The sequence below is a fragment of the Hemiscyllium ocellatum genome, chromosome 30 (assembly GCF_020745735.1).
Source record: "Hemiscyllium ocellatum isolate sHemOce1 chromosome 30, sHemOce1.pat.X.cur, whole genome shotgun sequence".
Taxonomy (NCBI): Eukaryota; Metazoa; Chordata; class Chondrichthyes; order Orectolobiformes; family Hemiscylliidae; genus Hemiscyllium; species Hemiscyllium ocellatum.
In genome coordinates this window covers 2,066,266-2,138,354 of record NC_083430.1, presented here as the reverse complement: position 1 = coordinate 2,138,354, position 72,089 = coordinate 2,066,266, and the positions used below count along the sequence as shown (strand labels likewise).

The 72,089-nt window shown below is 43.9% G+C and overlaps 1 protein-coding gene across 5 annotated transcripts; it reads left to right on the top strand.

Moving 5' to 3' along the window:
- Window positions 1-15,218: 15,218 nt before the first annotated feature.
- Window positions 15,219-66,593, top strand: LOC132829968 (zinc finger protein 239-like). 5 transcript variants are annotated; one of them, XM_060847402.1, is made up of 5 exons: window positions 15,219-15,278; window positions 30,950-31,055; window positions 36,995-37,116; window positions 48,754-48,809; window positions 65,520-66,593. In XM_060847402.1, exon 5 carries the CDS (start codon window positions 65,691-65,693, stop codon window positions 66,516-66,518), a length of 828 nt encoding a protein of 275 aa, XP_060703385.1. In that variant the 5' UTR covers window positions 15,219-15,278; window positions 30,950-31,055; window positions 36,995-37,116; window positions 48,754-48,809; window positions 65,520-65,690; the 3' UTR covers window positions 66,519-66,593. The 5 variants fall into 5 exon arrangements, with proteins under 5 accessions (XP_060703385.1, XP_060703384.1, XP_060703383.1 ...); XM_060847401.1 differs by lacking the exon at window positions 15,219-15,278 and adding an exon at window positions 30,290-30,362 and having other exon boundaries at window positions 30,947-31,055; XM_060847400.1 differs by lacking the exon at window positions 15,219-15,278 and adding an exon at window positions 30,298-30,362.
- Window positions 66,594-72,089: the final 5,496 nt, after the last annotated feature.

The window sequence follows — 72,089 nt, the reverse complement described above, 5'->3', positions numbered from 1 at the left end:
ACACTTTTTTCTATCTTATTTCAACATATGATAAATGTTATACACATCAATGAAAACTCTCTTTGATGTTCATTATGGAATTCATACTGATAAATCTCCTCTGTCCTTTCACAAGAATCTTCACATTCTTCTTGGTTATTGTGGCCAGAAGTGAACACAATCAAGTTTGGCCTAAGCAGACGTTTCTAAATGCTCAGTTAAGTCTCTCTGCTCTTATTTTCAAAACCACTGTTTACGAAGCTTATGATCTAGCTTGCTTTACAAGCAACTCCCTTAATCATCCTATCACGCATGTGAAGCATTGAGGAAATGTTTACTGAGAGGTGCAAGGGAGGAGCGAAGGACTTCTGGGAAGGTGAGTCTAGCGGTTTAAAAACCCTTAGTTCAGGCATCGGGGCCTCCATTTGCCGAAAGGTGCGAGGGAGGAGCGAAGGACTCCTGGGGAGTTTTTAAGTGGGTGAGGTTTTTTTTTTCCTTCTCTTCCTTTGTTTATTTCTGTGTGGGCTTTCAGAGTAGTGGGATATGGATGTCAGGGCAGTTGCATGTTACGTCTGTGGGAAGTGCACCAACTCCAGCTCCTCAAAAACCGAGTTAGGGAAGTGGAGCTGGAGCTGGATGAACTACAGATCATCCGGGAGGCTGAGGGGGCAATTGAGAGGAAGTACAGGGAGGTGATCACTCCCCAGACACAGGATAAGGATAGCTGGGTCAGAGGGACGAAAGGGAACCGACAGACAGAGCAGGACTCCCCTGTGTTCGTTCCCCTCAGTAGTAAGTATACCATTTTGGATATTGCTGCAGGGATAGCCTATCAGGGAAAGCCATTGTTGTCACATCTCTGGCACTGTGGCTCAGAAGGGGGGGGGGGGGGAATAGAAAAGCGCTAATGGTAGGGGACTCAATAGTTAGATGGATTGACAGGAGATTTGTGGTCAGGAATGGGACTCCCGGAAGGTATGTTGCCTCCCTGGTGCCAGGGTCTGGGATGTCGCTGATCGGGTTTACAAGATTCTGAAAGGGGAGGGTGAGGAGCCAGAAATCATGGTACATATTGGCACCAGTGATCTAGCCAGGAAAGGGATTGAGGATCTGAAAAGTGACTACAGAGAGTTAGGTTGGAAGCTGAAGAGCAGGGCAAGTAGAGTAGTGATCTCAGGTTTGCTACCAGTGCCACGGGATAGTGAGGTAAGAACAATCAGCGAATGCAGCTTAACATGTGACTGCGAGGCTGGTGCAGGAGGGAGGGCTTCAGATATCTAGACTGTTGGGCTACCTTCTGGGGAAGGTGGGATCTGTATATAAAGGACAGGTTCCCCCTGAACTGGAGGGGTACAAATGTCCTGTGTGGGAGATTTGCTTGTGTGATTCAGGAGGGCTTAAACTGGTTAGGCAGGGGGGTGGGAATTGGAGCCACATGTCTGAGAGGGGCTCAGTTGCAGACAGGTCAGTGACAGGATGTAGTGAATCTATCAGGAAGGTTTCTCACATGGTGAAGCGATGGGATCAGATAAAGGTGTCTGCTTTAATGCAAGGAGTGTTTGGAATAAGAGTGACGAACTTAGAGCATGGATCAGTACTTAGGGCTATGATGCTCTGGCCATAACGGAGACGTGGGTTTCACACGGGCAGGAATGGTTGCTTGATATCCCAGGGTTTAGAACATTTAAAAAGAACAGGGAGGGTGGAAAAAGAGGAGGGGGTGTAGCATTGCTAATCAGAGAGTGCACCACAGCTACAGAAACTAAGGCTGTTGAGGAAGGTTAGTCTACTGAGTCAGTATGGGTAGGAGTTAGGAACAGCAAGGTAACAGCCACCGCATTTGGGGGTTTTCTACAGACCACCTAATAGCAGGACAGAGATTGAAGATCTCATAGGAAAAATGCAAAGTAGCAGGGTTGTTGTTATGGATGATTTCAACTTTCCCAATATCAACTGAAACCTCCTAAGTGCAGATGGTTTGGAAGGAGCCGTTTTTGTCAGGGATGTTCAGGAGGGGATACTCAGTATATAGACAGAGCTGATGAGGGAGAGGACATTTTGGATTTGGTGCTCAGCAACGAGCCAGGACAGGTGTTAGATCTCACAGTGGGAGAACACTTCAGTGAAAGTGATCACAACTGCCTCACATTTAGCATAGCTTTGGACAGTAAAAGGTGCAGTTATCGAGAGAAGATATTTAATTGGGGAAAAGGAAATTATGACGCAATCAGACAGGACTTGGGAAGTACAGACTGGGAGCAATTGTTCCACAGAAAGGGCACAGCAGACATGTGGAGACTATTTAATAAGCAGTTGTTGCGAGTGATGCACAAATTTGTTCCTCTGAGACAGATAAGAAGAGGTAAGATTAAGGAACCTTGGATGACGAGAACAGAGGAGCTTCTCATCAAAAGAAAGAAGTCAGCTTACGTAAGGTTGAGGGAGCAAGGATCTAGCACAGCTTTAGAGGATTACAGCTGAAAAATGTGTTGCTGGAAAAGCGCAGCAGGTCAGGCAGCATACAAGGATGCTGCCTGACCTGCTGCGCTTTTCCAGCAACACATTTTTCAGCTCTGATCTCCAGCATCTGCAGTCCTCACTTTCTCCTTTGGAGGATTACAGGCTTGCTGGAAAGAAACTCAGAGATGGACTGAGGAGAGCCAAGAGGGAGCATGAAAAAGGCTTGGCAAGAAGGATTAGGGAGAACCCTAAGGCATTTTACTCATATGTGAGGAGTAAGAGAGTGGTCAGGGAGAAGGTAGGGCCGATCAGGGATAGCGGAGGGAACTTGTGCATGGAGTCTGATCAGATAGGGGAAGCCCTAAATGAGTTTTTTGCTTCGGTTTGGGGGTGCAAAGAAGATTTACCAGGATACTGCCTGGACTGGAGGGCTTGTCTTATGAAGAAAGGTTGAATAGGCTCGGATTTTTCTCTCTGGAGAGAAGGAGAAAGGGAGGAGACCTGATCGAGGTGTCTAAAATAATGCGAGGAATAGATGGAGTCAATAGCCAGAGACTTTTCCCCAGGGCAGGATTGACTGGTACAAGAAGTCATAGTTTGAAGATATTAGGAGGAAGGTATAAAGGAGACTTCAGAGGTAGCTTCTTTATGCAGAGAGTTGTGAATGCATGGAATGCATTGCCAGCTGAGGTGGTGGAAGCAAAGTCATTAGGGACATTTAAGTGACTGCTGGACATGCACATGGATAGCAGTGAGTTGAGGGGTGTATAGGTTAAGTTACTATATTTTACATTAGGATTAAGTCTTGGCACAACATCGTGGGTCTAAGGGCCTGTTCTGTGCTGTACTTTTCTATGTCTATGTCCATGCCGATGTTTTTAGCATTAAAGATTGTACATACTTGTTTATCATTGTTATTGATCTTGGCTGTGGGATGAAACCTTTGCAACCCCAACTGAAGACTAATATAAAGATAAAATGCTGGTGAAACTCAGGAGATCATACATAGAGTTATATCAGATACAGAATGATTACTTTGCTTCTGCCTCCATGAATACTTCCAGACCTGTTGAGTTTCTCCAGCATTTCCATCATCAAGAATATTTTATCTTCTATCAATTTGAAATCAATATGTGTAGCACTATCAGGGAGAAAATTTCCACCTGCTGATTATGGAAGGGCATTCTTACACATCCTGTCAACTGAAGAAGCAGCAGTGATTATTCTGGTACTTTATATTAGTGAAAGCATTATATTTCCCAGCTCGAAATCCATCAACTTGGAAAGTTAAAATCATTGAATGCACAATGTGTGTGTTCCCAACGGAGAGTTTTTCTTTGAAGAGTTCTGTGTTTGCAGCAATTCCCTCATTCCAGTGGCAAACCCTGGGATGCTGTAATTTCATCAAGGATTCCAGATTTTGGATTCTGTTCTGTTGGAAATGTTTGATTCGACATTAAGTTCTGCTTCTTCTGGATTGCCCATACAGTTGGTTAGCAGTATAATTTATTTGCATGTCTCGCAAATCTTTACTCAAAACTAGCACCAAACAGATGCATGGCAGACTGAATACCCAGCATTCGCCATTGTTGTGTGCATCCCCTATCCACAGAATAGAACAGTAGAGTCATAGAGATGTACAGCATGGAAACAGACCCTTCGATCCAACTCGTCCATGCCGACCAGATATCCCAACCCAATCTAGTTCCACCTACCAGCACCCAGCCCATATCCCTCCAAACCCTTCCTATTCATATACCCATCCAAATGCCTCTTAAATGTTGTAATTGTACCAGCCTCCACCACATCCTCTGGCAGCTCATTCCATACACGTACCACCCTCTGTGTGAAAACGTTGCCCATTAGGTCTCTTTTATATCTTTCCCCACTCACCCTAAACCTCTGCCCTCTAGTTCTATACTCCCCGACCCCAGGGAAAAGACTTTGTCTATTTATCCTATCAATGCCCCTCATAATTTTGTAAATCACTATAAAGGTCACCCCTCAGCCTCCGACGCTCCCAGGAAAACAGCCCCAGCCTGTTCAGCCTCTCCCTGTAGCTCAGATCCTCCAACCCTAGCAAGATCCTTGAAAATCTTTTCTGAACCCTTTCAAGTTTTACAACATCTTTCCGATAGGAAGGAGACCAGAATTGCACGCAATATTCCAACAGTGGCCTAACCAATGTCCTGTACAGCCACAACATGACCTCCCAACTCCAACTCAATACTCTGACCAATAAAGGAATGCATACCAAACACTTTCTTCACTATCCTATCTACCTGCAACTCCACTGTAGTATGTAAGTGCAATGTTGATCATTGTATGAGGCAGGCAGCGAAAGGATGGTGATGGGATATTTTCTTGGATCCACAAACAGTGAGAATGAGAAGGCTTTGTGGTCATCTTGTGTAAACCAAAAGCCTCAAATAAGAACCTCCCTATCCCCTTTGCACCAAACACTAAAAAGGCTCTATGCTTCATCTCAGTGGTAGGCCCCAGAAAACATTTGCCATTTCTATTAGGAGTATGGAGCAGCAGGAGGCATTCACAACTTCCATCTTTGCAAGGTGCAATAATTGGGATGACAGAAGGAGCTTGTGGTCCATTGTTCAGAATGGAGACAACTTTTCCATGAATCTGTACATCTTTTTGATGAGGCAGAACAGATATCTGACACTTCCGAGGTTCCATACTCTGACTGACAATAAAAACTCTTGTAAATTAAAGCAAAGAACTCTGGTTTCTGGAGACCTCTGAAACAAAAGTATAAAATGCTGGAGAAAATCAGTAAATCTGGCTGGATTCATAGAGAGAAAAAGAATTAGTGTATCAATTCTAGTGAACATTTGTCATAATGCTTTTATAAATTTCTCTTCATCCAGCCACTGTTTGATTCTTATTATCCTCCAGGTTTATATGTTTGTGTTTATGTCCTGAAACAGGGAGTTTGAGTCACAGACTTTATTGATGTGCGCTCTCATTGTGGCTACTAGAAGTTCCACTAAATGTCCTTTTCTACAATTCAATCATAACCTGACACTCTTCTGTACCCTTATCTATGTAAACTTACAGAATACTGAATGGCCTGGATAGAGTGAATGTTGAGAAGTTATTTCCATTGGCAGGAGAGACGAGGCTCCGAGGGCACAGACTTAGAGTAAAGGGAATGGAGATAAAGAGAAACCTCTTTGGCCTGAGAGTGGTGAATCTGTGGAATTCATTGCCATAGAAGGTTATGGAGGCAAGGTCATTGAGTATATTTAAAACAGAGTTCTTGACTGCCAAGGGGATCAAATGTTACAGGGAGAAAGCAAGAAAATGGGATTGAAAAACCATCAGCCATAGCTTTGGAGAGTGAAAGGTGCAGTTACCGAGAGAAGATATTTAATTGGAGAAAAGGAAATTATGACACTATCAGACAGGACTTGGGAAGTACAGACTGGGAGCAAATGTTCCACAGAGAGGGCACAGCATACATGTGGAACAAACTCGATGGGCCAAATGGCCTAATTTCTGCTCCTATGTGTTATGATCTTGTGCCTAGATGACTTTGGAAAGGGAGCAAGCAGTGTGCACCTTTATGAATAGTCTCTTCCACACCAATGAGTAATTAAAATGACAAAGTTTCATCTCAACATGGTCAAAAATCAAATAACACCAGATTATAGTCCAACAGGTTTATTTGAATTTGCAGGATTTCAGAGCTCCACTCCTTCTGCAATTTCAAATAAACCTGTTGGACAATAACCTGATGTCATTTGATTTTTGACCTTGTGTACCACAGTCCAACTCCAGCATCCCCACATCATATAAACATGAGGAATAATTTTCTGCTTCAGCTAGAAATATTCCCTTTGCTTTTCTTATCGATTCTCATTCCTTTTAGTTGGAATTCGCCATGCATTTGGGGAAAAGCAGCAATATTTCTTCCAACAAAATAAAAATTCTGAATATCTGTCATGTACTGTCAATGATAACTTTCTGAACTTCATTTTTCAGGGAGTTATTTTGCAGATGGGAAACTTAAATCAAATATTACATCAAGATCTGACAGAGGTACTCAGTTTATCAAGAACAGAATATCATCAGCCTTTGATGGTGGAAGGAGAAATTATTATCTATTCTGTCACAAAGGAAGAAAAAAATCAAATATCATTATGACAGGAAAGACATCAAGACACAGTCACACTTGAGTGAGAGTGTTCCAGTGAACTGACTGTGGGAACAACTTAAAGCCAATAGTAAATAGTCCTATTAACAGCAGGGGATACCCTCACTATGGAGAAGCCTTGGAAATGTGGGGAGTGTGGGAAGGGATTCAGTTTACCATCCCTGCTGGAAATTCATTGGCTTGGGCATACAGGAGAAAGGCCATTCATCTGCTCCATGTCTGGGAAAGGATTCACACTGGGTGACTAACCCAATGTGCTGACACACCAGCAAGTTTACATTGTTTGGAGGCTGTTTCATCAGTTGGACAATGAAGACAGTTTTAAAACACTGTGGATCTGATTGAGCCCTAGACTGATAGACACTTAGGTGTTGTTACTGTGGGAGACTGTTGAAACAGTATACGCTTTCATTGAATATGAACACATTCACACTGGAGAGAGGCTGTTCATCCACATGATCTGTGGAAGGATTCACACAGTCATCACATCTTACTGCATATCTTACATGTTCACTCTGATAAAAAGACCTTTCGGATCTTCTAGATGTGAGAAGAATATAAAATCAGGAATGAACTCCTGAGACACCAGCTCGTTCACACAGGAAAAAAGCGGTTCACCTGATCATTGTGTGGAGAAAAGCTTCTCTTGCTCACTCAACCTCTTCAACACCAACTTGTTCACTGTAATGAAAGACTTTTCAAATGTTCTGAATGTGAGAAACGTTATAATATCATAAGTGATGTGCTGAAGAGGTTGAGTGATCGAGAGAAGCTTTTCTCCACACATCAGGAGAGATCATTCAAATGCTCCCATGTGCCAGAAGGAATTCATTCTATCATCTACCCTAGTGACACACCAGCAAGTTCACACTCAGGACAGGCCATTTACCTGCTGTGTGTGTGGAAAGTGCTTCATTCAGTCCTCCAAAGCTTTTGACACGTTAACGGGTTCACACTAGGGAAAGACCATTCACTTGTTCTCAATGTCAAAAGGCATTCAATCACACATTTTGAGACACAAGCGAGTTCACAAGTGACGATTGATGTTAGATTCTGCTGCTTTTGTTGCTGTCAGTCCCACACAAAACTGAGCCTTGCTCATGCTGACAACTTCAGCTTGTTCGTTGTGATGTTAATAATCCAATAAGTGAGCTGATGTTTAATATGAGGCTATGTGTCAAAGGAATTGAGTTTGTTTCAGACACTTGATTAGGACCTTAATATCCTCAAGATAAGAAAACACAAATTGTCATCCCATTAACCTTTGCTCCACTTTTGAATCTTTCCAAATTTCTAATGATAGATTATTTCATTTCTCTTAGCTTTTTTTGGCATTATTCGGGTTTTTAGTTAATGTATTTCTTCCCAGTAGAAAATGGCTTGCTCGTCACCAATACCTGTTTATCACTGGCATGTCCCCTCTTAGCGAAAATGACTTCTGAAATCAAAATGGTTTCCCCTTCGCCCATACCCATCCTGGATAAAAGGTCAAGGAACATGTATTATCATTGAATCATAAAAGTTCTGAATCCATTGTATTGTCTCTGTACTCAGATTGGGTATCTCTGCGTTGTCTTTATTACAGAGTTGTTCATAAAGTCAGCAAATGGCAACTGTTTTTTGAGTTTGGTTGTCTAGTGTCTCAAACCAAAGATTCAAAATTTAAAGCCAACAAGGAAACATATCAAGGTCCAATCATCCAGCTTGATATTTGCCAGTCTGTTACCTAAAACATTTGGTGGACTGAGTAGAAGAGGGTTCCTTTTTTTTCAAATCATTTGTAAGTCTCTTTCAAATACTAACAGGATAGAACTGTCAGTGTTCACTACACTTAAGCAAATGGGAGGTGAGACAGCAGTTGTTCTTGGTCTCTAAAGAAGAAAACACTGGTTAGACCACAGTGAGACACCTGAGTACAGTTCAGTTACTGCATGACCGGAAGGATCTGATTGCACTAGAGAGGGCACAGTGGAAATTGTGAGGAATTTACCAGCAGTGAAAAGGTTTAACAATCCAGAAAATCTGGATAGCCTTTGGCTGGAATAGAGGAGGAGATGATAAAATTATAAAGGACACAGAACGAGAGGAAAACAACAGTCTATTTCATTGACAGAGAGGCCAGTCACCAGGATACAGAGATTTGAAGTAATTGGAAGGATTAGAGAGAAACTGAGGAATCACTTCAGCCAGAGGGTGTTTGGTTCTGGAACTCACTACCAGAAATGGAGGTTGAGGCAGAAGCACATGTCACGTTTAAAAATTATTCCAATCTACAGTGGAGCTGCTTTAACTCTCAGCGGTACAAAGCAAATAGTTGGAAACTGGCATTATACTGTAGAGCTCACTTTCAGCCAGTACAGATATTATGGTATGAATCACCTCCTCTGTTATGATTCAATGATAATACATGTTCCTCAACCTTTTATCCAGGATAGGTATGGGAGAAGGGGAAACCATTTTGATTTCAGAAGTCATTTTCACTAGCTAAGAGGGGACATGCCCTCAATACCAGTGATACGCAGGTATTGGCGATGAGCAAGCCATTTTCTAATCGGAAGGAACACATTAACTAAACAACCCACTAATGGGATTCTCTCACTGACAATGACACTGCACCTCCGTATCCATTTAACCGGAGCCCCAAGGATTTTCCCCTCTATGCTAGCTATAACAATACCCCGACAGACAAGATGTCTCCAAACTACTTAATACTGATTACCACAGACGAAGAGTCACGATGCACAGGTTGCAACTGACTTTTCAACTAATCAAGATTGTCAAACTAGTTCTATTGTTAGCCCTTTTTATTATTGTTAAAAATTAGTTAGACCTGTATTGTTCTGTCATCAACAATCAACCAGTTGCAACCCTTTATATATTTTTTTCAGGTTCAAGAGTAATTTATTAATTCCTGAAATCAAGTGTTCAAGAACTTGAAATATCACTGGCAGAACAAACATAATCAGACAACAAAAACCATAGACCAGCACTTATGCATCAAGTGCTTGTGATCCCTCACACATTGAGTAAGTTCCCAGCAGCAAGTACCCTCTTTTTGTCTCCAGGGAAAAAAAAATTCATATACATCCTTCTTATCTGCGATATAAGTTACAATCTCATCAGGCGTCATCAACTTTTCTGCATCTACATCTGGAATCTCAAATCCAAATTCATCTTCCATGGCCATAATGATTTCTACTTAATCCAAACTATCCAAACCCAAATCCTTCATAAAATGAGAGGTTGATAGAAGCTCGTCAGGATTAATTTTATCATACAATTTTAACACGTACAGCACACGTTCCTGGATGCTGCCAAGAGTCAGAGGGGGCAGATCCCCATAATGACACAACGACTGTAGAAACAGATTACAACTCTGAGCCCGGGGCGCCTCGCCAACAGCCAGCCTGCTGCAAACGTGTTGAGAGTAGTTGCTGCCGGCTCCAGCAAGAGGCTGGGCCTCGACGCTCGGGCCTGCCCATGACCTGCTCCAAGGTTGCGGCCACCGGCGGACGCATCGAGAGAGAATGCAACTCTTTATGAACTGCATACGCCTGAAACTGAGCGGAGAGGCTATGATTCATCAATGCAGAGCGGCCAATGACCTCTTCCCACGATATTGTGAAATAAACAAGCGTATCAATTTCATAAAGTCTGCGTACGAGCTTTATTTTAATTTGGAAATTGTCCGACAGTTTGGCATTAGTCGGCAGGTCCTCTTGCTTATAAAGGGGAATCCAGGCTGGATGTAAATTTTAAAAATGCGGTAGATTGCGTGAACCTGACCGGAGTCAGTGGGCTGGTCCCGAAAGAGGACAGGCGCTGGGCAAGATGGAAGACTGGAAAGACCACCACTTTAAATCTCTGAAGTTCACACTAGGGAAACCTTGGGAAATTGACTCGGCCACCTGTGCTTATCTTGTTCGTTTGGCCAGTATTCTGTACTGGATAAAAACAATGACCAGATTCTGGATTAGTGGTGCTGGAAGAGCACAGCAGTTCAGGCAGCATCCGAGGAGCAGCAAAATCGACGTTTCGGGCAAAAGCCTTTCATCAAGAATAAAGGCAGAGAGCCTGAAGTCCGGAGAGATAAGCTAGAGGAGGGTGGGGTGGGGAGAAAGTAGCATAGAGTATAATAAGTGAGTGGGGGAGGGGATGAAGTTGATAGGTCAGGGAGGAGTGGATGGGTGGAAGACGAGAGAGAGGAAGGACAAGTCCAGACAAGTCATGGGTACAGTGCTGAGCTGGAAGTTTGGAACTAGGGTGAGGTGAGGGAAGGGGAAATGAGGAAACTGTTGAAGTCCACATTGATGCCCTGGGGTTGAAGTGTTCCGAGGCAGAAGATGAGGCGTTCTTCCTCCAGGCGTCTGGTGGTGAGGGAGCGGCAGTGAAGGAGGCCCAGGACCTCCATGTCCTCGGCAGAGTGGGAGGGGGAGTTGAAATGTTGGGTCACAGGGCGGTGTGGTTGATTGGTGCAGGTGTCCCGGAGATGTTCCCTAAAGCACTCTACTAGGAGGTGTACAATCTCCCCAATGTAGAGGAGATCGCATCGGGAGCAACAGATACAACAAATGATATTAGTGGATGTGCAGGTAAAACTTTGATGGATGTAGAAGGCTCTTTTAGGGCCTTGGATAGGGGTGAGTGAGGAGGTGTGGGCACAGGTTTTACAGTTCCTGCAGTGGCAGGGGAAAGTGCCAGGATGGGAGGGTGGGTTGTTTCTCTGCCTTTTGGTCACCCATTCCCATTCTCCCTCAGCAATTCTAATCTGCAGTGTGACCAATTCATTAAACGTGCTAACCACAATTCCCTCAGCATCAGGGAGTTCCAAGGTGAGTCCATCCACAGCTCCAGAGCCGTGATGCAGTCTAGCAAGAGCTGCACGTGAAGGAGTCAGGGACATCAGGAGCAAGAGGAGCATAACATGGGTCGAAGATCTCCTGCCATTTTCAGCCTTAAGCTTAACTCAGTCTTAACTTAGATAAACGGAAAAGGAAATCCGTTTATTGTATGTAAGCATGTATGGAGTAATAAATGAGGTCTGCAGATGCTGGAGATTTCACAGTTGAAAATGTGTTGCTGGTTAAAGCACAGCAGGTCAGGCAGCATCCAAGGAATAGGAAATTCGACGTTTCGGGCATAAGCCCTTCATCAGGAATGAGGAGAGAGTGCCAGGCAGGCTAAGATAAAAGGTAGGGAGGAGGGACTTGGGGGAGGGGCGATGGAGATGTGATAGGTGGAAGGAGGTCAAGGTGAGGGTGATAGGCCGGAGTGGGGTGGGGGCGGAGAGGTCAGGAAGAGGATTGCAGGTTAGGAGGGCGGTGCTGAGTTGAGGGAACCGACTGAGACAAGGTGGGGGGAGGGGAAATGAGGAAGCTGGAGAAATCCGAGTTCATCCCTTGTGGTTGGAGGGTTCCCAGGCGGAAGATGAGGCGTTCTTCCTCCAACCGTCGTGTTGTTATGTTTTGCCGGTGGAGGAGTCCAAGGACCTGCATGTCCTCGGTGGAGTGGGAGGGAGAGTTAAAGTGTTGAGCCACGGGGTGGTTGGGTTGGTTGGTCTGGGCGTCCCTGAGGTGTTCTCTGAAGCGTTCCGCAAATAAGTGGCCCGTCTCCCCAATGTAGAGGAGGCCACATCGGGTGCAGCGGATGCAATAGATGATGTGTGTGGAGGTACAGGTGAACTTGTGGCGGATATGGAAGGATCCCTTGGGGCCTTGGAGGGAAGTGAGGGAGGAGGTGTGGGCGCAAGTTTTACATTTCCTGCGGTTGCAGGGGAAGGTGCCGGGAGTGGAGGTTGGGTTGGTGGGGGGTGTGGACCTGACGAGGGAGTCACGAAGGGAGTGGTCTTTGCGGAACGCTGATAGTGGAGGGGAGGGAAATATATCCCTGGTGGTGGGGTCCGTTTGGAGGTGGCGGAAATGATGGCGGATGATACGCTGTATACGGAGGTTGGTGGGGTGGTAGGTGAGAACCAGTGGGGTTCTGTCTTGGTGGCGGTTGGAGGGGCGGGGCTCAAGGGCGGAGGAGCGGGAAGTGGAGGAGATGCGGTGGAGGGCATCGTCGATCACGTTTGGGGGGAATCTGCGGTCCTTGAAGAAGGAGGCCATCTGGGCTGTGCGGTGTTGGAACTGGTCCTCCTGGGAGCAGATGCGGCGGAGACGAAGGAATTGGGAATATGGGATGGAGTTTTTACAGGGGGCAGGGTGGGAGGAGGTGTAGTCCAGATAGCTGTAGGGGTCAGTCGGTTTATAGTAGATGTCTGTGTTGAGTCGGTCGCCTGAGATAGAAATGGAAAGGTCTAGGAAGGGGAGGGAGGAGTCTGAGACAGTCCAGGTGAATTTGAGGTCGGGATGGAAGGTGTTGGTAAAGTTGATGAACTGTTCAACTTCCTCGTTGGAGCACGAGGCAGCGCCGATACAGTCATCGATGTAGCGGAGGAAAAGGTGGGGGGTGGTGCCAGTGTAGTTGCAGAAGATGGACTGTTCCACATATCCTACGAAGAGACAGGCGTAGCTGGGGCCCATGTGGGTGCCCATGGCAACTCCTTTAGTTTGGAGGAAGTGGGAGGATTGAAAAGAAAAGTTATTCAGGGTGAGGACCAGTTCAGTCAGTCGAAGGAGGGTGTCAGTGGAAGGGTACTGGTTGGTGCGGCTGGAAAGGAAGAAGCGGAGGGCTTTGAGTCCTTCGTGATGGGGGATGGAGGTGTACAGGGACTGGATGTCCATCGTGAAAATAAGGCGTTGGGGACCGGGGAAGCGAAAATCCTGGAGGAGGTGGAGGGCGTGGGTGGTGTCCCAAACGTAGGTGGGGAGTTCTTGGACTAAAAGGGACAGAACCATGTCAAGGTATGCGGAGATGAGTTTGGTGGGGCAGGAGCAGGCTGAGACAATGGGTCGGCCGGGGCATTCAGGTTTGTGGATTTTGGGCAGGAGGTAGAAACGGGCGGTGCGGGGTTGTGGGACTATGAGGTTGGAGGCGGTGGATGGGAGATCCCCTGAGGTGATGAGGTTATGGATGGTCTGGGAGATGATGGTTTGGTGGTGGGAGGTGGGGTCCTGGTCGAGGGGGCGATAAGAGGAGGCGTCCGCGAGCTGGCGTTTGGCCTCAGCGGTATAAAGGTCGGTGCGCCAAACTACTACCGTGCCTCCCTTGTCTGCCGGTTTGATGGTGAGGTTGGGATTGGAGCAGAGGGAGTGGAGGGCTGCACGTTCTGAGGGTGAGAGGTTGGAGTGGGTAAGAGGGGTGGACAGGTTGAGTCGGTTAATGTCGCGGCGGCAGTTGGCTATAAATAGATCGAGGGCGGGTAAGAGGCCGGCACAGGGTGTCCAGGTGGATGGGGTGTGTTGGAGGCGGGGGAAGGGGTCGTCAGAGGGTGGGCGGGAGTCTTGGTTGTGAAAGTAGGCACGGAGGCGAAGGCAGCAGAAGAATTGTTCAATATCTCGCCACGTGTTGAACTCATTGATTCGAGGGCGTAGGGGAATGAAGGTGAGGCCCCTGCTGAGGACTGATTTTTCATCCTCAGAGAGGGGGAGGTCTGGAGGGATGGTGAAAACACGGCAGGGCTGGGAGCTAGGACCTGGTGTGGGACTGGAGCTGGGAGTGGGGGCGGGGTTAGGGGCGGGGACAGAGATCGATGTAGGGGCGGAGTTAGACGTGATGACGTTGCTCAGTGTGGGGGCGGGGTCAAGCGTCGTGACGGAAATAAGCGTGGGGGCTGGGTTATGTGTAGTGGCGAAAGTCGGCGTGGGGGCGGGGTTATGCGTGGTGACGATGGTTTGTGTGAGGGCGGGGTTACGTGTAGTGACGTAAGACGACGTGGGGGCGGAGAAACCTGAGGCGTTGTGGTCCTGCAGGTTAGTGATGTCAGTGGGGGCGGAAGTGGCTGCGGCGACGGCAACCGAAGGGGCGGAAATGGCTGTGGCGACGGAAGAACCGCAGTCATTCCCGGCAGCCGCGGGGGTATTCATCCTCAGAGAGGGGGAGGTCTGGAGGGATGGTGAAAACACGGCAGGGCTGGGAGTAATACCATCTTCACGATAGTTTAACAATCCAGTCATGTCATCACTGTTCATGCTTTCCCCTAGAAAAAGCTGTCTACAAAATCGTTTAGAATCTCTGAAATAACTTTCTGGGCATTTTCTGTAAAAGTCTTCACTTCATCTGGATTTCCCTCCTGTTCCGTTTCTCAGTTGTTTAGCTCGGATTTATTATAGTGCATTGATCCCTTAAGTGACTATGATTTCTAAATTATACAGTTTAAAGACCAGCTGAGTTCAAAACAGAGTCATGCTGATAGCTTTGAGGGTTGCTCACTTCGGTAAAGGTGTGTTTTCCGGATCAAATAAACCTGATGGGCTGGGGTCATGTGACTTTTGACAGAAAGGCCGAGGGGCGGGTCTGTCCTGCAACTAACTAATGGGAGTGAATGAGGGGCGGGGTCACTGTAACACGTGACCATCCCCTGGAGCGGACGGACTGGGTCAGTGCGGACGATGCAGGGTCGAACAGTTGAGAGATTGATTGATTTAGTATTGACTGACAGGTTTTATAAATATCCTGTTTCAGTCAGATCTCAAAATGTGAATATTCCAGTTCTTCAAAAACGCATCTCATTGGGGATCACTGGATTTGAATATCATTGACCTTTTCTGTGCGCAAGATTCTGGTTTGTTTCTCCGTTTCTCTGCAAGAAACGAATTTATTTACACGTAGTTATCGAGAATGCAAAATCGTGACGGGATTAGAAAACAAGACTGAATTTACAAATTGAGGAATAACTGAACTAGGAACCTTTGTAGAGCATTATTCGAATGATCCCATGCATGTAGTATATATGGAAGCACCTTTTGTGTTGAAGTGATAGTGTCCATACCTCGAGAGGCCTGGGTACAAGTCCCATCTGTTCCAGAAATGTGTGTTAACAGCTCTGAACAGGTTAATTAAAATTACTTTTTTGTTATAATCTGAAGACTGGATAGGAAGCGTCAGTATTGTCCCACTTACAGCAATAGAGGGAAGAATGAGACTTTTGGAAATGATGTGGAGGTGCTGGTCTTGGACTGGGGTGGACAAAGATTAAAAAAATCACACTACACCAGGTTGTAGTCCAACAGGTTTATTTGGATGTACTAGCTTTTGGAGTGTTGCTCCTTTGTTAGGTATATTTTCTGAAAAAGCTGAATCAAGCCAGAGTTCATTTTGTATTATCACTGGGCTAGTAATCCAGTGAGACAGGTAATGTGGCTCTGACATCCATTATTATGATGTGCTGGACTTCAGTAAGGCACTCGACAAGGTTCTTCATGGGAGACTGGTTAGTAAGGTTAGATCTCATGGAATACATGGAGAAATAGATGTTTGGATACAGAACTGGCTTGAAGGTAGAAGAGAGAGGGTGGGGGTGGACGGTTGATTTTCAGACCAGAGGTCTGTGACCAGTGGTGTGCCATAAGGATTGGTGCTGGGTCCACTACTTTTTGTCATTTATGTAAATGATTTGGATGTGAAGGTAGGAGGTATAATTAGTAAGTTTGCAGATGACACCAAAATTGGAGGTGTAGTGGACAGCGTGTAAGGTTACATCAGAGTATAATGGGATCTGGACTAGATGGGCCAATAGAATGAGGAGTGGCAAATGGAGTTTAACTTAGATAAATGGGAGGTGCTGCATTTAGCAAAAGCAAATCAGGACAGGAGTTATACACTTCATGGATAGATCCTGGGGAGTGTTGCTTAACAAGGAGACCTTTGGAGTGCGGATTCATAGTTGTGAAACGGTTTCGAAAAGATTTACAAGGATGTTGCCAGGGCTGGAGGATTTGAGCTACAGGGAGAGGCTGAAGAAGTTGGGGTGGTTTTCCCTCTAGCGTTGGAGGCAGAGGGGTGATCTTATTAGATTCCCGACAGATTAGATTCCCCACAGCGTGGAAACAGGTCATTTGGCCCGACCAGTCCACACTAACCCTCTGAAGAGTAACCCACCCAAACCTATTCTCCTACATTTACTCCTAACTAATGGATCTAACACTATGGACAATTTAACATGGCCAATTCACCTGACATGGGGAGAATGTGCAAACTCTACACAGACAGTGGCCCGAGGTGGGACTTGAACCTGGGTCCCGCTGTGCAGTTTATGAAAACATAAGGGGCATGGATAGGATAAATAGACAAAGTCTTTTCCCTAGGGTGTGGGAGTCCATGTCTAGAGGGCATAGGTTTAGGGTGAGAGGGGAAGATATAAGAGTGACCTAAGGGGCAATGTTCTCATGCAGATGGTGGTGGTGTGTATGGATTGATGAAATGGAGTCTGGTACAATCAGAGCATTTAAAAGGCTCGAATGGATATTTGAATAGGAAGGGTTCAGAGGGATATGGGCCAAGTGCTGGGACTAGATTAGGTTAGGATATTTGGTCAGCATGGATAAGTTGTACCTATGGGTCTGTATCCATGCTGTACATCTCTATGGCTCTGTGGACAGACAGCTCAAGCCTCCGAGATTGCATTGATCTGCTACAATTCGCCTACCGTCACAGTTGGTCCATTGCAGATGCCATCTCACTGGCCCCACGCTCATCCCTGGAACATGTAGTTCTCCTTGTTACCCACATCAGACTCCTACTTATTGATTTTAGCTCCACCTTCAACAACTTAATACCAACAAAGCCCGTTTCCAAACTCCGAGACCTAAGAGTCTACTCCCCCATCTCAACAGGATCCTCGATTTCCTGACCCACAGACCGCAATCAGTGAGGATAAGTGACAGCACCTCCATACTAATCCTCAACACCAGTGCTTTGCAGGGCTGCCTACTGACCCCTTTACTCGACTTCTTATACATACACAGCTGTGTGGCCAAAATTAGCTCTAATTCCACTTACAAATTTGTTGGTGACACCACCTTGGTGGGATGGATCTCAAATAATGAGACAGAGTACAGGAAGGAGTTAGATAGCTGTAAGAACAACAATCTTTCCTTCAGTCAGCAAATTGAAAGAGCTAGTCATTAATTCAGGAAGTGGAATGGAGGACACATTCCTGTCTGTAATCAATGGTGCTGATGTGAAAGTACAGGTAGAAAAGTTTAAAAACATGTACCAATGATTTAAGAACAGCTTCTTCCCCACTGATATCAGACTATCATTGGAGAACTCATATGTTTGAGTTGATCTTTCTCTGCATCTTTTCTATAGCTGTAACACTTCTGCATTCTGTTCTGTCATGTACATGTACTTACGTAAGATATGATTTGACTGTTTCACACACAATACTTTTCATTATATTTCAATACATGTGACAATAATAAATCAAATCAAGGACTTGCCATAAGTGCAGGAGGGTATTCCAGGAGCAATATTGAGCATACTTAAAAATGAGGTGTCAATCTATTTAAGTGACAAAGCCAAGTATTAACATGCCAAACAGGATTAGCAGCAACACATTGATACAGTAAACTGTCACACACCAACAAAAGAGATCTGATCTCTTCAGACCAGTCACATCTAGTTGTGAATGGGAGTGGACAATTTAAACAGCTCAGTTCAGGCTCCACAAATATCCCCATCCTAAATGTTGAAGCTACCCAGCAAAACAGTGCAAGAGATAAGGCTGAAGCACTGATGGAGCATGGATTTGTTTGACTTCAAGATTATACAGCAGTTAAATGTGGGAGGCGAGCCAGGAGTGCGTTATGATTATTAAGGAAATCAAAGGAATGGATGAGAGTTTCAGCAGCAGATAAGCTGAGACTAAAGTGGAGTTGGGTGAAGTTACTGAAGTGCAAATAGTCTTCATGGTGATGGAGTTATGTGGTTGAATGCTTGTCTTTGAACTGTTTGCCAGTATGATACATTTACCAGAGAGAGAGGGAGGCAGTGGCAGTTTCCCAGATCAGGGCACTGTCTATGTTGAATGGCAGTGCCCCAGTTGGACATTGAGATGATCCAGCGGCTTCCGTGGTTACTTTTTCTAAATGTCAGTCTCACACTTTTCAAGATTCACTCAGCTAAATTTCACAACTTGCCTTTGTGTTTTTGTAGGTTCTGTCTCATTCCCTTTTTTCTGTTTGATATCAACTGCACAGGAATTTAGAATGGGTGAATAGTAGGTGATGAGTAAATGATCCTCCATGGATGAAGGTGAATATGGGTAGGCAGAATGGTTGGGAGAGCGATGGAGCATGATTTCTAGTTTATTGCTCCACTTAATGTTTGGTCACGGCGCTGAAATCCAAAGCAGGCTGTCTGCCCCAGGCCACCTCGGGAACTGGTGATTTCTTCCAGTGTTCTTGGGCCATTTGTCCAATTTCCAGTTGATCTCACGGCCTTTGGACTGACAGTGGAGAGTATGAATGGATAAAATTGAAGGGCAGATTCAGAGTGCCACGAGTTCTCCCTGTATAGTTGGCTTGGCACTAAGAATCTGGGCCTTGGACGTTACTTTTTTACTGATGTAATGATGCCTGTTGCTGCATTGGAGTTTAATTTTCTGGATATGCAGATGATTAAAATCTCCAGTTGTGAAATGTTGATGAGACTGCTTTTAATTCTCCCATCATTCAGTATGCATTGACTTAATCAGGACTGCAACAACATAGTTCATTCAACACATTCTTAGATGCTTCAGGAACTGTTTGCAATGAAGGCACACTCATAAAAATGCAAGAAATACAAATCTATAAGAAGAAAACATTATTCAATTTTCAAGACCATCAGTTACAAAATGTCTATGCTTTTAATGTTGTGTACAAAAGTGCAAAACTGGGGTTCAGTCTGGAATTTTGTGGGTGTGGTTAAGTAGACAGTTTCTTCCCATTACAATTCCCTTCAATGCCATCTGAGAAATATTGCTGAAATATACATTCTACTTCACTTGTTTGGTGAAAGGATGTTGATTGTTTGTATGAAGCTGTTGTACAGATTTCCTGCTACAGACAAGAGGCTTCATCATCATTGCTTGGAGTTCGAGATTTAGATTTCAACTGTCAATGTTGTTTGACGTATTGCTGTTCACTTAACCACTAGCTATTTCAAAATTGTTGAAGGGAATTGAGGTCAACACTTGGAGTCATGTGGAAGGAGTCTGCTTTTTGGTTGGGGTCATGGTGGGAATGAAGTCATTAAGATTTTCTTACAGTAGCAAGCAAACTTGCTATTTTCCATGGTGACAATCTATCTGTGGCAGTTCATAAAAATGCTTTTGAAGGGCGGTCAGTCGTTGATGTGCATCCAGGGCGAATTTTCGCCTTCAGACCTTGCAGCGATACCTTTATATTGAGCCTCCTCCTAGGTGGTGCGCCCTGGTGATTGTGTTTTCTTTGCCAGGTGCTTAACCTCAACTATGACACGCAGCTCCTGTTTATTGGGTGTGTCAGTTTGGAGGTCACCCTCAGGATGCTGCCTGTTTTTTTTTGAGAGCCTGATCATTGTCTGGAACATGGTTGAATTGTGTCGCACCTACCCTCTGGCAGGAGTAGCAGCTGTCGTTGGAGCTGTTGCTCAGAAATCCGCACGTCCGTACTTGTGGGTTCGAGTAGTTGTTGGAGGAGAGAGCTGTGACAGCGTGGTTGACCAGGATTAGGGATGTGCTGGATGGCGGGGGGCTGGGTTGGATGTTGCCACAGGATATAGTGAGCAAGGAGCGGTAGACGTTTGGTTCTTGGCCACTGCCATTTGACACCTTAATATGGCAGTGCTTGGATCTGACATAGTGCACCAGTTGGAGGATGCTCAGATGTGCGGTGGAATCCCACCTATGCATACCCCTGCCTGCTCGGAATTTCACACTGGCCCCAAGGTCCCATACTTCCCTTGGGAGCCTGTGCTCCATAACCTGAGCCACCTCCGGAATTTTAGTTTTGTCCTCTTCAGGACAGGCCTTCTATCGATTGTTGCTGTACACAGTCCACCTCTTCTCCCTTATTCACCACCCTTATTCACACTTTGGCATGCCCATTTGCCACCGGGTGGTGGGGATCCCCAGTGGAGGGCTATCTGGGAGTCCTCCTCCTATTTCTCCAATCTGGAGTGGAGGGTGTTGCACACGGCAGTCCCCTGCAACTTCAGATTGTAGTGGTTCACGGACTCTCAGCCCAACTGCTTGTTCTGTGGTGCTGTGGAGTCTGTGGACCTTTTTTAATATTGGGTGTGGCTGTTTGCACTCCCTTTTTAGTTTTCTGAAAATCCTTTTCTTCTGCTTTTGGTAGCACTTCAGCCCCATGTTCCTGATGTTTGGGCATCTGGTACAGAGTAGGGGAGGGCAGGTCAGAGGACCTCCTCCTAGGCCTGACCAACTGGCCATAAACAGGTCCAAGCAACGGTTTAAAGTCTGGTTGAAGATTTGTAGCTCGGGTGTCCGTTGTTGTGGTTCTGTTCGCCGAGCTGGAAGTTTTTGCTGCAAACGTTTCGTTCCCTGGCTAGGGAACATCATCAGTGCTATTGGAGCCTCCTGTGAAGCGCTGCTTTGATGTTTCAGGTTATGGCTCATTGCCTGCCCCTCTTTGGTGATTATGTCCATGTCTGGGGGGCCTTGGAGCAGGAGCACGCGGTGTCTACCAACACCCTTGAGGTTTTCAGGGAGAGGGGAGAACTGCGGGGTGCAGAGTGTTTAATTTGCTCCCTAACTCAATTTTGATTTCGTCCCTGCCCTCCGCTTTCACTTTTTGATCATGCAGCATTGTCCTTTGATGAGAAGGGCACTGCTTGTCACTGCCCACTTGAGTGTTTCCTTCATTTCTGGTGGTGGAAAATTAATTAAGATTTATACACTTAATCTTTTTATGTGTGTCCCATGCCTGCGCACACATGACATGGGTACTGGGGTAAAGAAATAAGCACTACCACTGTCACTGCTGCATGGGGTTCAAGGACTCCTCTTACCTCATTATCCACCCGAGAGATCACACTGGTGGAAGCAGCCATTCAAACTGCTCAGTGTGAGGGGATTTTAAAAAATTTTTACCCCTACACTACCACTGTTAGTGTGGGGGTAAAATTTTAAAAAAATTCCCACACACTGAGTAGTTGAATGGCTGCTTCACCCAGTGTGAACTCTCGGGTGGATAATGAGGTGAGATGAGTCCTTGAACCCAGTGCCGCAGTGACGGTATTTGAATTGTCTCCTCACTGTGAATATGCTGGTGTACTATCAGGCTGGATGACTGAGTGAATCTCTTTCCACACACAGCAGATGAATGGCCTTTCCACAGTGTGAATATATATAATGAGTTTCCAGCTTCAGTGGGAAACAAATTCCTTCCCACAGTCCCCACATTTCTATAGATTCTCTGGTTGGTGACTGCTTGTGTATTTTGACAGGTCAGATGGTCGGCTGAATTCTTGTTCACTCACACATGTACGGTTTCTCCCTACTAGAAAGTGTTTTCCTTTCACTCAAAATCAGATGATAGTCTAGTTACGTGAAAATGGGCAGCTCTGACAGATATTGAGGTGATTTTTGTTTTATTCATTTGTGAGACCTGGGTGTCGCTGGCTGGCCAGCATTGATAGCCCATCCTTATTTGCCCTTGAGGAGATGGTGGTGAGCTATCTTCTTGAATAGCTGCAGTCCACTTGCAGTTGATTGACCCACAATGCCGGAAGGGAGGGAATTCCAGGATTTTGACCCAACAACTGTGAAGGAACAACAGTATATTTCCAAGTCAGGGTGGTGAGTGGCTTGGAGGGGAATTTGCAGGTGCTGGTGTTCCCAAGTACCTGTTGCTCTTGTTTTCTAGATAGAAGTGGCCATGGGTTAGGAAGGTGCTGTCTAAGAATCTTTGGTGAATTTTTGTAGTGTGTCTTTAGATTGTACACACTGCTGCTATTGAGCGCCAGTGGTGGAGGGATTGAATGTTTGTGGATGTGGCGCCAATCAAGCAGGTTGCTTTGACCTGGGTGGTGTCGGGCTTCTTGGGTGTTGTTGGAGCTGCACCCATCCAGACAAATGGGGAGTATTCCATCCCACTCCTGACTTGTGCCTTGTAGGTGGTGTCAGGAGGTGAGTTACTCACCGCAGTGTCCCTTGTTTCCGACTTGCTTTTGTAGCCACTGTGTTTATATGGTGAGCCTAATTGAGTTTCTGGTCAATGGTAACCTCAAGGATGTTGATAGTGGAGGATTCAGTGATGATAATACCGATGAATGTCAAGGGACAGTGGTTAGAGTGTCTCTTATTGGTGAGGGTCATTGTGTAGCGCAAATGTTACTTGCCACTTGTTGGCCCAAGACTGGATGTTGTCCAGATCTTGTTGCATTAGAGCACGAACTGCTTCAGTATCTGAGAAGCTGCGAATAGTGCTGAACACCAGGCAATCATCAGTGAACATTCCCACTTCTGATCTTATGACAGAGGGAAGGTTGTTGATGATGCAGCTGAAGATTGTTGGGCCTAGGACACCATCCTGAGGGACTCCTGCAGAAATGACCTAGAACTGAGATGACTGACCATCCAATCATCTTTCTTTGAGCTGAGTCTGACTCTAACCAGCAGAGTGTTTGCCCCCTGATACCTATTGATTTCAATTTTGCCAAGGCTCCTTGATACCATTCTCTGTCAAATTCAGACTTGATGTCAAGGGCTGTCACTCCCGCCTCACCTCTGGAATTCAGATCTTTTGTCCACGTTTAAACTAAGGCTGTAATGAGATCAGGAGCTGAGTGACTCCTGGCGAACTCAAACTGTGCATTGCTGAACAGGTGCTGCTTGATAGCACTGTTGATGACCTCTTCCATCACTTTACTGATGATTGAGAGTAGACTAATTGGGTGGTAATTGGCCGGGTTGGATTTGTCTTGCTTTTTATGTACAGGACATAGCTGGGCAATTTTCCACATTGTCAGGTGGATGCCAGTGTTGTAATTGTACTGGAAGAGCTTGACTAAGGGAGCAGCAAGTTCTGGAGCACGCATCTTCAGTACTACTGCCGGAATGCTATCGGGGCCCATTGCCTTTGCATATATAGTGCGTCCAACCGTGTCTTAATATCATGTGGAGTGAATCAAATTGGCTGGAGACTGGTATTTGTGATGCTGGGGACCACTGGAGGAGCACGAGATAGATCATCCACTCTGCACTTCTGACTGAAGATTGTTGCGAATGCATCAGCCTTATCTTTTGCTGGCTCTTCCATCATTGAGGATGGGGGTATTTGTGTTGTTGTTTAATTATCCACTACCATTCATGACTGGATGTGGAAGGACTGCAGAACTTAGATCTGATCCATTGGTTGTGGGATTGCTTACCTCTGTCTATCACTTGCTGTTTATGCCATTTAGCAAGTAAGTGTTTCAGTGAAGCTCAGGGCAAGCTGGAAGAACAACACCTTATATTCCACTTGGGGACCCTGTAGCTCTCGAGACTCTATATCAAGTTTAATAATTTGAGGACCTGAACTCTCCCATGTCTAGCCTCCTTTAACTCACTCACCAGGCATTATTATCAGATAGTTTTCCATTACACACTACCCAATCTTAGTCACTAACAGTCTCAATTTATCAGCTATCCACCCTCTCAGCCAGATCATTACCAAGTCGCTTGTCTATCCAGCTGTTTTTAGCTCTGTTTGGGCTCTATCATTTACTCTTTACCACCGCCCCACCACCACTACCACCACCAAACCTCCCTATGCTCTGCATATAAACCAGCGTTTTCCTAGTTACAATCAGTTCTGAGCAAGGGGACTGAACTTGACACGTTATCTCTGATTTTTCTTCACAGATGCTGCCAGACCTGCTGAGGTTTTCCAGCAACTTCTGTTTTTGATCCTTCAGTTTTTTTGTATCAGATTTCTAGCATTTATGTCTCCTTCATACTTCCTTGTTCTACTGTCGGTTTGAAGGAGAAGTTTAAAATGATGTTTTGTGTCCGTGAACTTACTTTCACCATACAGTTAAAAAAAATCACAAAACACCAGGTTATAGTCCAACAGTTGCTCCTTTGTCAGGCAGCTAGTGGGGCAGGATCATAGGTCACAGAATTTACAGTAAAAGATCGAAGTGTCATACAACTGATGTGATGTGTTGAACAAACCTAGATTGCTGTTAAGTCTTTAATCGCTTAGAATGGGTTACAGGTTTCGATTCATTAATATGTAATCCCAGAACTTCTTTCAAGTCACATTCCTGAGATAATTTAAGGCTTCAATTTAAAAAAAAGTGTGACATCTCAGCTCAGACAATGCATTAAAGGTGTGAGGTTAGAGTTTGTATTCCAACCTTGAGTCAGACTGATTCTATTTCCAAAGTAGGAATTTATAAAATGTCACATGGACTGACTGCCTGTAGATTGTGTGCTATTTGAACAAAATAGAATGTACCTGCAAGTGCAAATGTAAGTTCACCCCATTGACGTGTGTGTGTGTATGCATACACGTGCATGAGGGGAGAGTGTATGTGAGATTGAGTGAGTGTGAAGGAGTATATGCCTGTGAGAGGGTGTGGGTGTGTGTCCGAGAGAGCACGTATGAAAGAAGCTTGGCGTGAGTGTGTTTGTATTCATGTGTATAGTGTAGTGGGGTCACCTGTAGTGTGACATGAACCGAGATCCCAGTTGAGGCCATCTGATCCTGGCTGCTCGACAACTCTGCGTTGTTGCATATCCCAAAGTTCACCTTGGAGGACAGTCACCTAAATCGCTGAAGTGTTCCCCGACAGGGAGGGAACATCCTTGTCTGGCAATTGACGCACAGTGTCCATTCATCTGTTGTCGGAGCATCTGCTTAGTAATGCCAATGTACTATGCCTCAGGCGTCCTTGTCTGCTGCATATGATATAAACAGTGTTGTTTATCTCATACGCTACAGGTGAGAATGCCCCGAGGCATGGTACATTGGCATTACCAAGTAGACACCATGCAACAATTGCCAAACAGGGATGTTGGAATTGATTAAATTATATTACCTACAGTGTGGAAACAGGCCCTTCAGCCCAAACACTATGGGAAATTTAGTTGGGCCAATTCACCTAACCTGCACATCTTTGTGACTGTGGGAGGAAACCAGAGCACACAGAGGAAATCCACACAGACACGGGGAGAATGTGCAAACTCCACCCAGACAGTTGCCTGAGGCTGGAATTGAATCTGGGACCCTGCTGCTGTGAGGCAGCAGTGCTAACCACTGAGCCACTGTGCTGCCCCGTTCCTTCCCAGTTGGGGAACACTTCAGCAGTCAAGGACCTTCAGCCTCATCTTTGGGTGACTGTCTTCCAAGTTGGACTTAGGATATGCAAGAACGCAGAGTTGCTGAGCAGAGGCTGATAGCCAAGCTCAGTACCCACGAAGATGGCATCAACTGGAATCTTGTCATGTGATATGGACCCAAATGACCCCACTACACACACACACACTCACACACTCTCTACCTTGCATACAAATATATAAGTTTATGGGGCGAATTTGTATTTGCAGATGCATTCAATTTGTTCAAAAAGCACACCATCTGTCAGCAGTCAGTCCATGTGACATGTAATAAATTCCTACTTTGGAGAGAGAACCAGTCTGACTCAAGGTTGGGATACAGACAGCCTCTAACCTCACACCTTGTAATGCTTGTCGGAGCTTAGATGCCACCTTTTTAATGAAACCTTAAGTTATCTCGGAGATGTGACTTGAAAGAATTTTGAGGATTTACATATTGATCTATTGAAACTTGCAACATCCTAAGTGATTAAAGACTTGGCAGGAATCTAGGTTTGTTCAATACAACATATCAGTTGTATGACACTTACATTTTGTAGTAAAAGATCAGTGTCCTCTGATCAGGCACTAGCTTCCTGCTGAAGGAGTAGTGCTCCGAAAGTTTGCAATTCCAAATAAACCTGTTGGACTATAACCTGATGTTGTGTGATTTTTAACTTGGTCCACCTCAGTCCAACACTGGCAGCTCCACATGTTTTCCAATAAATTTCAGTTTAAAAGAAGCCATACCAGACTTGAAACTTGTATCTGTTGTTATCTCCACAGTTACTGCCTGATCCAACATTCCTAAGTTTGTTTCAGATTTCGAGTATTTCAATCATTTTGCCTCTTTCTGAGTGACCAGTGTTTGATTCTGATAGGAGTTACTCACCTCAATGATGATAAGATTAAACCCGTCATCTTTTCCTGTGGACACTGATCCTGAAAGACAAGAATTGTCTATATCTTGTATTGTGACCTTGCCCAATGATCTCAGCTCCTTCTTCCATTGTTAATGTATAACATTAATTGTTTAGTCCCAACACTGACCCCATATCTGATCTCTGGGGAGGCAATAGTCGAGTGGTATTATTGCTAGACTGTTAATCTAGAGACCCAGATAATGTTCTGGGGACCTGGGTTCAAATCATACCATGGTAGCTGGTGAAATTTGAATTCAATAAAAATCTGGAATTAAGTGTTCTAATATTCACAAAACCATTGTGGATTGTCAGAAAAAAAATGTCTGATTCACCTATATCCTTTAGGGAAGGAAACTGTCATCTTTACCTGGTCTGGCTTATATATGACTCCAGACCCATAGCAATGTGGTTGACTCTTAACTGCTCTCTGGGCTGTTAGGGATGGGTAATAAATGCTGGCCAAGACATCGGCACCCTCATCTGTCAAATGAATAAAAGAAATCCTGGTTTGACCTACCCGTCTACATCATCTTCATCCTACTTTGTGCTAATGAAAAGATTACCTTGTTCCCTTGTCTTACTGCAGTTGAATTAAAGTTGGAATTGAGTTAGAAACTCATAACAACAGCTTTCCAATAGCTGCAGTCTTATACCATTTGCTTTTTTTCCAATATCTATGGCACTTGTATGTGTACTTCAGTGTTACCCTGACGAGCTGGGTCCTTCTTTGTTCTTTTAAATGTGGCACATCCCGATTTCAAACACATCCCAATCTATTCATGCTGAGAATCCCAGTGCCGACAATTGGAACATCCTTACAAACATATCCCACCCTCTATTCACGTCGAGAATCCCTGTGCCAAGGACTGGGGACATCCTGTCTCCAAATATGTCCCACTGAATCTAGGTTGACACAACAGAGCAGTACACTGGCTGTGCGATGCTTTGTCATTGACTAGTATTTCACTAACTACACTTGTTGAACGGATAGTGAAAAGACAGAATTGAAATGAAACAGGCAAAATTGATCAGGTGACACATTAGAGACTTGTGCACAAACATTAGTGCCTATGGAGTTGAAGGGACACCAGTAACATGGATTTGAAATAGCCTGAGTAAATGGAAACAGGATACTCATTAATGATTGCTTTTGGGCTAGAGGAAGGTTTTCGCTGGAATTAATCGAGGATTACTGTTAGAATGAATCATTTTCCTGATATGTGTTACTGATCTAGGCCTTGATTTCCAAGGCCCACATTCAACTTTTGTGGTTAATGACAGATGGATTGATGTACAGTACGCTGGCATGGAATTAGAAGGTGAAATTGTCTCTCTTGGCGTTATAATGAATTTGATTCATTTATGAACCATTCTTCATAATCTTACACCCCAGATTTGAGGAATAATTCAGATAAATCTACTCTACATTCCCCCTAAAACCAAGGCAGTCTATCCTTCCTCACCTGCCCATACTGAATACATACTCCAGGAGGACTGAAACCTTGATATTGAACATCTCAGTGCTTTTACACTCAGACCCATACCTCAACTATTTTCCTAAAGAGAGATCTTCCACAGTCAAAGGCCAATTACATTGAGATATACAGGTCTCCTAACAGTAGTATGGTTGTGAGGGAAAAATAATCAGGAAATACAAAAGGCATGCAAGAAACATACTATTACAATAATCATGTGGGACTTTATATGCAGGTAAACTGGGAAAATCATGTTGGTAGCAAATATCAAGAGAAGAAATTTGAAAATGTCTACAAGATTTTCTTTGGAGTAGCTTGTTGTAGAGCCCAAGAGGGAACAGGTAGTTCTGGATTTGATGTGTAATGAAGCAGATTTGTTTTGGAAGTTTGACGTAAAGCAGTCTCTTGGGGTCAGTGATCTTAATATAATTCATCCTGCAGTTTGAGAAGGTAAAGCTTGAATCAGATGTAATAGAATTACAATTGAAAGAAGATAACTGCTAAGACATGAAGGAGGAGCTGGCCAGAGTTAATTGAAAGGAGAGTCTAGCAGGGAAGACAGAGTGAAGCAGCAATGGCAGGGATTTCTGGGTGTAGTTCAGGAAAGACAAAAGAAATCCCTCCCAAGGAAGAAGAACCATACTGACAGAAGGACAAGACAACCGTGACTGGCAAGGGAAGTCAGGGACAGCATAAAAACATACAATGTGGTGACAATTGGTGGGAAACCAGAGGATTGGGAGGCCTTTTAAAAACCAGCAGAGGACAAATAAAAAAGTAATGGGGGATGGGAGAGAGAGATGATGAAGTATGAGAGCAAGCTGAGAGGCAGTGAGGTATGCAGATGCTGGAGATCAGAGCTGAGTGTGTTGCTGGAAGAACATAACAGGTCAGGCAGCATCCGAGGTGCAGGACTATCGATGTTTCGGGCTGGAGCCCTTCAGGGAGCAAGCAGGCTAGTGACATAAAAAACAATATTGCAAGAGATTTTTAAAAAGTGTGAGAAACAAAGCTCACACACTGCAATAATTTCAGTCCGAGACAAGATCTGAATCAGCAGAGCTCTTTATTTCACAGTTGCAAGTGGGTGTGATGTCCACAAGGCAGGGACAAAACACACACCGAATTCAACAAATACTCTATATTTATACAATTTGGTTACCACATATTTTTTCCTTATTTCATTGTTTCCCCCCCTGTTTACATCCTCCACTTCCCTGAGACCGTCCTGCTTATCTCGTGTCTTATCCGGTCTTGTCTGTGAAAAACATGCTCATTCCTATTCTCAGGGCTGTTTGCCCTTTGCCTGCTTCCCTAACCATGATTTACTCCTTCCATTGGTGCTGCTCCTCTCAGCATCTTATTATTAAGACTTGTTTAATTGTGGTTTTGTTCCTCTTTCTGTAAAAGTGGGAAACAGATGTTTATACAGGCATATTGAGTTTAACTGTCTGTTTTCAAAGCATCTTATCACGAAGCCCTTCTAAATGGCTTTACCATTTGTTACATCCTTAGCAAACCAATTAGCATTTCCTGCACAGAGTTCACATTCTTGTTGACTCAGCTCCTGGCTGAAACAATTGCACACTGATGGAGTTCAGTTATTTTTTATATAATGAATTTTAGAATTGCAGAAGAAACATAAATTTCCTATATCACACAAAAGTAAGAGAGAGGCAAGAATTGACATTGGACCACTGGAAAATGAAGCTGAAGAAGTAGCCATGAGGAGAAAAAAATAAATGGCGGAGAAACAGAATTGGGACTTCACGGTGGAAGACACAAGGAGCATACCAGAACATGAATAGAGTTTGTAGCAGAGGTGGGTGTATTGGGCATCCCCCCACCTGACCCTTTATCTGCAGCTCCTCCCACACCCAGTCCTGAAGAAGGGTTACCCCCAAAACGTCGACTTCTCCACCACCGGATGTTGCCTGGCTTACTGTGTTCTTCCAGCTTCCCGCCTGTCTATTTTGGATTCCAGCCTCTGCAGTTTTATTTTTGTGTCTCAGCCCCAATAGAAGGACAGGGGGCGGTGCTGGAGGACCGGGCTGGTCCTCCAAGCAATCGGAGTGAATGAGGGGCAGGGCTGGAGCAAACCACGTGATCGTCGTCGTTAACGGCGCAGTTATCCCCGTGAGAAAGGTTGGGGGAGTGTGCGATATGTCCTGGACACGGTAAACAACAGAAATAGGACGAATTGGGAGGGGAATTGGGTTGTATAAGCTGAGGGTTTTTACAAAAAAAATGTTGCACGTCGGAAAGCACAGATTTGAAACTCCGAGCCCCGTGTTCGGAGTAAACGGGAAAATGTCTCCGATGGCGACAGGCCCGTCACCATCGTTATTGGGACAATAATTCGCGGCACGCATGCGCAGCGTTCAACGTCAGTAGGTCGTACAGGACTTACACAGCAAATTCAAAATGTTTGTTTCTTCTGGTTGATCTCTGCTCTCAATCGCCTCTGTCAATATCTGACTTTCTCCGTCTCTAATAATTTAGTTCTGTATTTTAGTTCTGTTTATCATTTTACTGTGACAGACCTTTTATAACTGAGTTTTCAGTCCTGCTCATCCCTGACCATGTGCTGCTGCTGTCTCACCAGATTCATTTTCCCACAAGATCTTTTGCAGTCAGAAATTCTTTTTCCCAGTATGAGAATCCATTTCTCTTCTATCTCTTACCATCAAATTCTGCACGGTTTGCATTTCCTGTAATTTATTTTGCATTCCCTGAAATAGTTATGCTGTTTCTCCCTCAGCAGATACCAGCGATTGTTACCAAGCTCTGTTGTCTGTGGAGAATGTGAAGTTTGAGCTTCTCGCACATCTGCATTTTGTATGGTGAATGTGCTCCCACAATGCGATTAGGTATGAATTTACAATCACTTGGCAGTGATTGCGAAGAGTTAATAATATGCGTCTAAATCTATAACAATTTGTATTTTTGTCGTGTTTATAATTTCACAAAAATATTGAAGAACTTTTGACATGAAGCAATGGAAAGAATCATATAATCCCTGCAGTGTGGAAGCAGGCAATTTGGCCCAACAGGTCCCAACTGACCCACAGAAGAGCAACCCACCCATACCTTAATACTCTTACCCTGACTAATGCCCCTAATCTACACATCCCTGAACACTATGGACAATTTAGCATAGCCAATTACACTAAATTTCCCCTGATTAATGCCTTTGTTGGTAGGTGTCAGTATCTGCAAGTAGTGTGTTTGTTTTTTCAATGTATTGGGTTCTGTTCGGGTTGATGGTCATGTTCCCTATCTGCTGGTAGGATAACAACGTTTCTGTCTTTTCAGAGTCTTTCCAGGGCTTTCCTTTCCAGTGTGTTGAGGGTGTTCCCTTCGTTCTTTCTGCTTAATGTTGGTGCTACTGTCTGTCTGTCTGACCTGCTGGATTTCTTCTGTAAGTCCATTGTCAAAGAATTCCCTACAGTGCGGAAACAGGCCCTTCGGTCCAACAAGTCCACACTGACCCACCAAAGAGTAACCCATCCAAACCCATTCCTCTACCCTATTATCCTATATTTTAGCTGAAAATGTGTTGCTGGTTAAAGCGCAGCAGGTTAGGCAGCATCCAAGGAACAGGAAATTCGACGTTTCGGGCCCTTCATCAGGAAGGGCTTATGCCCGAAACGTCGAATTTCCTGTTCCTTGGATGCTGCCTAACCTGCTGCGCTTTAACTAGCAACACATTTTCAGCTCTGATCTCCAGCATCTGCAGACCTCACTTTCTCCTCGAAGATTTTATCCTATATTTTATCCCTGACTAATGCATCTAACATATATGTCCCTGAACACTACGGGCAGGCAATTTTAGCATAGCCAATTCACCTAACTTGCACATCTTTGGTTTGTGGGAGGAAACCGGAACACCCAGAGGAAATCCATGCAGATACGGAGAATGTGTAAACTTCACACAGTCAGTTGAGGCTGGGATAGATCCCAGGTCCCTGGCACTGTGAGGTAGCAGTGCTAACCACTGAGCTACCGTGCCATAACTGATGAAGAGTCAGCGCTCCAGAGTTAGTACTTCCAAATGACTATAACCTGGTGTTGAAAAGTCTGGTGCTGGAAAAGCACAGCCAGCTAGGCAGGACAACCAACACCCTGAGCACAAGCCCCTCCTGATGAAGAGCCCATACTCGAAATGTTGCTCCCCTACCCCCCAGACACCACCCGACTGGCCGTGCCTCTCCTTCGGCAGATCTGCAGTCCTCACTTCCTCCTATAACCTAATATTCTGATTTTTAAAATATATAAATACCACAAATAAAACAATGGACTATTGTTCACATAAGCTTAATGATATCTGAAGCAATCCACTTGCTACCTAAACCCTGAGCAACCAGGTAGTTGGGATTTCATTCATAATCATGTGACTGGTTCAGTGGACACCTGAAAATATGCCATTCCCCTGATTCTCTGGGTTTTCGTGTCAAGGGTGAAATCTCTCCACATCATTTAGAAGATCAAGAGATGCAATAAGGTGGTTCCCCCATGCTGAAACTTGCCATTTCCTCATTCAGTTGGAAACTGCTAGTGAACTAGATGCTAGTGCTCTGATTGAGATGGTACTCAATGGCATCTAGCGAGCTGGCATTTGGGAATGGGATGGTTTTCTATCATGTCAAGAGCAGTGACTGCAGGATTTTTGTTTTAAAATTTTAATTTGATCCTTTTCCTTAGAATGCTGATATATTACTTAATGGGAGTTTTGTTGAAGAAGGTGTCCACAAGGTGTTTGGGCAACCCAGTGTCATACAGCACAGAAACAGACCCTTCGGTTCAACCAGATATCCTAAATTGATATCGTCCCATTTGCCAGCATTTGGCCCATATACCAGATGCCTTTTAAACATTGTAAATATATTCACCTTTACCACCACCTCTGGTAGCTCATTCCATACAAGCACTACCCTCTGCATTAAAAAGTTTTACCTCAAATCCTTTTGAAATCTTTCCCCACTCATCTTGAACAGTTGCCCTCTAGTACAGGACTCCCCTACCCTGGGGAAAAGGCCTTGGTTATTAACCCTAACCATATTTCTCATGATTTTTCAACCCATATAAGGCCACTCCCCCCCCCCACCAAAACACCCAAGCCTATTCACCCTCTCCTTGTAGCTCAAACCCTCCAATTCCAGTAACATCCTTGCAAGTCTTTTCTAAAACCTCTCAAGTTTAACAACATCCCTCCTACATAAGGGAAACCAGAACTGAATGCAGCATTTCAAAAGTGGCCCCACCAATGCCCTGCACAGTTGCAACATGATGTCCCAACTCCCATACTTAATGCACTGACCAATGAAGGTAGTGCTGGTCTCCTTTAACAATAGGATAGGGGGGGGTAAGAAAAAAAAAAGAGAAAAAAAATAATAAGCAGGGGTGTCAGAGGTTCTGTTCACTCTGGGAGTTGGCTCTAAAAAAAGAAAAAAAAACAAGCCTACATTGCCCTTTGATGTGAAGGGCACTGCTTGTCACTGGCCACTCGAGTGTTTTCCTGTCTTCCTGGTGGTGGAAATTGAAAAGAAAAACCAATAGGATAGGTGATGTCATGTGTATGCCTAATGCCACATGTGGCTGTCTCCTCCATGACATTAAAAAACAAACTTCTAGTTTAAAATCACCGTTCATATTTTAGGACATTATCGTCTGAAATGTAGTGACTGTTGTAACGTAGAAAATACAAACGCCACTTTTTTGCAAAGCAATAACAAGATAATCTTGTTTTTCTTTACTAGTGTTCACCAAAGGATAAATGTTGTTAGATTGTATTACATATTGATTAACCAGTACTGGGGAATGAGGTACAGACTGGAATCTAATTGAGCACTTTGGGGTGTTTATAAGTAAAATTACAGATACTCCCGAGGTCACAGCCTGAGAGTAAAAGGAAGACATTTTAAAATGGAGAAAATGAGGAACTTCTTCAGCTAGAGAATAGTGAAACTGTGGAATTTATTGCCACCGAAGTTTGTGGAGGCCAGGTCATTGAATATTAAGGGGACCAAGAATTCTGGAGAGAAAATGGGAGAATGGGGTTGAGAAACTTACCAGCGCCACACACTCGATTGAGAAACTTATCAACCATGTTTGAATGGCAGAGCACGTTCTTTGGGCTGAATGGCCTAATCTCTGCCCCTATGTCTTATGGTCCAAATCAAAAATGAACCTAACCACATAGGATTTGATTACTGTGCATGGAGGCTTACTGTCGTTATGAAAGAGAAACATAGTGACCAACATTCAGGAAAGGACAGAAGGATATGTGGAGTTCCAAAAGGCACCAGATCAAGACAGTCTTAGTTTTAAACAGTTGATGCAGCAGAGATAACTTGGAAAATAAAATGGAAAGTGGGTAAATCATAGAATGTTAACTTGCTCGTTCAGGTAACATTTTGGAAGATAGATGCTGTATTCCCAGATTTAACCAGGTATTGATGTGGGACAGTGAGGAAAAGCCATCAGATTATTGAAAATCTGCACTGAAAAGTTACAACTGACCTGTGAATAATTTCCTTTTGCTCAAAGTAATGCCAGACTTGTATAACCTTTGTGACTTCATCACAAAAGTGCACTACTTGAGCGACTCCTTACTTGCCTACTTTGAACACAGTTTTCTGTTTTCTCCTTTCACTGAAGGTTTTATTTTGAATAATTTGCACCCAGAGTAGATCAATGTAGAATTTGATAAACGCTTGACTTTGGCATGAGACTGAGCCCCACACCTTCACACTGTGCAACAGATTCTGATTCTGAACAAAGCTTTTAAATCTTTCAAATGTTTCAAGCTTGCAAAAATAAGGCCGATATTGCTGAAATGCGACATTGCCTCAGGCATGTACTATAGACAAGTTCTGGAGTTTGCATTTTAGTTACCTTCAAACAGACGTGTCCATTTCCTACCTCAGGAACAATGAATAGCCCCTGACACAGAGGACTTGCATTCAAGTTGTTAATGTAAAATGCAAACAGCTGGACTCCAAGGTCATCCTTGGCCTTTGTATCAAACCCAGTCCCCTGAAGCAAACCACCACCCCCCAGCCCAGAAGAGTCCAGTGTCCAGCACAGGAGCCCCAATGCTGCCCCACCACAACCCCAAGTATGGGAACACCAGGTTCAACCCAGAGCGAATTCACCGCCTGCTCCCACCAGCAACTCCGCCAGAGCACCCCTGCAGTTGGGTCAAGGGTGATCCCACCACCAAAAAGAAACCGAGGGAGTCCGCTGCTGAGTGAAGGCTGCAAGCCATCCATTCAAGCTTGCCACGAATGTTTGGACTACTCTTGGCATCACACCTGCTACAATGGACGTGAACACATACACACTCTAGTGAACCAAAACCCCAGAACTGTCAGTAGCCATCAGTTGCACCTTCACTATATCACCCGATCCAGCATGGTTTCAATCAGCAACCCAGCAACAGGGAACATTACTCCAGGTGCCCCACCACCCCCAAAAGCCTGGATATTGCCGCTCCAAAGTGTAATGGAAATAGTGGCAAACAGTGATTTTAAAAGAAATCTCTGTGGAACCTGAAGGCAAAGATGCTGACAGAGACTGGAATTCAGACTGACTGGATCAACCAACAAAACAAAACTGGCATATACTCAACGGGGAAAAAATTTACCTCCTTTTGTGATGTCGTGACTTGAACTTGAGCCTTCATTGAAATATTATAAAATGACTTGCAAATCACAGGGTGAACACAATGAGTCAAACAGGAAACAGCAGTGACTGTCAGTTGACTTGGGAGATCTGATGAAGCTTTAGAAGGATTGGGTTAAGCCCCATTCATTTTTATTTGCATCACCTAATTAAAATACCACTTTCTTATTTTAAAACCAAAGTTGGGATTTAAAATGTGATCCAAAAGTTCCCGGCTAAAAACATGGTATAAAAATTGATATCTTGGTGTGCTTTAAAAGTACCTAAACTGGTATGTGAGGTGGAAGAGAATGGATAATGAAAAAATAGGAGGAACCATTTATGTCCTGAGCATGTAATGATTTCATATTGTTGTGCATTTCATATAGAAAACTGAATTAGATTTCACTGTACGGGTATGTTGTGGCAGTCAAATGATTCACAATCGATACAGTAACAGGGCATGCTGTGGGAGCAAAACACACTGGGTAACTTGGAATGCTAAGACACACAGGAACCTCTGATTACAGAGATGAGAGACTGGGGAAATGATTGATATGGAGAAACCACAGTGGAGAATAGCAGAATATAGGGGAGGTGTTATTCTTATAAACTGGAATACTTTTCTGAGAACCCTCAATAATTCTTAAACGGAATAAAAAAAAACTAGAGAGTAAAACTTAAATATAGGTTCCCAGTCCAGCGGCTTCAGAGGGGCTGAATGGCCTACTCCTGTTTCTATATTCCAAAATAAATATCCTACTATTCTGTCCCCATCAAACACACTCAGGACAGGTGCAATAAGGAGTTACATGCATATTAAATTTATTTTTACTTATCCCCATCATTCACTCCCTGGGCAGGAACAGCACAGGGTTAGGTACAGAGTAAATCTCCCTCTACACTGTCCCTATCTGCCACTCCCTGGACAGGTAAAGCATTGGGTTTGATACAGAGTAAAGTTCCCTTGATGGTATCACAGTCAAAAATTTTAAAAGCAGGTACAATCTGATGAGATGCGATGATTTAAACTCTCCCCATCTTACACACATCCAGACATACACATACCAAATGGAATTTCTCCACAAATTCAACACCAAGTTCTTTGTTTGATTCTTTGTGTTTTGTTCTGATTCCCGTTTAGAATGCTGGTTCTGAACATTCCTGTGAACACTCGTCCTACTCCCATGTGCCATGCCCTGCTCCCAAACACGACATGATTCCAATCTGGAGTGTGATACAGGAGCCTCTGCGTGTCGCAGAGAGGTGAGTCTTGAGTCTGACCCAGCTGTGTGAATGTCCTATGCTCATCTGACTAAAAGTTAGTAACCATTATATTCCACATCCTTGCACGCAAATCATCGAAAGCTAATGTGATGGTATCACCAAATATTAGAATGGTTTGCCATTTATTACCAGGGCATGGGACTAGGGCAGGGAAGAAATCTGCAGACTTCGTATGCAGGGGCGGTGAATGCATTTACCCACATGATGTAGTCAGGTGCTGAGAAGTGACAGTGAATGCTACAAACTCCTTTCCAGCACATGGCTAATGAGAAAGCTCGCCCACTCCTACCATTTGTCACTGGCATGCTAGGAAGACTTTCCATGTTTGATGATCAACCTGTTTGCACGTTCTATGAATGCACTTTCCTTGGTCATCAAGTCCTGAGGTGGAATTTAAATCCAGAGCTTTCAGATGCTGAGGCAGCCATGCTATCCAATGCACCACAAGACCTCAATTTAACCAACATTGTACAAGTGAAAATAAATTAAAATTAATGAAGAAACTTCAGTTAGTTACTTTGCAAACCAACAGATGTGTTCTTCCTATATCTTCCACACTTTGTGCAGTTTTGATAAACTTGATCAGATCTAATCTTGGTTTTCTCTGATCTGATAAAAAACAGGATAATGCCAGAACTTGTATGAAACTCAGGATTGATTCCAGTGCTGCTGGGAACTTTTTGTCTGCGCCCCTGTGGTTAAAGTTTATCCCTCGTACTAGGATGGATTTTTCAGTGTCTGTGAGTGGTCGGTCCAGCAGGTTCTTTATCCAAGTCTCTGAATTGTACGTGTTATTGCTGTGCATGAGCTTGGCCAGTTTTTCTTGTCAAACATCTGACAGCACCATCTCCATCAGCAAGGACAGCATCCTCAAACTAGTCGACCTGTGCCTCAAAACTCACTTTATCTTCAACGATAACATCTACAAACAAATCAACAGGATGCCTATGGGATCACCAATGTAAGGACTCTTAGTAGAAACAGTTATGCAGAGGTTAGAATGAACAGCCCTTCCCATGATCCAGCCCAAGCTTTGGGTCTGCCATGTGGATGATACTTTTGTCATCACGAAACACAGCAAATTAGGAGAAATCCACAAGCACATTAAAAATGTCCTTACTGGTATAAAGCTCACCGAAGAGGAAGAGAACAACAGACATCACATTAGAATGAAAAGCCAATGGAGAACTGCAGACCAGCATCTGACAGGAAAGCCTGACCAGATACTCAACTACAGGAGTGATCATCCCAACAGCCACAAATGGAGCTACATCAGGAAATTATTTAAATGAGCCACAACATACTACAGCACCCAGGCACTACAAGAAGTTGAGGAAAAACACTTATACAACGTATTCAGGAACAATGGGTATCCGATAAGCGCAGTCCTCCAACTCCTACACTACAGACCTAAACAAGAAGACACAACACTCCCAGTGACTCCAGCCATTCTGCCATACATTAAAGTCATCTCGGATGATGACCAGACTACTACGGCCCCTAGGCATCATGGTAGCCCACAAACCTACCACCACCCTGAAAGAGCTCCTTATAAATTTAGAGGTCCCCCTACGAACAACCAGCAGAACGAACATCATATACAAAATACCCTGCAAGAACTGCAGCAAACATTGCATTTGTCAGATGGGCAGGACTTTAGGGTGGTGGTGGGGGAGGTAGTGAGGAAAGCGATCAATCTGAGACTGGTACAGTTGAGAACAGAAACGAGTCAAACAGTCAAGGCAGGCAGGGACAAGTTAGGACTAATAAACTAAACTCCATTTATTTCAATGCAAGGGGCCTAACAGGGAAGGCAGATGAACTCGGGGCATGGTTAGGAACATGGGACTGTGATATCATAGCGATTGCAGAAACATGGCTCAGGGATGGGCAGGACTGGCAGCTTAATGTTCCAGGATACAAATGCTACAGAAAGGGAGGTAAGAGAGGAGGGGGAGTAGTGTTTTTGGTAAGAGATAGCTTTACAGCTATACTGAGGGAGGATATTCCTGGAAATAAATCCAGGGAAGTTATTTGGGTGGAACTGAGAAATAAGAAAGGGATGATCACCTTACAGGGATTGTGTTGTAGACCCCCTAATAGTCAGCGAGAAATTGAGAAATAAACTTGGAAGGAGATCTCAGCTATCTGTAAGAATAATAGGGTGGTTATGGTTGGGGATTTTAACTTTCCAAATGTAGATTGGGACTGCCATAGTGTTAAGGGTTTAGATGGAGAGGAATTTGTTTAATGTGTGCAAGAAAATTTTCTGATTCAGAATGTCCAAAACTTGACCTACTCTTGGGAAATAAGGCAGGGCAGGTGACTGAGGTGTCAGTGGGGGAGCAATTTGGGACCAGCAACCATAATTCTATTAGATTTAAAATAGTGATTGAAAAGGATAAACCAGATCTAAAAATTGAAGTTCTAAATTGGAGAAAGGACAATTTTGACACTATTCGGCAACAACCTTCAAGAGGTGATGTTGGCAGGTGAAGGGACAGCTAGAAAATGGGAAGCATCAGAAATGAGATAACAAAAGTGCAGAGAAAGTATATTCCTGCTTGGGTGAAAGGAAAGGCTGGTAGGTATAGGGAATGCTGGATGACGAAAGAAATTGAGGGGTTGTTTAAGAAATAGAAGGAAGCATATGTAACGTATAGGCAGGATAGATAGTGAATTCTTAGAAGATTATAAAGGCAGTAGAAGTATATTTAAGAGGGAAATCTGGAGGGCAAAACGGGGACATGAGATAGCTTTGGCAAATAGAGGTAAGGAGAATCCAAAGGGTTTTGACAAATACATTAAGGACAAAAGGGTAACTAGGGAGAGAATAGGGCCCCTCAAAAATAAAGGCGGTCTTGTGTGGAGCTGCAGAAAATAGGGGAGATACTAAACCAGTATTTTGCAACAATATTTACTGTGGGAAAGGACATGAAAGATACAGAATGGAGGAAAATAGATGGTGACACCTTGCAAAATGTCCATATTACAGAGGAGGATGTGCTGGATGTCTTGAAATGCATAGAGGTGGATAAATCCCCAGTACCTAATCAGGTGTACCCTAGAACTCTATGGGAAGTGATTGCTGAGCCTCTTGCTGAGATATTTATATCATTGATAGTCATAGGTGACGTGCCGGATGACTGGAGGTTGGTTAACGTGGTGCCACTGTTTAAGAAGGGTGGTAAGGACAAGCCAGGGAACTATAGACTGGTGGGCAAGTTGTTGGAGGTATCCTGAGGGACAGGATGTACGTGGAAAGGCAAGGACTGATTAGGGATAGTCAACATGGCTTTGTGCGTGGGAAGTCATGTCTTGCAAACTTGATTGAGTTTTTTGAAGAAGTAACAAAGAGGATTGATGAAGGCAGAGTGGTTGATGTGATCTATATGGACTTCAGTAAAGCATTCGACAAGGTCCCCCATGGGAGACTGATTAGCAAGGTTAGATTTCATGGAATACAGGGAGAAACAGTTATTTGGATACAGAACTGGCTCAAAGGTAGAAGACAGAGGGTGGTGATGGAGGGCTGTTTTTCAGACTGGAGGCCTGCGATCAATGGAGTGCCGCAACGATTAGTGCTGGGTCCCCTACTTTTTGTCATTTATATAAATGATTTGGATGTGAGCATAAGAGGTACAGTTAGTAAGTTTGCAGATGACACCAAAATTGGAGGTGTAGTGAACAGCAAAGAAGGTTACCTCCGATTACGACAGGATCTTGACCAGAAGGACGTTTTTCAGCGGCAGCAGCAACACAAAGGTTAGGAGCTTGTACCAGGGGCCTGTCAGGAGCGATGAGTCACTGATGTATGCATTTAAATTTGAAGTCAGAGAGTAGAGGTCTCTGGGAAAGGAGAGAGTTCTTATTTTTATTTCCATCCAGCTATATAAGTCAGTGTTTTGTCAACCTGAGACCCTACCTGTGTAGGGCCTCCCACCCAACCACCTCCCCTAACCTTAAAGACCAGGTACATATCAGGTAAGCATCGCTTCTTTTTTACTTTGTGATAAGGGGACTAGGAGGGATGGCAGGGCAGGGAGAGCAGTGTTCCTCCTGCATCATATCCCAACCAAGTACATCTGCAGGAAGCGCACCCAATTCTTGCTCCTCCAAGACCATGTTAGGGAACTGGAGTGGAAGCTGGATGAACTTTGGATCATTCAGGAGGCAGAGGTTGTGATAGGAGTTACAGGGAAGTAGTTACTCCTCGGCACAAAGAAAGCTGGGTAGCTGTTTGAAGGGGGAGAAAACAGTGGAGGGATCCCCTGTGGTCGTTCCCCTGAAAAACATGTATACCATTTTGGATACTGTTGAGGGGGACAACTTACCAGGGATATGCAGTGGGGCCCAGGTCTCTGGCACAGAGCCTGTCCCTGTTGCACAGAACGGAAGGAGGGAAGGGAGGAGAGTGTTAGTCATTGGGGACTCAATAGTTAGACGGTCAGTTAGAAGGTTTGTTGGGGCGAACAAGACTCATGGTCAGTGTGTTGCCTCCCAGGTGCCAGGGTCCATGATGTCTTGGATCGTATCTTTGAGGTCCTGAAGGGAGAGAGTGACCAACCTCAAGTCATTGTCCATGTAGGTACCAATGACATAGGTAGAAATTGGGACAGGGATGTAAGGCAGGATTTCAGGGAGCTAGGGTGGAAACTGAGAGTTAGAACAGAGTTGTTACCTCTGGATTGTTGCCTGTGCCACGTGATAGCGAGAGCTGATGGGGAGAGATAAGAGCTGAACACATGGCTGCAAGGATGGTGCAGGAGGGAGGGTTTCAAGTTTTTGGATAATTGGGGTTCATTCTGGAGAAGGTGGGACTTGTACAAACAGGACGGTCTTCACTTGAACCAGAGGGATACTAATATCCTGGGTGGGAAATTTGCTGGTGCTATTCAGGTGGATTTAAACTAGTTCAGGAGGGGAATGGGAACTGGCGGTGTAGTTGCAGTGCACAGGAGGATGAGAGTAGGTAGGAGAGAGACAGGATTTCAGGGTCACAGCAATGCGCTGGAAAACAGCAAACTGGTTTGAAGTGTGTCTACTTCAACGCCAGAAGTATCTGAAATAAGGTAGGTGAGCTTGCAGCATGGTCAGTTACCTGAGACTTCGATGTTGTGGCTATTTCGGAGACATGGATAAAGCAGGGTGAGGAATGAATGTTGCAGGTTCCAGGGTTTAAATCTTTCATTAAGAACAAGCAAGGTGGTAAAAAAGGGGGAGGTGTGGCCTTAATCAAGGATAGTATAACGGTGGTTGAGAGAACTTTTGATGAGGACTTGTCTACTGAGGTAGCGTGGACTGAGATTAGAAACGGGAGAGGAGAGATCACACTGCTTGGAGTTATTTATAGGCCTCTGCAGAGTTCCATGGAGGTGGAAGAGAGGATTAGCAAAATTATTCTGGATAGGAGTGAATGAAACAGGATGGTCATTATGGGGGACTTTAATTTCCCCAACATTGACTGGAAATGCTATAATTCCAGTACTTCGGATGGAGCAGTTTTTGTCCAATGTGTACAGGAGGGTTTCCTGATACAGTATGTCGAAGGGCCGACAAGAGGAGAGGCCACACTGGATATGGTGCTTGGTAATGAATCAGGCCAAGTATTTGATTTATAGGTGAGCACTTTGGAGAGAGTAACCTTAATTCAGTTATGTTTAGTTTAGCGATGGCAAGGGATGTATACATGCAACAAGTCAAGAGTTATCGATGGGGCAAGGGCAATTATAATGCGATTAGGCAACAATTAGGATGCATAGAATGGGGTAGCAAAATGCAGGAGATGCAGACAATGGAAATGTGGAGCTGGTGTAAGGAATAGATATTGTGTCCTTGATAGGTATGCCCCTGTCAGGCAGGGAGGAAGTGATAAGGTCAGAACAGAAATTGCATCTCTTGTTACAAAGAAGAAAGAAGCTTATTTCTTAAAGTGGCAAGGTCGTTCAGATGAGGCGATGGAGAGTTACAGATCAGCTCGGAAGGATTTAAAGAGCGCGTTAGGAAGAGCATAGAGAGGATACGAGCAGTCTTTAGCAAATAGAATAAAGGAGAACCCTAAAGCTTTCCATAGGTATGTGAGAAATGAAAGGATGACTAGGATAGGAAAAGGGAAAATGAAAGACAGAAGTGGGAAGTTGAGTGTGGACCCTGTGGAGATAGCAGAGGTGCTAAACGAACATTTCTCATCAGTTTTCACTCAGGAAAAGGCGAATATTGTTGAGGAGAAGAATGAGGTACGGGATATTAGTCTAGAAAGGATCGAGGTTAGTTACGAATGTGTGTTATCAATTCTAGAACAAGTGAAAGAAGACAAGTCCCCTGGGCCTGATGGTATTTATCCGAGGATTCTCTGGGAAGCTAGGGGGGAGATAGCAGAGCCTTTGGCTTTGATATTTGAGTCGTTGTTGTCTACAGGTTTGGTACCAGAGGACTGGAGGATTGCAAATGTTGTGCCCTTGTTCAAGTAGGGCAGTAGAGATGACCCAGGTCATTATAGACCAGTGAGCCTTACTTCTGTTGTAGGAAAGGTTTTGGAAAGGATTGTAAGAGGTAAGATTTATAATCATCGAGCAAGCAACAATTTGATTTCAGATAGTCAACATGATTTCCTCAAGGGCAGGTCGTGTCTCACAAACCTCATTGCATTTTTTGAGCAGGTGACCAAACATGTAGATGAGGGTAGGGCAGTTATTGTGGTATACATGGACTTCAACAAAACTTTTGATAAAGTTCCACATGGTAGGCTGTTGGAGAAAATGCAGAGACATGGAATTGAGGGTGATTTAGCAGTTTGGATTAGTAAATTTGCAGACGACACTAAAGTCGATGGAAAAGTGGGCAGTGTGGAAGAATGTTACAGGTTGCAGGGGGACTTGGATAAACTGCAGAATTAGGCTGAGAAGTGGTAAATGGAGTTCAGTGCAGCTAAATGTGAGGTGATGCACTTTGGGAAGAATAACAGGAAGGCAGAGTACTGGGTAGATGGAAAGATTCTTGGTAGTGTGGATGTGCAGAGGGATCTTGGAGTCCATGTCCACAGATTCCTGAAAGTTGCCAGTCAGGTGGATAGTGCTGTGAAGAAGGCAGATGGTGTGTTAGGTTTCATTCATAGAGGGATTGAGTTCTGGAGCTATAATATTCATGCTGCAACTATACAAAATGCTGGTATGGCCACACTTCGAATATTGTGTACATTTCTGGTCCCCATATTTTGGGAAGGATGTGGAAGCATTAGAAACGCAAAGGAGATTTACCAAGATGTTGCCTGGTCTGGAGGGAAGGTCTTATGAGGAAAGGCTGAGAGACTTGAATCTGTTCTCATTGGCAAGAAGAAGGCGAAGAGGGGATATTATAAGAGACATACAAAATGATCAGCGGATGAGATAAGGTAGACAGTGAAAGTCTTTTTCCTAGGTTGATGATGTCAGCATGTACAAAGGGGCATAACTACAAATTGAGGGATGATAGATTTAAGACAGATGTCAGAGGCAGGTTCTTTACACAGAGTGTGGTAAGGGCTTGCTTGACTACTTGCTAATGTAGTCACCTCAGCCACATTAGGGCGATTTAGCAATCCTTAGATAAGCATATGGATGATTTTGGGATAGTGTAGGGGGACGAGCTGAGAATAGTTCTCAGGTTGGTGCAACATCGAGGGCCGAAGGGCCTGTTCTGCGCTGTATTGTTCTAAGTGGCTGATGGAATTTAATTCAGATAAATGCGAGGTGCTGCATTTTGGGAAAGCAAATCACTTAATGGTAAGGTCCTGTGGAGTGTTGCTGAAAAAAGAGACCTTGGAATCGCATGTAGCTAGGATAGTGAAGGCGGCATTTGGTATGCGTTCCTTTATTGGTCAGAATATTGAGTGCAGGAGTTGGGAGGACAAATTGCGACTATTTAGGACATTGGTTAGGCCACTGTTGGAATATTGCGTGCAATTCTGGTTTCCTTCCTATCGGAAAGGTGTTGTGAAACCTGAAAGAGTTCAGGAAAGGTTTACAAGGATGTTGCCAGGGTTGGAGGATTTGAGCTATAAGGAGAGGTTGAACGGGCTGGGGCTGTTTTTCCTGGATCGTCGGAGGCTGAGGGGTGACTTTATAGAGATTTCCAAAATTGAGGGGCATGGATAGGATATATAGACAAAGTCTTTTCCCTGGGGGCGGGGAGTCCTGAACTAGAAGGCATAGGTTTAGAGTGAGAGGAGAAAGATATAACAGAGACCTAAGGAGCAACGTTTTCACGCAGAGGGTGGTACGAGTATGGAATGAGCTGCCAGAGGATGTGGTGGAGGCTGGTACAATTATAATATTTAAAAGGCATCTGGATAGGTATATGAATAGGAAGCATTTGGAGGGATATGGGATGGGCGCTGGCATGTGGGACTGGATTGGATTGGGATATCTGGTCAGCATGGATGGGTTGGACGGAAGGGTCTGTTTCCATGCTGTACATCTCAATGACTCTAAATTGCCTAAGGGCAAAGAGTCAGAGGGAAATGGAACTGGGTGGGTTACTCCTTGGAGGGTTGATGTGGACTTGTTGGGGCCGAAGGGCCTGTTTCCACACTGTATAGGTATGTCAGGAATAAAAGGATGACTAGGGTAGGTATCGGTCCAGTCAAGGATAGTAGTGGGAAGTTGTGTGTGGAGGCGGAGGAGATTGGAGAGACACTAAATCAATACTTTTCATCAGTATTCACTCAGGAACAGGACACTGTTGCTGATGTGAATATGGAGTCACAAATGATTAGAATGGATGGCCTGGAAATATGCAGGGAAGATGTTCTGGGAATATTGGAGAGGATGAAAATAGATAAGTCTCCTGGGCCTGATGGCATTTACCCTAGGATCTTATGGGAAGCTAGGGAGGAGATAGCAGAGCCATTGGCCTGGATTTTTATGTCGTCATTGTCAACGGGAATAGTACCAGAGGACTGGAGGATAGCGAATGTGGTCCCCTTGTTCAAGAAAGGGAGTAGGGATAGCCCTAGTAACTATAGGCCAGTGAGTCTGACTTCAGTGATGGGCAAAGTCTTAGAGAGAATGGTAAGGGATAAGATTTATGAACATCTGGATAGGAATAACGTGATCAAGGATAGCCAGCATGGTTTTGTGAAGGGCAGGTCGTGCCTCACAAACCTTATTGAGTTCTTTGAGAAGGTGACTAAGGAAGTGGACGAGGGTAAAGCAGTAGATGTTGTGTATATGGATTTTAGTAAGGCGTTCGATAAGGTTCCCCATGGTAGGCTAATGCTAAAACTACGGAGGTATGGCATTGAGGATACATTAGAGGTTTGGATTAGGAATTGGCTGGCTGGAAGGAGACAGAGGGTAGTAGTTGATGGACTATGTTCATCTTGGAGTGCAGTTACTAGCGGTGTACCACAAGGATCTGTTTTGGGACCATTGCTTTTTGTTATCTTTATAAATGATCTAGAGGAAGGGCTTGAAAGCTGGGTAAGCAAGTTTGCGGATGACACAAAAGTCGGTGGAGTTGTGGATAGTGAGGAAGGAAGTGGTAGGTTACAGCGGGATATAGATAAGTTGCAGAGCTGGGCAGAAATGTGGCAAATGGAATTCAATGTAGCTAAGTGTGAAGTCATTCACTTTGGTAGGAGTAACAAGAAGATGGATTACTGGGCTAATGGTAGGCTACTTGGTAGTGTGGATGAGCAGAGGGATCTTGGTGTCCATGTACACAGATCTCTGAAAGTTGCCACCCAGGTAAATAGTGCTGTGAGGAAGGCATATGGTGTACTGGGCTTTATTGGTAGAGGAATTGAGTTCCGGAGTCCTGAGGTCATGTTGCAACTGTATAAGACTCTGGTGCGGCCTCATCTGGAGTATTGTGTGCAGTTTTGGTCGCCATACTATAGGAAGGATGTGGAGGCATTGGAACGAGTGCAGAGGAGGTTTACCAGGATGTTGCCTGGAATGGTAGGAAAATCTTATGAGGAAAGGCTGAGGCACTTGGGGCTGTTCTCATTGGAGAAGAGAAGGTTTAAGGGAGATTTGATAGAGGTGTACAAGATGATTAGGGGTTTAGATAGGGTCGACACTGAGAACCTTTTACCGCTAGTGGAGTCAGGTGTTACTAGGGGACACAGCTTTAAATTAAGGGGTGGTAGGTATAGGACAGATGTTAGGGGTAGATTCTTTACACAGTGGGTTGTGAGTTCATGGAATGCCCTGCCAGTAGCAGTGGTGAACTCTCCTTCTTTATGGTCATTTAAGCGGGCATTGGATAGGCATTTGGAAGTTCTTGGGCTAGTGTAGGTTAGGTAGGATTCGGTCGGCGCAACATCGAGGGCTGAAGGGCCTGTACTGCGCTGTATCTTTCTATGTTCTATGTAGGAAATCTAATAATAAAATTTTAAAAATCCAATTAGTAGATTGCCAACCTGTTTAGCCTTTGCTTAAAAGATAACCGCTCCAAACCAGCGACCATGCCAGTGAACCTTTTCTGAAATACCTCCAATGAAGTGTTATATTTCCTTAAAGAAGTGGACGAAACCTGCTCACATTTCTCCAGATGTGGTCTCACCAGCGGTTTGCACCATTGCTGTGAGACTCTCCTACTCTGATACTCCCAAACTCTTGAAACAATGGTTAACATTCCTTTTGCCCTTTTCTGATTATCTGTTGCAACTGTCTGCTAGCTTTGTGTTTCTTGCACAATTACCCCCAAGTCCATTTGTGTTGCACCTTCTACAGTTTTCATCATTTAAATAATACTGTTCTATTGTTGTCTCTTCCAAACTAAACAACTTCACAGTTTCCCAAGTTATGTTCCATTTGCCAACTTGTTGCCCACTAATCTAATCGATAGCTCTTGCTAAACCGTAACCCTCTCCCGACTTGACTGTTATGCCTTTTCTACGATATATTCCCTCATTCTTTGAAACTCTTTATTGGGAGCGTTGTGCACGCACCCTACTGCCCAGTCGTGATCTTTGCAGGGGGCAATTTTTGGAGTGACTGGGAGGAGCTTGCTGCCATTGTTCTGAATGGAGACAACGCGTCCATCAAGCTGCATTAGCGTTTCACACACATTTGATGAGACAGGGGAGCAGCAGAGAAGGAAACAATAGGAAGCAAATCCTGCTCTCTGCTTCTCCAACTCTTGGAACGTTATGTCCCCTGTGTCAAAGATCTACTGCTTGCTTCAGTCACATGAGGACCCAAGGTGCAAACTCCTGGAAACCCAAATAGATTTCCCCCTGAATCAACTGTTGACCTCCACAAAGGGTAATGTGCAGTAGGTCTAGATTAGAGTCGTGCTGGAAAAGCATAGCAGGTCAGGCAGCATCCGAGGAGCAGGAACATCGATGTTTCGGGCAAAAGCTCTTCATCAGGAATACAGCAGTAGGGCCTGGTGAAGGGGATGTTATAAATTTCTACCCTCGACTGACAGTGATGCATTTTATGAACTTATGTGACAGGATATTACAAGTGGACTTGCAGGTGGGGATCTCATTAATGTAACTCCAAACTCTGAGAGAACTATTCAATTCATAAGAACCTGGATATGTACATTGTGTATGAGTACTGCGTTCTAGTTTATTCCAACCTGCTGCATAAAATTTCTTGCTAAGTCACTCCATTCTGTTTATAGATATTTCCCAAAATCTTCAATGTGTCCTGTAATCCTTTTATGATCAGCTGATAAGTGTAAGTATTATCATCCTAATATTTATCTTTTCTAAGCACCTCTATCACAGCTCCAGTTAATTTCCGTTGCTATAAGGAGACCAATCTCAGTTTCTCCAAACATCTGATTCCCCAATGTCTGTTTGCAATCTGTAAGGTTCACATAAGAACTGTGTTGGAACATTCTCACTTGTCTGCATCAATGCAGCCCTCAACAATAATATTAAAGAAATTGAACATCCTCCAGGATAAAGCTCTGTGCCTGAGTGGTGTTGCATCCACCATCTTCAACATTCCCTTTCTACGCTACCAAGGCAAGCATTGTCCAACCATAGGGCTACTCTCTCATCAGAGAGAGAGGCCGGTGGTGGTTTAACCTGAAGGTTACCACAGTCCAGGCGAGGGGAAGGAATTAGAGGGAGAGTCTATCTATTGTAGATGGATATTTTTGATGTATCAGAAACATGCATGTCATATGAATGAATAATGTCAACAAAACCTGAACCATGTAACTAAAATCCCTCATTAGAAGGATACAGCGCAGTACAGGCCCTTCGGCCCTCGATGTTGCGCCGACCGAGTCCTACCTAACCTATACTAGCCCAATAACTTCCAAATGCCTATCCAATGCCCGCTTAAATGAACATAAAGAAGGAGAGTTCACCACTGATACGGGCAGGGCATTCCATGAACTCACAACCCGCTGTGTGAAGAATCTACCCCTAACATCTGTCCTATACCTACCACCCCTTAATTTAAAGCTATGTCCCCTAGTAACACCTGACTCCATTAGCGGTAAAAGGTTCTTAGTATCTACCCTATCTAAACCCCTAATCATCTTTTACACTTCTATCAGATCTCCCCTAAACCTTCTCTTCTCCAATGAGAACAGCCCCAAGTGCCTCAGCCTTTCCTCATAAGATTTTCCTACCATTCCAGGCAACATCCTGGTAAACCTCCTCTGCACTCGTTCTAAAGCTTCCACATCCTTCCTATAGTATGGCGACCAAAACTGCACACAATACTCCAGATGAGGCCTCACCAGAGTCTTATACAACTGCAACATGACCTCAGGACTCCGGAACTCAATTCCTCTGCCAATAAAGCCCAGTACACCATATGCCTTCCTCACAGCACTATTTACCTGGGTGGCAACTTTCAGAGATCTGTGTACATAGACACCAAGATCCCTCTGCTCATCCACACTACCAAGTAGCCTACCATTAGCCCAGTAATCCATCATCTTGTTATTCCTACCAAAGTGAACGACTTCGCACTTAGCTACATTGAATTCCATTTGCCACATTTCCGCCCAGCTCTGCAACTTATCTATATCCCGCTGTAACCTACCACTTCCTTCCTCACTATCCACAACTCCACCGACTTTTGTGTCATCCGCAAACTTGCTTACCCAGCTTTCAAGTCCTTCCTCTAGATCATTTATAAAGATAACAAAAAGCAATGGTCCCAAAACAGATCCTTGTGGTACACCGCTAGTAACTGCGCTCCAAGATGAACATAATCCATCAACTACTACCCTCTGTCTCCTTCCAGCCAGCCAATTCCTAATCCAAACCTCTAATGTATCCTCAATGCCATACCTCCGAAGTTTTAGCATTAGCCTACCATGGGGAACCTTATCGAACGCCTTACTAAAATCCATATACACAACATCTACTGCTTTACCCTCATCCACTTCCATAGTCACCTTCTCAAAGAACTCAATAAGGTTTGTGAGGCACGACCTGCCCTTCACAAAACCATGCTGGCTATCCCTGATCACGTTATTCCTACCCAGATGTTCATAAATCTTATCCCTTACCATTCTCTCTAAGACTTTGCCCACCACTGAAGTCAGACTCACTGGCCTATAGTTACTAGGGCTATCCCTACTCCCTTTCTTGAACAATGGGACCACATTCGCTATCCTCCAGTCCTCTGGTACTATTCCCGTTGACAATGACGACATAAAAATCCAGGCCAATGGCTCTGCTATCTCCTCCCTAGCTTCCCATAGGATCCTGGGGTAAATGCCATCAGGCCCAGGAGACTTATCTATATTCATCCTTTCCAATATTCCCAAAACATCTTCCCTGCATATTTCCAGGGCATCCATTCTAATTATTTGTGATTCCATATTCACATCAGCAACAGTGTCCTGTTCCTGAGTGAATACTGATGAAAAGTACTGATTTAATGTCTCTCCAATCTCCTCCGCCTCCACACACAACTTCCCACTACTATCCTTGACTGGACCGATACCTACCCTAGTCATCCTTTTATTCTTGACATACCTATAGAAAGCCTTTGGGTTTTCCCTAATCCTACCAGCTAAAGACTTTTCATGTCCCCTTCTCGCTTCTCTTAGCTCCCTCTTTAGCTCCTTCCTGGCTACCTTATAACTCTCAATCGCCCCTACTGAACCTTCACGCCTCATCTTTACATATGCCGCCTTCTTCCCTTTCACAAGGGACTCCAATTCCTTACTAAACCACGGCTGCCTCACAAGGCCCTTTACACCATGCCTGACTGGTACATACCTATCGAGGACACGCAGTAGCTGCTCCTTGAACAATCCCCACATCTCATTAGTGTTCTTCTCTTGAAGCCTGTTTTTCCAATCCACACAACCTAAGTCATGCCTCACTGCATCATAATTTCCCTGCCCCCAGCTATAGCTCTTGCCCTGCGGCGCACGATTATCCCTCTCCATCACTAAAGTAAAAGTCACCGAGTTGTGGTCACTGTCCCCGAAGTGCTCACCTACCTCCAAGTCTAACACCTGGCCTGGTTCATTACCTAGAACCAAATCCAATATAGCCTCCCCTCTTGTTGGCCTGTCGACATATTGTGTCAGGAAACCCTCCTGCACACATTGTACAAACACCGACCCATCTAATGAACTCGAGCTATAGCTCTCCCAGTCAATATCTGGGAAGTTAAAGTCCCCCATAACAACCACCCTGCTACCTTCACTCTTTTCCTGAATCATCCTCGCAATATTATCCTCTACTTCTCTAGGACTATTAGGAGGCCTGTAGAAAACACCTAACAGGGTGACCTCACCTTTCTATTTCTAACCTCAGCCCAAACTACCTCAGATGGCAAGTCCTCTTCCATCGTCCATTCCACTGCTGTGATACTGTCTTTGACAAGTAATGCCACGCCTCCCCCTTTTTTACCCCCATGTCTGATCCTACTAAAACATTTGAACCCTGGAACGTGCAACAGCCATTCTTGTCCCTGTTCTACCCACGTCTCTGTAATGGCCACAACATCGAAGTCCCAGGTACCAACCCACGCTGCAAGTTCACCTACCTTATTCCTTATACTTCTGGCATTGAAGTATACACACTTCAATCCACCTTTCTGGTTACAGGCACCCTCCTTAGAGATCGCTGCATTATTCCTAACCTCATTCTTAGAACCATCCAGGTAAATCTCCTCAACACCCTATTAGGGACCCCTGTCATTGTTCACAATGTGTGGATGATCTCTGGTTTGCATAGACCCAGATGTTCTGTGTTCCTGTGGATGATGTCATTGTCATCATGCAGCAATAATTGCACTGAACCTCACTGTCTGTAAGAGTGCTGGACGCAGAAATCCTGATAACATTTAAGCTGTATTTAGATGCACACTTTCAATGCCAGGGCAATCAAGTCTATGTGCCAAGTGCTGGAAAATGGGATTAGAATAGTTAGGTAGTAGTATTCTTTCATGGTGCAGACCTGATGGACAACAGAGTCATTTTCTGTACTGAACTCCTCCGAGTCACTTAATATAGGAATATGACAAGCCACATTTGAAACCAGGTCAGAGGAGTTGATATTGGAATGAAAAAATCAAGGTTGACCAATGTGTAAATAGAAAATCCCCTAATGTCTTTTTTTTAAACTATTTCTCCTCTCAGCTTAAAAACTATGCATCCAAGTCTTAAAATCCCTCATCCAAGGTAAAGAATACCTGCCATTCACCTTAGCCATACCCCTTATGATTTTTTTAAAGCTCTATAAGGTCACCTCTCAACTTCCTATTTGCCAGTGGAAAATGTCCCAGCCATTCAGCCTCTCCTTTATAACTCATCCTCCATTCCCAGTAACATCCTGGTAAATCTCTTCTGAACCTGCTCCAGCCTAATAATATGCTTCCTATAACTGGGTGACTGGATGGACACAGTAGTCCAGAAGAAATCTCACTAGTGTCCTGTACAACCTTAACATAACGTCTCATCCCAACTCCTATACTCAAAGGTCTGAGCAATGAAGGCAAATGTGCTAAACATTTTAACTACCATATCTATATGTGATACAAATTTCTAAGAACTGAATTGCAAGGTTTGTCAGTTCTACAGCACTACCCAAGGCCCAACTTTTAATTGCATCAATCCTGCCTTTGTTTGTTTTACTGTTATGAAGGAGAGGTTGATCTCTCTCTGATAATTAATACAGAAACACCCAGAGAGAAGCACCTCGCCCCATAATCTGAGAAAAAAAGTGTGCCAAGGGATGTAACTGACCTATTACCCCCATGATATGTTATAAAGGAGTGGTTTTTAAAAAAAAATGAAATCCTTTCACTTTACAATTAAGAATTTATTAATCTAACTCCAACAGTGAACAAATTAACAGAATTCCTAAAAAACTGAGCAATTACTCCATAACTACTACTGGTTCCCTAACGGAACTAAATTCTAGAGGGAATGCTGTTTTAATAATACAAATCCACGCATAAATCCAGCTAATAAGAAAACAATAAATTAAAATTTATCTCTCAAAGTTCACAGAGAATGTGTCTTCTGGAATGCTCCTTGTCCTCTCTGCTGTCAGGGATGTTTTCTCTGTAATTCTTCTGTTCTGAACATCGAATTCTGGTGGCAGGGATATTTGCTAAACATGCTGTGTACCTTTATGAATGGTTGGTATTTTTTTGAGAGCACGAAGATTTCTTGTCTCTTCAGATGGCAGTTGGCTCTCCCCTCTCTGTCCAGTTACCCCCATTTTTATATCCATGTGGACATATTAATTGGTTCAAGATTATTAACACTGTCAGATTTAAATTTACATAGTGCTGAGTCTCCAAGCCCCTTTTTAAATTAATTGGCTGAATTTTAAACTGTTGTCTGGGTAAAAATGCTGCTTGGGCCTGCTAACTGAGCGACTTCTTAATACCATGTTTCCATTCAAGTGCCTGCAGCTGCTTACCAACATTCATCTTTAAATCTGTAAGCACCAAAAGAACATTGTCTTTTAAATGGATGATGCAAGGCTTTCCCTCATTTTACAATTTTACCATTTTTACACATCGACTTGGTGACATTTGCCAAATATAACATGTCTCATTTATCCAACTTGACCTCCATCTGCCCTCTTTAGCCCATTGACCCAACTGATGAAGATCGCTTTGTAATCTTAGTGGACATTTTCACTGTCCACTATACTATCAGTTTTGGTGGCACCCAGAAACTTAGTAATCATGCCTTCTATGTTCTCATCCAAGTCATTTATATAAATGACATACAAAAGTGGACTCAGCACCGATCCCTATGGAACACAGCTGTCACATGCCTTCAGTCTGAAAAACAACCCTCCACTATCACTCTCTGTTAAGCTAACTTTGTATCCAATTGGCCATGAATCCCATATGATCTAACTTTACAAGTTAATCGACCATGCTGAACCTCGACCAAGGCTTTACTAAAGTCCAAGTAAACAATGTCTACAACTCTGCCTCATCAATCTTCTTAGTTGCTACTTCAAAAAAGTCAATCAAGTTTGCCTCTCCAAATGCATATAACTCCAATCTTTCAGTATCACCTCCAACATCGAAGTCAAACTCACAGTTCTATAGTTCCCAGGGTCCATCTATGTCCCTTCTTAAGCAAAAGTGCAACATTAACCTCTCTCCAGTCATCAAGCACCTCATCCATAATGACAGATTATACAAATATGTCTGCAAGGGACCCTACAATTCCACCACCACTTCCTTTACGCACTAGGATTCACTAGATCAAGTCCTGGAGATTCATCCACCTCTATTTTTTTTGTAAGATTCTCAGCAGTTACTGTTCTGTAACGTGACCTATTTTCAAAATATCAGTATTTATTTCCCTGAGTTTTAGAGTTAGAATTAGAATTCCTACAGCGTGGAAACAGGCCCTTTGGCCCTACAAGTCCACACTGATCCTCTGAAGAGTATCCCACCAAACCCATTCCTTTACATTTACCCCTGACTAATCCACCTAACCTACACATCCCTGAACACTATGAGCAATTTAGCATGGCCAATTCATCTAACCTGCACATTTGGATTGTGGGAGGAAACTGGAGCATGTGGAGGAAACCCACACAGACACTGTGAGAATGTGTTACTTCAACACAGACAGTCGCCTGAGGCTAGAATCTAACTCAGGTCCCTAGTGCTATGAGGCAGCAGTGCTAACCACTGAGCCACTATTTCTCCACAGTAACAACTGTGCAGAATATTTACTTAATATCTCTTGAGATTCAATATAAAGCTGACCTCTTTGATCTTTAAGGGGCCTTTCTCTCGTTCTCGCTTGCTCTCTTGCTCTGGCTGTTCTCTTGCTCTTAATGTACTTGTAGAATCTGTTTGGAATATTCTTAACCTTATTTGCCAAGGCTATTTCATATCCTGTCTTTGCCTTCCTGATTTCCCTATTAAGAATGCCTCTACATACTTTGTACTGTTCAAGAGATTTATTTGAACTCAGTCGTTTATATGTAATATATGATTCTTTTATTCTTGACGAGAACCTCAGTATCTTTTGTTCTTACCAGCCTTACCTTTCATTCTAACAAGAACATAAAGCCTCCCACCTGTCAGGCGCCCCTTTACCTGAAAACATCTCTTTACTTCCTCCAATCAACGTTTGAAAGTTAAACATCACGCAATACCAGATTATAGTCCAACAGGTTTATTTCACAGCACTAGCTTTCGAAGCCCTGCGTCGTCTTCAAGTTGTGAAGCAGAATCCTAAGTCACAGAATTTATAGCAAAAGAGTATAGCTAAAGATGAAGAAATAGCGCTTTAAAAGCCAGTGCCTCCAAATAAACCTGTTGGACTATAACCTGTCATGCGATTTTTAACTTTGTCCACCCCAGTCCTACACTGGCTCCGCCATATCACAACTTTGAAAGTTCTTGTCTAATACCATTAAAATTTGCCTCATCCAGTTAAGAACTTGAACTTTTATGGAAGGCTTATTCTTTTCCATAACTAATCCAAAACAAATAAACTTTGATCACTACACCCAAAGTGTTCTCCTGTTATCACTTCAGTCACTTACCCTGTCTTATTATCCAAGAGAAGGTCAAGTTTTGCTCCTCCTCTAATCGGAGCATTTGCATCTTGGGAAAGAAAATCTTCTTGAACTTATTTAACAAATTCTTCACCATCCAATTGTTTAAAACTGTAGCAGTCCCAGCCAGTGTTTGGAAGATTAAAAGCACCTACTATTGCAACCTTATTATTCTGATGGATATCTGAGGTCTCTCTACATATTCCTCGGAGAAAGTGAGGACTGCTGATGCTGGAGATCAGAGTCAAAAAGTGTGGTGTTGGAAAAGTACAATGGGCCAGGCTGCTCCTTGGATGCTGCCTGACCATCTGTGCTTTTCCAGCACCACACTTTTTGACTCTGATATTTGTTCCTCAGTTTCTATCTGACTGTTACAGGTTCTGTAGTACAATCCCATCAAGGTGATCATTCCTTTCTTATTTGAAATATTCCGCAAGCACAACTTTGTTTAAAAATAACTCTCCTCTGTGGTTTAAAATGTTTTAAATTCATTCAGAGGATGTGGGCGTCACTGGCCAATCCAACATTCATTGCCCATCCCTAATTACCCTGAGGGCAGTTGACAGTCAACCACACGGCTATGGATCTAGGTTACATGTAGGCCAGACCAGGTAAGAACAGTGGTTTCCTTCTCTAAAGGACATTAATGAATCAGAAGGATTATCCCTGACAAACTATAATGATTCTGTGGTCATCATTTAATTCCATATTGTATAGAATTCAAATTTCACCATCAGCTGTAGTAGGATTCAAACCCAGGTCCTCAGAACCATTACCCGGCTCTCCAGATTACTAGTCCAGTGAGGATACCATTAGGTCGGCACCTCCCTTTTTAGTGACTTTTTTAAAAAAAAAACCTCTCCTTCTGTGTAACTGTAAAAACCCGTATAAGGAAAAAGTAACTGAGCAGTCCATGTGTAGGCCTCTCAAAAAGGTCCATTAATGGAACTGTGTTTGAAAAAAATGTTCATTTTTGAGGTTTTTTTCCTGCATTTTTTGATTTTAAAAAATGAATTAAAATAACAATATTATCTCCTGAAATATAATTTTTGTGGCTCAAGATTACAGAGAAAGGGAAGGTTGTGAGGTTTGAGAGGGATTATAGAGATAGGGAGGATTGTGAGGCTGGAGAAGATTAATGCCCAAGCAGCACTGTGGTGTACGTACAGCAATGGATTGCAAAATTCCACTTTCTCCAAGTCAAATGAAGGTGGCCAATAAATACTGGTCAGGACAACAAAGACCAAAACCAGTGAAAAAAAACTGAGCAGCGAGCTCTCCCAGGTGATTGGCTGTGAAGTTATAAGCATCTCTGGAAATTGAATTGGAACAAAAGAAAAATAAACAGTGATAATACACAGTTGATCTTGGAGAGACCTCATTATCGGAATGCTCACAGCCAGGGGTCTGCTCAGTGGCTTTAGATCTTTTAAAACATAAATCTTAGTCTGGACTTTTGTAAATTTAAAATAGTGAGTAGCCTGAGAGTTTTTTAATACATATCTTACTTAGATCTATCTCGATTAATTTTATAAAATGTAACACACAAGAACTAAGTTATTTTCGAGCAGTGTGCCTTTTTCTGTGTCTCTGGATTGTTAAGGGGTAGAGACTGCCTTTTATAGAGTGATGTGCTCTTCCTGTCAGACGTGGGTGATTAGATCCAGTGATCCTGATGATTATGTCTGCAGGAAGTGTGCTGCAAATTCTACTAGATTGCATGGATTGGTTGAAGAGACAGTTAGATGCAATGAGGAATTTACAGGAGCCAGGGGGTGTGATAAATGGCAGTTTCAGAATGGTAGGATACTGCAGATACTGTCAGGTAGATGGGTTACCTCCAGGAAAGGTAGGAGAGGTAGGCAGGTAGTGCAGGATTCTCCTGTGGCAATACCTGCATCAAGCAAGTATGCTGATTTGGAAGGTGTTAGGGGGTCACAGACTCTGAGAATGTAGCACTGACAGCCAGGTTACTGGTACCATGACTGGCTGTACTGTAATGAGGAGTGTATTAGGTTCCAACCGCTCAATTGTGATAGCGAATTGTGTTGTCGGGGCACAGATTGATGATCCTGCAGCTCGCTTCTAATAGATAATAGAGAAATATGGCTCAGGGATGGACAAGACTGGCAGCTTAATGTTCCAGGGTGCTATAGGAAGGATAGAAAGGGTGGCAAGAGAGGAAAAGGAGAGACGTTTTGTTGGTTAGGGATAACATTACAGCTGTACTTAGGGAGGATATTCTTTGGAGTAGGTCCACTGAATTTATTTGAATGGAACAGAGAAATAAGAAAGGCATGATCACCTTATTGGAATTGCACTGTCGACCCCTCCACCCAAAAAAAGACTCAGTGGGAAGTTGAGAAGCAAATTAATGGGGAATCTTAGTTATCTGCAAGAATGGTAGGTTTGTTCTGGTAGGGGATTTTAATTTTCCAAACGTATACTGGGACTGTCATAGTGTAAAGAGTTTGGGTGGTAAGGAATGGAAACGCGGTGACTTAGTGGTTGGAGTGGCACGGTGGCTCAGTGGTCAGCACTGCTGCTTCAGAGTGCCAAGGACCCGGGTTCAATTCTAGCCTCTGGCGACTGTGTGGAGTTTGCTCATTCTTGCCGTGTCTGTGTGGGTTTCTGGGTGCTCTGGTTTCCTCCCACAATCCAAAGATATGCAGGTTAGGTGAATTTGCCATACACAATTACCCATAGTGTTCAGTGCTATGTAGGTTAAGTGATTAGACTGGGGTAACTGTGAAGTAATTCGGTAGGGAAATGGGATTGGGTGGAATATTCTTTGGAGGGTCATTGTGGACTTATTGGGTTGAAGGGCCTGTTTTCACACTAAGGATTCTATGACTTTGTTAAAAGTGGACAAAAAAAACTTGTTCAGTATGTAGGTTGTATCTACTAAAGCAAAACTTGACCTTCTCTTGGGAAATGAGGATCTTAGTTACATGCCCTGCCTTATGGGGGAGCATGTTAGAGCCAGAGATCATGATTCTGTTAGTTTTTAAGTAGTGATTGAAAAGGATGCACCTGATCTGAAAATTAACGTTCTAAATTGGTGGAAGGCCAATTTTGACAGTATAAGGCAAGAACTTCCAAATTTTGATTTGAGGAGGCTTTTCGCTGGTAAAGAGATGGCTGAAAAATGATAGCATAAGAACATAAGAAATAGAAGGCCATCTGGCCTCTCGAGCCTGCTCTGCTATTCAATAAGGTCATGGCTGATCTTTTCATGGACTCAGCTCCACTTTCCCACACTCTCACCATAACCCTTGATTCCTCACTGTTCAAAAACTATTTTTGCCTTAAAAACATTCAAGAGGGTAGCATGAACTGCTTCACTGGGTAGGGAATTCCATAGATTCACACAATTTTGGGTGAAGAAGTTCTTCCTCAACTTAGCCCTAAATCTGCTCCCCCTTATTTTGAGGCTATCTCTCCTCGTTCTAGCTTTACCTGCTTCCCTTACATATTTCCTTCATAATTCTGTATTTCATCATAAGATCCCCAGGTCATTCTTATAAATTACCATGAGTACAGGTCCAATCTACTCAATCCCTTCTCGTAAGCCGCTCCCCTCAACTTTGTAATAAATCTAGTGAACGTCTACGCCCACTTCATGCGAATCCATCCTTTCTCATGTAAGGAGACAAAAACTATACACAGTACTCCAGGTGTGGCCTCACTAATACCCTATACAACTGCAATGTAACCTCCTGTTTTAAATTTCATTCCTTTTGGAATGAAGGAAAATTTATGTATTAGTTACTTGCTGCACCTGCAAACAAATCTTTTGTGATTAATGTACAAGGGCACCCAGGTCTCTCTGCACAGCAGCAAGTTGTAATTTTTCACCATTTAAATAATAGTCCTGTTTTCTGTTATTTATAACAAAACGGATAGCCTCACATTTACTTAACATTTTACTCCATCTGCCAAATACTTGCCCACTCAACTTATTCATATATCTCCACAAATTTGCAGTGTGCTCTGCGCACGTTGCCCTACCACTCATCTTAGTGTCATCTACAAACTCTTAACACAACTACACTTGGTCCCCAACTTCAAATCATCTCTGTAAATTGTACACAATTGCAGTTCTGATACTGATCCCTGAGGCACGCCATTAGCTACTGCCAACCAGAAAAACACCCATTTAGCCCACTGTTTCTTGTTTTTTTTTTGACCAATCCAATATTCATGCTAATATGTTACCAATAACATCATGCACCCTTCCTTACCTTATGCAGCAGCCTTTTGTGCATTATCTTGTTGAGTGCCTTCTGGAAATCTAAATACACCAAAATCACCGGTTCCCTATTGCCCACTGCACTTGTAATGTCCTTAAAGAATTACAATGAAATACTTAAAATGCCTTTCATGAATGCATGCTGCTGCAGCCCAGTGGGACATTCCCAATCAGATATGTTGCTATTGCTTTCTTAATAATAGAATCAATCGTTTGCCCCTGTACAGAAGTTAAGCCAGTGGGCCTATAAGTGTCTGCCTTTTGTGTACCTTCTATTTTAAACAGTGGCATCACGTTTTTGTTTTCCAATCTGCCGGAACCACCCCAGAGTGCAGAGAAGTTTGGTAAATTACCGTGAGCACATGTGCTATTTCCCCTGTCGTGTCTTTTAGTCTCCTGGGACACATTCCATCAGGACCAGGAGTCTTTTAGCCCTGTTAAGTTGCCCAATGCTATCTCTTTGGTGACAGTGATTGATTCTACCTGCCATTGGAGGTGGCACGATGGCTCAGTGGTTAGCAAAGCTGCTTCATAGTGCCAGGAACCCAGGTTTGATTCCAGCCTTGGGCAACTTTCTGTGTGGAGTTTGCACATTCTCCCTGTGTCTGTGTGGGTTTCCTCCCACAGTCCACAGATGCGTAGCTTAGGTGAATTGGCCGTGTTAAACTCCCCATAGTATTATCAGGGGTAAATGGAAGGGAATGGGTCTGGGTGAGTTACTCTTTGGAGTGTTAGTGTGGACTTGTTGAGCTGAATGGCCTGTTTCCGTACTGTAGGGAATTAATCTAAATCACATTGTCTCCATAAGCTTCAAAAATGAGGCAGTGAGAGTATGGAGACAGTATGTTCCTGTTAATGTGAAGGACAAGGCTGTTAGGTGTACTGACTGCTGGATGATGGGTAGTTGAGGCTCTGGTCAAGATAAAGAAGGAAACATGTGTCAAGAGTAGACAACTGGGACCAAAGAAGACCATAAGGGTAGTAGGAGTGCACTCGTGTAATCAGGAGGGCAAAATCGGCATATCAGATAGCTTTAGCAAATAGGGCTAAGGAATACCTATACAGATTCTACGAATACATGGAGGACAAAAAGAGTAACTAGGTAATAGGGTCTCCTAAAGATCAAGAAAGTCCTCTATGTGTGGATTCATTGTGGTGCAGATTTGTTTCCAAGTTATTTAATTTGCAGAGGGAGAGGAAAAATTATTAACAGTCACAATTTTTAGTAACCATTTTAGTAATTGGCAAATAGTGCAGGGTGAAATGTGGGTGTCACTTTACACAGTAAGTTCTGAGCAGCCTGAATAATCTGAACTGCAGCTGGATGCAGATTCAGCAGTTATCAAAAGATATTTGGAATTTAACTTCTAAGGAAAAATTTGGAGGGCTGTGGGCAAATAGCAGTTGCAAGCGATTTGCAGCCCCTCTGGAGGAAGAGTGTACAGCCCCAATAAACTGAATAGCCATTGTGCTCTGTGCGACTGCACACCTTGCTACCCATTGTGAATGATGAAGCCCATCCCAGGGCAAAGAGATGGTTGCTCCCACCACTCCCTTTTTGTGGAGGTGCTGTTGGACTGGGTGGACAACGTCAGAAGTCACACACCACCAGCTTATAGCCCAAAAGGTTTATTTGAAAGTCCACATGCTTTTGGAACACAGCTCCTTCAGGTGCAGAGAGAGAGAGAGAGAAGCACACAAAACACAGAACTGATAGGCAGAGAGGTTAAGGTCAGAAAGGTCAATAGGTTATATAACTGGTGTGAGTGGAGTATTAGTTAATGCTTCTCTGCCAGTGATCAAGAGTGTTACGTGGTGTATAAAGTCACTGTCAAGTGCTATGCTGTCATGACAATCGGGCAGAGTTGTAGGAATACACAAAAGGTGACATCTCAGGTCAGACACTGAATTATAGGTGGCAGGCTTTGTTCAGAATCTGTCTGAGTTTTAACCTGGAATCAGGCAGGTTTTATTCTGAAAACTGGAATTTATAAGATGCCATATTGACTGTGTCTACAAAATAGAATGTATATGCAAATAAAGAAACATCTTTGACCACCAGTCCTAAAGAAAGTTTTTACCTGAAATGTTGACTTTGCCACCACCTGATGCTGTCCTTAAAGCAGTAACGGACCCGTGCTACAGCCACCAATTTTATTAGGGGCAAGGTGCAGCAGTGTGCATGTTTTTCCTATTGAGGCAGAGTGATAAATCCTCCTTTTTATAAAAAGAGGAGGATTTACACACAGCAAACTGAAATCAAGATAAATGCTTGTCTTTTCTAGATTTCCATCCTGAGCTGATAGCGATTATTTTTTTGGAAGTTTGTTTAACAGAATATTAATTGAGAAAACTTTGCAGACTGGGACCTCAGTCTAATAGAGTCAGCAGAAACATCAGGATCTAAATATCATTGGCATTTAACTGTGGAAAGAAAAAGGTTTGTCTGTACTGTCTGTGGGAAGATACCTCCTGATGTACTTGTAAATTGAAAAGCAGCAAGATGTTCAAATTTGTAGTTAGATCACCCTTTGAGTTTGTGCTCACATCTAGGCTCTGCAGCTGAGGAAGATGATGTTTCGCTAAGAGGTGCGCATAGATTTATCCAAATAACACTGAGTCTCTTTGAAAGAACTGTCATATTTAGTCCCAATTACACACAATGATTTTTAACTTAGAAATTTTTCATTTTAAAATATCAATGAAATTCGTTTTAAAGTTTCTTTCACGTGGAACATTTCTGACAACTCTGAACATGAAACTGTTGAGTCTGGAGGGTTAGAAAGGGCTGAATTGAAAGAGGAGATGCTGTTCCCTGAGTTCCCACTGAGTCCTGGAGCAGTACAGGAGGCTGAGGTCAGTGTGGGTGGGAGCAGACAATGAAAATTACAAGGTTGCACTGTGAGTGCTGTTTGGCTCACTGAGAATGCTTTGGAATTGGGTAAAAACAGTGAGGTGAGACAAAGAGAAGCTGAAGCTGAAAGACTGAGTGCTCAGTCTCAGCTCAGGCGGTTCAGAAAATGACAGTCCCAATGGAAACAACCAATTGTGATAGCTGCAGAGTATTTTCTTACAATTTTTAAAGTACAATAAATCAGCTTCTGTAAAGGGGTTTTCAATTATAATAGAAATGTTTGAAACAGCTCAATTAAATTCTCTTAAATGGAGTAACTAGATTAATCTAGACAGAGGTTATGACAGAAGACTGCAGAGCTCTAGTATACTCTTGCACAATGTGGGAAACAAGTGATACTTTCAATGTTCCTGCCAGCACATACGTCAGCAAGTGTGTCCATCTGCAGTTAATGGCTTAACTACTTTTCAGAGCTGGAGCTGTGGGTGGACTCATACTGAAGCATCTGCACTGCTGAGAACATCGTGGACGGCATGTTTAAATGGGTTGGTCACACAGGTGAGAATTCGCAGGCAGAAAGGGAATGGGTGACCATCAGATAAAATAATAGGTTTAGGAAGAAAGTGCAGAAATCCCCAGTGGTCATTCCCCTCTCATAAGGCTATACTGCTTTGGATCCTGTTGGGGGATTGTCCTCTCAGGCAAGCACCAACAGACACATTATCACAATGTGGGTAGCTCTGCTCTACAGAATGGGAGGAAAAGGAGCAGCAGGGCTACAGTGTCAGAGGATTCAATAGTAATGAGTATGGACAGGTGCTTCTGTAGTCCAGGATAACGTTGCTTCTCTGGTGTCAGGATCATGCAGGACATTCTGGAGCGAGAGTGTGAACAGCCAGTAGTCGTGGAATGCATGGGTGCCAATGACACAGCTAAACAAAGGGATAAGGACCTGAAAGCTGAATATTAGAAGGTAGAAGATACACTAAAATGCAGGACATCAAATTTTGCATTATCAGGCCTATTTCCAAATCCATGCACTAGCAAAAGCAGGAATAAGAGCATAGATCAGATGAATGTACAGCTGGAGAAATGATGAGAAAGGATTTAGATTCTTCAAGCATTGAGGCAGTTTCCTGATTAGGTAGGACCCATGCAGGCCTGACCCAGGACCCTGGGCAGACCCAGGGCAAATCTCTTTGTGGGGACTCTTAACAGTTTCATTGAGGTTTTAAACTAGTATGGCAGGGGGATGGAAACCAGCTTAGATGGCAAAAGTGAGGACTGTAGCTGCTGGAGATTCGAGTCGAGAGTGTGGTGCTGGAAAAACACAGGTCAGGCAGGACCTGAGGAGCAGGAGAGTTGATGTTTTGAGCAAAAGCCCTTCAACAGGAATAATGGCTTAGATGGGTCAGTTTTGGATTAATAAACAGAAGGTAGGACATTAGTGATGTAGTCAGTGACTCAAAAAGACAAAAAAAATGATTAAATGAGGATTGAGTCCCTCTTCATACATCAGTCCTGACATCCCAGGAATTAGTCTAGTGAACCTTCTTTATTCTTTGTCAATAATCAGGGCATCTTTCTTTGGGACAGGAGAAAAAGCATACACATAGCCCTCCCAGTGTGGTGTCACCAAAGCCCTTGCAGAGCGATATCCCTATTCCTGTACTCCAATCCTTTTGCGATGAAGGCCAATCTATCATTTGTAATCTTAACTACTTGCCATTCCTGCCTGCTTCCTAAAAGACAGTCACAGAGAACACGGACCAAAATTAAGTCAGAGAATCTCATAAAATTGTCGAAAACAATGGCCCCATTGTATCTGTGCTCGTCATCAAGAACCTGTTTAGTCAACTATTTTCTGGCAATCAGTGTGTTATAGTGCTTTGTATGATCATCTAAACACTTCAGGGTTACAATGGTTCCTGCATTTACCACCATTTCCAATGCTGTCAGACCTCCAGCATTTTCAGTTTTTGCTTCAGATTTCTACCATTTTGCTTCTGTATTTGTTGTTCATCCTGCAGAAGGATTGAAGTGTTTGGGGGCAGAAGCATGAACAAGATTGACTTGTAGAATGATAAAATGCGATTCCCCACCCTCCGCTCTCCCAACTGTATCTCTTTCTGTACTTTTGTGCAAGCTCATTCATAAATGTCCTTCAGGGAAGGGAAAGAGTTCAGCTTTAATGATGATCCAGCAGTTTCCCCAAATGTCAGCTCAATATTAATTTCTCTCAATTTCACTTTCTGTGTGTTATTTTGGTTTCTTGCTCACTGCCTTTGTTTTCTGTTTGGAAGGTTGATTTGCAGTTGTCATATTGAAACAAAATCGCATCCAGATCTGGCAGTCGCTGTGTTTACCATAACTTTATTATCTCAGGATTTTGGACATCAAAGGAAAAAGCACTGCTCACACTGGGGAGAATCACAGGTTGTGTGTGTGGAAGAGTCAGTGACGGTTCATTTCAAATGTCCAAGCGTCAGTACAGTCGCACTGGGGAGAGACTGTGGAAATGTGGGAATTGTGGGAAGGGATTTCTTTACCCATCCCAGCTGGAAATGCACCAACGCAGTCACACTGGGGAGAAGCCATTCACCTGCTCTTGTTGTGGGAAGGGATTCACTCGATTATCCAACCTGCTGGAACACCAACGTAGTCACACTGGAGAGAAACCGTTCACCTGCTCCAATTGTGGGAAAGGATTCACTCAATCATCCGGCCTGCTTAAACACCAGCGAATTCACACTGGGGAGAGACCATTCACCTGTTCTGTTTGTGGGAAAGGATTCGCTCAGTCATTCAGCTTGCATGTGCACCAGCGGGTTCATACTGGGGAGAGACCATTCACCTGTTCTGAATGTGGGAAAAGATTCACTCAGTCATCCAGCCTGTTGATCCACCAGCGAGTTCACACTGGGGAGAGACCATTCACCTGCTCTGATTGTGGGAAAGGATTCAGTTACTCATCCAACCTGCTTAAGCACCAGCGAGTTCACACTGGAGAGAGACCATTGACCTGTCCTGTGTGTGAGAAAGGCTTTGCTGATTCAAACTCCCTGCAGATCCACCAGCGAGTTCACTCTGGGGAGAGACCATTCACCTGCTCTGAGTGTGGAAAAGGATTCACTTGCTCATCTAACCTGCTGAGACATCAGAGTGTTCACACTGGGGCGAGGCCATTTGCCTGTTCTGAGTGTGGGAAGGGATTTACTCAATCATCCAAACTATTAACACACCAGCAAATTCACAAAGAACAGCAGCAGAAAGGTTTTGCTCCGCGTCTCACCAAGGAATGAATTCTGGTCTTTACGCTGTTGGTACTGATGTTATTAATCCCTGCTCAAATAAAGGTACTGATATTGTCGATAAAATGTTAATAACAGTTATATATCTGTAGGATAGGTTTTGTAAATAATCACATTATCACTGCATTAACACATTCGCACTAGATAAAGGTTGTCCATCTGCCTAGTGCGTGAAAAGGGATTTTCTGGTTCACAGTAACTATAGAACATAGAAAAACACAGCGCAGTACAGGTCCTTTGGCCCTCGATGTTGCGTCGATCCAAGCCCACCTAACCTACACTAGCCCACTATCCTCCATATGCCTATCCAATGCCCGTTTAAATGCCCATAAAGAGGGAGAGTCCACCACGGCTACTGGCAGGGCATTCCATGAACTCATGACTCGCTGAGTAAAGAATCTATCCCTAACATCTGTCCTATACCTACCTCCCCTTAATTTAAAGCTGTACCCCCTCGTAATAGCTGACTCCAAACGTGGAAAAAAGTTCTCATTGTCAACCCTATCTAAACCCCTAATCATCTTGTACACCTCTATCAAGTCACTCCTAAACCTTCTTTTCTCCAATGAAAACAGCCCCAAGTGCCTCAGCCTTTCCTCATACGATCTTCCTACCATACCAGGCAACATCCTGGTAAACCTCCTCTGCATCCGTTCCAGTGCCTCCACATCCTTCCTATAGTATGGCGACCAAAACTGCACACAATACTCCAGATGCGGCCGCACCAGAGTCTTATACAACTGCAACATGACCTCAGGACTCCGGAACTCAATTTCTCTACCAATAAAAGCCAGTACGCCATATGCCTTCTTCACAGCACTATTTACCTGGGTGGCAACTTTCAGAGATCTGTGTACATGGACACCAAGATCCCTCTGCTCATCCACACTACCAAGTATCCGACCATTAACCCAGTACTCCATCTTCTTGTTACTCTTACCAAAGTGAATCACCTCACACTTAGCAACATTGAACTCCATTTGCCACCTTTCTGCCCAGCTCTGCAGCTTATCTATATCCCGCTGTAACCTGCCACATCCTTCCTCACTGTCAACAACTCCACCGACTTTCGTATCATCCGCAAACTTGCTCACCCCACCTTCTAGCCCCTCCTTCAGGTCATTTATAAAAATGACAAACAGCAATGGTCCAAAAACAGATCCTTGCGGAGCACCGCTAGTAACTGCACTCCAAGATGAACCTTTACCATCAACTACTACCCTCTGTCGTCTTCCAGCCAGCCAATTCCTAATCCAAACCTCTTACGCACCCTCAATGCCATACCTCTGTATTTTTGCAGTAGCCTACAATGGGGATCCTTATCAAACGGTAAAAAATGAGATCTGCAGATGCTGGAGATCACAGCTGAAAATGTGTTGCTGGTTAAAGCACAGCAGGTTAGGCAGCATCTCAGGAATAGGGAATTCGACGTTTCGAGCATAAGCCCTTCATCAGGAATGAGAGAGAGTAGCCAAGCAGGCTAAGATGAAAGGTAGGGAGGAGGGACTTGGGGGAGGGGCGATGGAGGTGGGATAGGTGGAAGGAGGTCAAGGTGAGGGTGATAGGCCGGAGTGGGGTGGGGGCGGAGAACAGTAAGGAGATTGCAGGTTAGGAGGGCGGTGCTGAGTTGAGGGAACCGACTGAGACAAGGTGGGGGGAGGGGAAGTGAGGAAACTGGAGAAATCTGAATTCATACCTTGTGGTTGGAGGGTTCCCAGGCAGAAGATGAGGCGCTCCTCCTCCAGCCGTCGTGTTGTTATGTTCTGCCGGTGGAGGAGTCCAAGGACCTGCATGTCCTCGGTGGAGTGGGAGGGAGAGTTAAAGTGTTGAGCCACGGGGTGGTTGGGTTGGTTGGTCCGGGCGTCCCAGAGGTGTTCTCTGAAGCGTTCCGCAAGTAAGCGGCCTGTCTCCCCAATATAGAGGAGGCCACATCGGGTGCAGCGGATGCAATAGATGATGTGTGTGGAGGTACAGGTGAACTTGTGGCGGATATGCAAGGATCCTTTGGGGCCTTGGAGGGAAGTGAGTGTGGAGGTGTGGGCGCAAGTTTTACATTTCTTGCGGTTGCAGGGGAAGGTGCCGGGGGCAGACGCCTTACTAAAATCCATATACACCACATCTACCGCTTTACCCTTGTCCACCTCCTTAGTCACCTTCTCAAAAAATTCAATAAGGTTTGTGAGGCACGACCTGCCCTTCACAAAACCATGCTGACTATCCTTGATCACATTATTTCTATCCAGATGTTCATAAATCCTATCCTTACAATTCTCTCTAAGACTTTGCCCATAACAGAAGTGAGACTCACCGGCCTATAGTTAATCGGATTATCCCTACTCCCCTTCTTGAACAAGGAAACCACATTTGCTATTCTCCAGTCTTCTGGCACTATAGCATTTGGTTTTTGGTATACTGTTATCTATATCCAAGTCTTGTTTCTGTGCTTCTTTCTGATAATCATTAGATAGTCTTCGAGTACATGCAGTGTGGAAACAAGCCATTCTACCCCTCAAGTCCAGACCGACTGTCCATAGAGCATCCCAATCAGATCCACACCCCTATCCTATCACCTTGCATTTCCCATTTCTGTCTAAGCTGTGCATCTTTGGACTGTGGGAGGAAACTCAAGCAGGCATACAAATGTGCAAACCTCACACAGTTACCCAAGGTGGGATTGAACCCGGGTTTCTGGTGCTGAGAGGAACTGCTGCTAACCACTGTGCCACTGTGAAATTTATACACACCGTGTGTCTGTCTACCTATTTGGGAGAAAATGATATAAATCAGCTTATTGTTAAAACTATTGTGCATCAAGTCTGTCTTATCTCTAAAGGAGACTCATTTATTTTGATGAGCTCTCCATCTCCCCTACTACCTCCACCCTCTCTCCTACAAGCACAAGGAACTTGTGGAGTTTATCTGTCACTCAAAATGAGGCAATCAGTATGCTTCATGTAAGCTGTTTGGCAGAAGGCTCTTTCAAATTGAGGAGCAGCCTGTAATGCTGGAAATAACATGCCCAATTGGAATTCTGTGCACAGGGGAAGAAGTTTATTTATTTATTCAAGGCGAATGGGATTTCACCTGAACTGGAATGGGACCAGTGTTCTTACTGAAAGGCTCATTTGTGCTGTCAGGAAGCATGTAAATTAACTTGGCAAAGGGCTGAGATCCAGACGAAACTTTCAAAAGTGCCAGATGAACAATAACAATATGACAAAACCAGTAAATCAGGAAGGCACCAACGTTCCGGGCCAGTTAAGGTAGAGGGTAATTTGTGAAGAGTGAATAGCATTTATTTTAATGCTACGTGCCTGATGAACAAGTTCAAATATGGGGTTATGAAGACACTGCTGTCACTTAAATGTGGTTAGCAGCTCAATATTTCAAGATGCATGGTCTTCATATAAGACGGTGAATGTGATAAAAGAGATGTCGCAGTTTTTTTTTCATGGACTCTGTCAGAGCAATAAAGAAGAATGATATCTTAGAAAACTCCTTAAATAAACCTAATGGTAAAATGGGAAGAGCAGGTAAGGAGGCAAATTTCAGGAAACGTAAGAGTAATAGGATTGTGATAACAGGGGTTTTAAATTTCCACTTTGTGTTTGGGAAATCATGTCTCACAAACTTGATTGAGTATTTTGAAGAAGTAACAAAGAGGATTGATGACGGCAGAGCAGTAGGTGTCATCTATATGGACTTCAGTAAGGCATTCAACAAGATTCCCCATGGGAGACTGATTAGCAAGGTTAGATCTCATGGAATACAGGGAGAACTAGCCATTTGGATACAGAACTGGCTAAAAGATAGAAGACAGAGGGTGGTGGTGGAGGGTTGTTTTTCAGACTAGAGGCCTCTGACCAGTGGAGTGCCACAAGGATTGGGACTGGGTCCACTACTTTTTGTCATTTACATAAATGATTTGGATGTGAGCATAAGAGGTACAGTTAGTAAGTTTGCAGATGACACCAAAACTGAAGGTGTAGTGGACAGTGAAGAGGGTTACCTCAGATTACAACAGGATCTTGACCAGATGGGTCAATGGACTGAGAAGTGGCCGATGGAGTTTAATTCAGATAAATGTGAGGTGCTGCATTTTGGGAAAGCAAATCTTAGCAGGACTTATGCAGTTAATGTTAAGGTCCTAGGGAGTGTTGCTGAACAGAGAGACCTTGGAGTGCAGGTTCATAGCTCCTTGAAAGTGGAGTCGCAGGTTGATAGGATAGTGAAGAAGGCGTTTGGTATGCTTTCTTTTATTGGTACAGGAGGTCATGTTGCAGCTGTACAGGACATTGGTTAGGCCACTGTTGGAATATTGCGTGCAATTCTGGATTCCTTCCTATCGGAAAGATGTTGTGAAACCTGAAAGGGTTCAGAAAAGATTTACAAGGATGTTCGAGTAAAAAGTGAGGTCTGCAGATGCTGGAGATCAGAGCTGAAAATGTGTTGCTGGTTAAAGCACAGCAGGTTAGACCCCTTCATCAGGAACCCCGAAACGTCGAATTTCCTGTTCCTTGGATGCTGCCTAACCTGCTGTGCTTGAACCAGCAGCACATTTTACAAGGATGTTGCCAGGGCTGGAGGATTTGAGCTATAGGGAGAGGCTGAACAGGCTGGGGCTGTTTTTCCTGAGGGGTGACTTTATAGAGGTTTACAAAATCATGGTATTCTAACAGATGGAAGGCTTAACAAACAATCAATTTTTCAATGTATAATTTCAGTTCCATCACACTGTAAATTTTTGCTATAATTTCTGTCTTAGGATTGAGCCCTCCACTACCACCTGATGAAGGAACGATGTTCCGAAAGCTAGTGTGCTTCCAATTAAACCTGTTGGACTATAACCTGGTGTTGTGTGATTTTTAACTTTGTACACCCCAGTCCAACACTGGCATCTCCAAATTACAAAATTATGAGGGGCATGGATAGGGTAAATAGGCAAAGTCTTTTCCCTGGGGTTGGGAATCCAGAACTAGAAGGCATAGGTTTAGGGTGAGAGGGGAAAGATATAAAAGAGACCTGAGGGGAAAGATATAAAAGAGACCTGAGGGGCAACTTTTTCACACACAGTATGTGTATGGAATGAGCTGCCAGAGGAAGTGGTGGAGGCTGGTACAATTGTGACATTTAAGAGGCATTTGGATGGGTATATGGATAGGAAGGATTTGGAGGGATATTGGCCGGGTGCTGGCAGGTAGGACTAGATTGGGTCGGCATGCTGTATATTTCAGTGACTGTATGACTCTACGACTCTGTGGTCATCAGCATGTGAAAGGTTTCAAGAAATTTGTAAAATACATCCAGGGCAGTTTGTTTTTAAGCCAGAATGTAGAAATCCTCACAAGGGCGGTGTTGGTCATGGACTTAACTTGAGGTAGCAAAGCTAGACAAGTGGTTGAAATGTCAGTGAGGGAGCATATTATAGTCAGTTATTTTAACTCTTAGATTCATGTTTGTGAGGAAATGGACAAGATGGGCCTGAAGTCAAAGTTCTGACTGAGTGAATTTTAATAAGATCCCGAATGATTTAGCCAGAGTATCGCTGGGCATAGATACTTT

Excerpts from the sequence above, each read along its gene's own strand:
- LOC132829968 (XM_060847402.1), top strand. The coding sequence starts at position 65,691 with ATGTCCAAGCGTCAGTACAGTCGCACTGGGGAGAGACTGTGGAAATGT.